Below are 72089 nucleotides of genomic sequence, written 5' to 3' on the forward strand. Positions count from 1 at the left end.
AGATCAAGATTGCTCTTCAAGCCTTCTTCGTTTGCTTCTTCATTGAAGTCTATATATCTCCTTGATTCTGCCAATACCTCCACCGGGACAAGTGCTTCTGTACCTTAGGCTAGCCGAAAAGGTGTTTCTCCGGTAGGAGTTCTGGCCATGGTGCGATATGACCAAAGGACGCTTGGTATTTCTTCAACCCATTTGGCCCGACTTGTCTCCAGACGCTTCTTTATTCCATCCAAAAGCGTCCGATTGGTTATCTCAACTTGCCCATTGCTCTGTGGATACGCCACAGATGAAGTCCTATGTTCGATGTGATATCTTTCACAAAAATTCTTGAAGCCAGCTCCGACAAATTGCTTTCCATTGTCGGTCATAAGGATCTTTGGGATTCCAAATCTGTAGATGATCCTTTCTTGAAAGAACTTCTCCATTTGTTTCTCAGTAATGGATGAGAGAGGTTCGGCTTCCACCCACTTAGTGAAATAGTCGATTGCCACGACCAAATATTCTCTATTGTTGGCGGCCTTAGGGAGCTTTCCCACCAAATCCTTTCCCCACATGGCGAAGGGAATCGGACTGGAGACAGATGTAAGAGGGACAGCCGGAGTCTTCGGAACAGATGCATTGTCACATCCTCCCAGCCGGTACCCTATCTGGCATACCCGAGACTGTGATCCACAGCCTGAAGATCAGGTATCGAGTAATCAACCTCCCACATAAACAATAACATAATCATGAACAATAATAATAAAAGTGCGGAAGATAAACCATAGATCCAAATAAGGAAAGAATGAATCATATATATAAATCAGAGTACTAGATATAGTCAGAGTGTCTAAAACAGATAAGTAAAGTGAAGCAAAATCCCACTCTACAACCAGCGGAAAAGTAGTTCTAAAAGAGAATAAGCAAGACAGAATCTAATCCCAGAAGCAGGTACAATGGGTAACTAAATTGTTCTCAACTTTATAGACAACATCCCTATAAGTATAAATCTCATAAACGGCACAAGGGCACTTCCACTCAATGGTCGGACTAAGCATCGTACGGAGCATAACCACTCGCGGGATCTTCAGTGTAATTGTTGTAACCGCAATCACCTTCCCGGAGATATGCCTCTTCTCCTTGCGCTTCTTCATAGGGGCCGTCATAATATTCAAGACTGTAGAATAGTCTAACAAACATTGTACAATAAAGGAATGAGTTTCAAAGAAACTCGAAGAAGGCGATTAAATCCATAATAACATAAATGGCAGGATTTCAGAACAAACATAAATGCAATATCGTAGAGACAAACAATGAATGAATGAATCTAACTCTACATATGCTGGTCTCTATTGGCAGACATGCTTTAAGTCATAGCACCGTACTTCTTTAGGAAGGTCTCAATCACTCATCATCAGTTGGTAATGGGTCCGGCATCCCTCGGGACATTCCATGGCTGGGGGTATAGGTCACCACTCTCTCACATCACCATTGGTCTAAGTACCGGCGCATGTCAGGGTAAAGCCTAGCCAAATGCAAGTCTTCTACTTAGTTACATCAAGTCAGATCCAGATACGTCCATTCCTCGTCCATGACGATCCTTTCCGGTATCCTTCACACTAGAGTCCTCATAGTCCCTGACTACGGACTCATCAACCCTATTGGTCATCCACATATGGTAAACGGGAAGCTCTCACGTCCTCTCACGGGTTGGTTACCGGTCTTAAGCTCCCGTGAGCCCAAGTCTATCCATATGCAACCCTACCAATAAATGGCCCCCACAATGTGATTCCTGTCCTCTCACGGGTTGGTTACCGGTCTTGAGCGCCCATGAATCCCCATTGCTACCACGGGTCGTTCGGTCTCAATACCCCTCCGATTAGGGTCTGACATAACGGGACATCCTAGCCAAACACTACTAGACAGTCCTAGATATGTCATTCAACAGTTTAGGAAGGTGTCCATAGGGCATCTCCGGAAACATCCCATAATATTCCCGTCGTAGTCCGAGGACAGAAGTGTCAAAAGGACACCTCTCCTTTCCAAACCATACTTAAGCATACACATGCATCAATTCATATCATCACATATATGGTAACTTCATATATGGAAAGAAATCAATAATTACAATCACTTTGTATATAATTGGTAAGTAAATCATACATGAGTCAATTCAATATGAATAAGTAATACTACTGATATCAAGACAATACCACAGTAGTATAACATTATAAGAATCTAATTAAAGAAATAACTTAACAAGATTCAAATATAGAAACTAAGATATGCAATTTATGTTGTTAAAGAAGTAACCATCCTTACCTTTTATAACTCGCAAAGGAATCCTAAGAAATCAAGTAAGATCTTGACAAACTTGAGAAGAAGGTCCTAAACAAGTGTATACAACATATTAGGAAAGATCCCTAACAGAAAAGATACCAAAACATCCAACACCGGACCAATTCTGGAGTTCTTTGTACTCATTGGTCGAGTGGATTGGTCGACTCGATCCAATCGACCAATGCAAGAATGATAGCCTATAAAATCAGAGTTTTGAGATATAAAATCCGAATTTGGTGGTTCAAAAGGGTACTAATCAAGGGGTAAACTACATTAGTAGTATCCTAACATATAGGGGATCTCAAAACACTAATCAAATCAAGTCATCAAGATCCAAATTAGGAAACAAAAAGTTACCATAATTAGATCAATCATGGATCTTAAAGAATTCAAGATAGAAATCAAAGACAAGAACAATAGGAGAATGAATCATTGATTCAGGTAAAGGTATCATGAAAAACATACTTAGATCTTCAAGAAAATACACCTAAGAGCATAAATCTAAATAAGGAAATAAAACCTACCATATATGTAACTATCATGATTCATGAAGAAAACATGGTATGGTAGAAGAGAAACAACTAGAGATTGATAGATCATGGATCATGAAAAGAAAACACAGCAATTGACTACTAACATGATCAATATACAAGATCCAAGGAGATCAGAATTCAAATCAAAAGTTAAACAAAGACTAGATCATGGTTTGATCATGATTCCTTCAAAAGCTTGCAATGATCATGGTTAAGATCATTGTTTTAGCCATTAATCCTTAGGAAGATCATGAGAGACAAGTCCAGAGATGTTTGCAACAGAGAATGCAGCATCTCCTCTACTGTCTCAACTCAAAAAGGAGAGAAAAACAGAGATGGAGGAGAAGAAGAGAGTGTAGACATACCTTTGATGCAAAAGGAAGAGTTTTGACGAAGATCCGTCAAGAAAATCACCAAGGATGCAAGGGAGATGACTTGCAGAGGTCTTTGGTTCGTTCCAAAGAGTTTGGAGGCAGCAAATACGAAGTAGACTCGAGATTGGACTTAAATAGAGCAAGCAAGACCTAATTGCCAAAGACAGCACCCATTGGTCGAGTGGATTGGTCGACTGGTCCGATCGACCAATCGATCGACCAATGCGGTGACAAAACAATTCCAAAACGGGGAATTGAAGACCCGAGATCAAATCCAATCCTAAAGGGGTTTTGCACACATATCAAGTGACTTACCTAATAGGTAGAAATGCCTTCAAACCATGATAGAGAGCACTCCAAGTCCATCAACTAATCCGATCTTCATCAAGATTCAGTTTCCATAAATAGAACTTCATCATCAACTCTCATGGATTCAAAGCCAGACAACAAGTCCTCCACTGGGATGGCCCAAAGCTGACTTCTTACTTTGCTTCGGGTCACTGGACCTACAAATAACAAGGTTTCCGGGTCAAGGTTAGGGCTGGGTTTTACATGCATGAAGTTGACATTGCTTGCATTTTCTGACATAGTCCACGGCATCTTTTTGAATATTCGGCCAATAAAGGCCTTGGCGTATTATTTTATGGGCCAAAGCCCGACCTCCCATATGTGCTCCACATATTCCTTCGTGTACCTCGGCTAAGGCATATTGGGCTTGAGAAGGGCCAACACACTTTAGAAGAGGTTTGTGTGGTGATCTTTTATAAAGTTGTTCTTCAATAATGGTGAACTTCATTGCTTTATTTTTAACTGCCTTAGCCTCCTTGACGTCTTCTGGGAGGATATCATTCTTCAAATATGATATAATCGGGCTCATCCAACTAGGCTCTTCTTCAACATCCATTACCTCGGCCTCCCGAATGCTAGGAATTTCTAACTGTTCAATATAAACGGCTGAGCCTAAGGTCGAATATTTGGATAAAGCCAACTTGGATAACTCATCTGCTACTTCATTTTCCTTTCTCGGAATTTGCTTTATCTCAAGATGATCGAAATAATGGCGACAATCATCAATTTTGGCTAAGTAATTTGCCATTCTTGTTTCCTTCGCCTTGTACACGCCACGAACTTGATTCACAATCAATTGAGAGTCACTTCGGACTTCCAATTCTCGGACTCTTAAGGCTCGGGCAAGTCTTAGTCCTGCTAGTAGGGCTTCATACTCAGCCTCATTATTAGAGGCTTTGAAGTTGAATCTTAAAGCATAATGAATAGTGAATCCATCTGGGCTGATTAGCATTAGCCCTGCTCCACTCCCCGAAGAGTTGCTCGAGCCGTCAACATGCAAAGTCCATAACTCTGGACCGGGTGAATTTTCTACTCCCAAACTAGGCATGCTATTCTCAAGAATAAAGTCGGCCAGAACTTGTCCCTTTATGGCTGGACGAGTTCTGTACTCAATTTGATATTCGCTTAACTCAATAGCCCATGTAACCATTCTTCCGGCTAAGTCTGGTTTCTGTAGTATCTTCTTCAACGGGAAGTTGGTCAAGACTACAATTGGATGAGCTTGGAAGTATGGTCTAAGTTTCCGAGATGCGATTACAAGTACTAAGGCTTGTTTGTCTACATCCGGATATCGTGTCTCGGCATCTACTAAAACATGACTTATGAAATAGATAGGGTTTTGTGAAGTACCTTCTTCTTTTACTAAGACCGTGCTTACTGCCGCTGGAGAAATGGCTAAGTATGTGAATAATTGTTCTCCCGTTGAAGGTCGGGCTAAGAGAGGTGGAGTCCCGAGCTTCTCCTTCAACTTCTCGAACGCTTTCTGACATTCATCGGTCCATAAGGTGTCCTTTGCCTTCCCGAGCTCTTTAAGAGCCTTGAAGAAAGGCAAACATTTCTCACCCGATCGCGAGATAAATCTGTTTAAGGTTGCTACTCTTCCAGTTAGGCATTGGATGACTCTAACCGTCCTTGGTGACTCCATCTCGAGCAAGGCTTTGATTTTCTCTGGGTTTGCCTCAATTCCTCGCTGGGATACCATAAACCCAAGGAATTTTCCGGAAGAGACTCCGAATGCACATTTCTCTGGATTTAGCCTCATCTGGTATGTTCTCAAAGTATCAAAGACTTCTTCAAGATCTTCCAGATGACTTCTTCGGATGATACTCTTTATGAGCATATCATCCACATATACTTCCATATTTCTTCCTATTTGGTCTTTGAAGACTTTGTTTACCATTGTATGATAAGTGGCCCCAGCGTTCTTCAACCCGAAGGGCATTACTTTATAGAAGTAACTTTCTCGATCCGTCATGAAGGCCGTATCCCTTTCGTCCTTGGGATTCATCCTAATTTGATTATATCCCGAATAAGCGTCCATGAAGCTCAATACTTCATGTCCTGCTGTAGCGTCGATCAAGAGGTCGATCCGAGGAAGTGAATAGCAATCCTTGGGGCATGCCTTATTCAAATCTGTGTAATCCGTACACATTCTCCATTTGCCGTTGGCTTTCTTCACCATGACTACATTCGCCAACCAAGTTGGGCATTCTATGGGTTTAATAAACTCTGATTGCTCTAGCTTCTCCACTTCGGTTCTGATGGCAGCATGTTTCTCGAGCGAAAAATTCCTTCTTTTTTGGATCATTGGAATTGCATCGTCCCTGATCCATAAGTTGTGTTCTGCAACTCTTCGATCTATTCCGGGCATGTCTTCGGCCGACCATGCGAATACATCTAGGTTGTTCTGGAGAAACTCGGTCAATTCTTCCTTGAATTCTGTAGGTTGTTCTGAACCGATCATAGTCCCTCTCTCAGGAAGATCCGGATGAAGTTGAATTCGCTCGAGGTTTTCAACAGGTTCGGCTCTCTGCATAGCTTCTTCATCCCGGTCATCCCGAATTTCAATACTCATTGTATTGCCTGATCTCTAGGTTCTTCTAACTTTCTTAAGATAATTCACATAACATTGTCTGGAGAGTCGCTGATCAGAAGAGCACTTCCCGACTCTTTCTGTGGTTAAAAACTTCAACTTCATATGTGTTGGAGAAACCACCGCCCCTAAGGCGTTAAGAGTTGGCCTCCCGAGTAAGACGTTGTAAGCAAGTGTCACGTCCTCCCAGCCGGTACCCTATCTGGCATACCCGAGAGTGTGATCCACAGCCCGAAGATCAGGTATCGAGTAATCAACCTCCCACATAAACAATAACATAATCATGAACAATCATAATAAAAGTGCGGAAGATAAACCATAGATCCAATAAGGAAAGAATAAATCATAAATAAATCAGAATACTAGATATAATCAGAGTGTCAAACAGATAAGTAAAGTGAGGCAAAAATCCCACTCTACAACCAGCGGAAAAGTAGCTCTAAAAGATAATAAGCTAGACAAAATCTAATCCCAGTAGCAAGTACAATGGGTAACTAAATTGTTCTCCACTTTATAGACAACATCCTTATAAGTGTAAATCTCATAAATGGCACAAGGACGCTTCCACTCAATGGTCGGACTAAGCATCGTACGGAGCATAACCACTCGCGGAATCTTCAGTGTAATTGTGGTAACCGCAATCACCTTCCTGGAGATATGCCTCTTCGCCTTGCGCTTCTTCATAGGGACCGTCATAGTATTCAGTACCTGCAGGATAGTCTAACAAACATTGTACAATAAAGGAATGAGTTTCAAAGAAACTCAGTAAGGCAGTTAAATCCATAATAACATAAGTGGCAAGATTTCAGAACAAACATAAATGCAATATGATATGAGACAAGCAATGAATGAATGAATCTAACTCTATATATGCTGGTCTCTATTGGCAGACATGCTTTAAGTCATAGCACCGTACTTCTTTGAGAAGGTCCGCTCACATCCTCAACCATTTAAGATATCTTGGATTCTCTCACGGATCATTTCACCGGTCTTGAGCAGCCGATTGGTAATGGGTCCTTCATCCCTCAGGACTAACCATGGCAGGGGGTTAAGTCAACACACTCTCTCACAACCATTTGGCATAAGTACCGGCGCATGTCAGGGTAAAACCTAGCCAAATGCAAGTCTTCTACTTAGTTACATCAAGTCAGATCCAGATACGTCCATTCCTCGTCCCTGACGATCCTTTCCGGTATCCTTTACACTAGAGTCCTCATAGTCCCTGACTACGGACTCATCAACCCTATTGATCATCCACATATGGTAAACGGGAAGCTCTCACGTCCTCTCACGGGTTGGTTACCGGTCTTAAGCGCCCGTGAGCCCAAGTCTAACTGTAAAACCCAGCCCTAACCTTGACCCGGAAACCTTGTTATTTGTAGGTCCGATGACCAGAAGTAAAGTAAGAAGTCAGCTTTGGGCCATCCCAGTGGTGGACTTGGTGTCTGGCTTTGAATCCATGAAAGTTGATGATGAAGTTCTATTTATGGAAACTGAATCTTGATGAAGATCGGATTAGTTGATGGACTTGGAGTGCTCTCTATTTTGGTTTGAAGGCATTTCTACCTATTAGGTAAGTCACTTGACATGTGTGCAAAACCCCTTTAGGATTGGATTTGATCTGGGTCTTCAATTCCCTGTTTTGGATTTGCTGTCGGCATTGGTCGACGATTGGTCGACTTGGACCAGTCGACCAATCCACTCGACCAATGAGTGTTGTCTTTGGCAATTAGGTTTTTCTTTCTCTATTTAAGTCCAATCTCGAGTCCACTTCGTATTTGCTGCCTCCAAACCTACCAAAGACCTCTCGCAAGTCATCTCCCTTGCATCCTTGGTGATTTTCTTGACGGATCTTCGTCGAAACTCTTCCTTTTCATCAAAAGGTATGTCTACACTCTCTTCTTCTCCTCTATCTCTTATTTTCTTTCCTTTTTGAGTTGAGACAGTAGAGGAGATGCTGCATTCTCTGTTGCAAACATCTCTGGACTTGTCTCCCATGATCATCCTAAGGATTAGAGGCTAGAACAATGATCTTAACCATGATCATTGCAAGCTTTTGAAGGAATCATGATCAAACCATGATCTAATCTTGTTAAACTTCTGATTTGAATTCTGATCTCCTTGGATCTTCTATATTGATCATGTTAGTAGTTAATTGCTGTGTTTTCTTTTCATGATCCATGATCTATCAATCTCTAGTTGTTCTCTTCTACCATACTATGTGTTCCTCATGAATCATGGTAGTTACATATATGGTAGGTTTTGTTTCCTTATTTAGATTTATGCTTCTAAGCCTATTTCCTTGAAGATCTAAGTATGTTTTCATGATACCTTTACCTGAAGCAATGATCCATCCTCCTATTGTTCTTGTCTTTGATTTCTATTTCGAATTCATCAAGATCCATGGTTGATCTAATTATGGTAACTTTTTGTTTCCTAATTTGGATCTTGATGTCTTGTTTGGATTAATGTTTTGAGGTCCCCTATATGTTAGAATACTACTGATGTAGTTTACCCCTTGATTAGTACCCTTTTGAACCACCAAATTCGGATTTCATATCATAAAACTCTGTTTTTTTTTAGGCTACTGTCTGCATTGGTCGACTGATTGGTCGACTGGACCAGTTGACCAATCCACTCGACCAATGAGTACAACAACTCCAGAATTGGTCTGTGTTGGATGTTTTGGTATCTTTTCTGTTAGGGATCTTTCCTAATATGTTGTATACACTTGTTTAGGACCTTCTTCTCAAGTTTGCCAAGATCTTACTTGATTTCTTAGGATTCCTTTGCGAATTATAAAAGGTAAGGATGGTTATTTCCTTAATTACATAGATAGCATGAATCTAGTTTCCATATTTGAATATCATTGATATGTTTCCTAAATTAGATTCTTACAATGATATACTACTGTTGCATAACCTTGATTACAGTAGCATTGCTTAAATTGATTCATGTATGATTTACTTACCAATTATATACAAGTGATTGTAATTATTGATTTCTTTCCATATATGAAGTTACCATATATGTGATGATATGAATTGATGCATGTGTATGCTTAAGTATGGTTTGGAAAGGAGAGGTGTCCTTTTGACACTTTCGTCCTTGGACTACTACGAGAATATTATGGGATGTTTCCGGAGATGCCCTCTGGACACCTTCCTAAACTGTTGGATGGCATATCTAGGACTGTCTAGTAGTGTTTGGCTAGGATGTCCCGTTATGTCAGACCCTAATCGGAGGGGTATTGAGACCGAACGACCCGTGGTAGCAATGGGGATTCATGGGCGCTCAAGACCGGTAACCAACACGTGAGAGGATAGGAATCACATTGTGGGGGCCATTTATTGGTAGGGTTGCATATGGTTAGACTTGGGCTCACGGGCGCTTAAGACCGGTAACCAACCCGTGAGAGGACGTGAGAGCTTCCCGTTTACCATATGTGGATGATCAATAGGGTTGATGAGTCCGTAGTCAGGGACTATGAGGACTCTAGTGTGAAGGATACCGGAAAGGATCGTCAGGGACGAGGAATGGACGTATCTGGATCTGACTTGATGTAACTAAGTAGAAGACTTGCATTTGGCTAGGTTTTACCCTGACATGCGCCAGATTTAGACCAATGGTGATGTGAGAGAGTGGTGACTTAACCCCCAGCCATGGAATGTCCCGAGGGATGCCGGACCCATTACCAACTGATGATGAGTTAATGAGACCTTCCTAAAGAAGTACGGTGCTATGACTTAAAGCATGTCTGCCAATAGAGACCAGCATACATAGAGTTAGATTCATTCATTCATTGCTTTTCTCATATCATATTGCATTTATGTTTGTTCTCAAATCCGCCATTTATGATATTATGGATTTAATCGCCTTCTTACCGAGTTTCTTTGAAACTCATTCCTTTATTGTACAATGTTTTTTAGACTATCCTACAGGTACTGAGTACTATGACGGTTCCTATGAAGAAGCGCAAGGCGAAGAGGCATATCTCCAGGAAGGTGATTGCGGTTACCACAATTACACTGAAGATCCCGCGAGTGGTTATGCTCCGTACGATGCTTAGTCCGACCATTGAGTGGAAGCGTCCTTGTGCCATTTATGAGATTTACACTTATAAGGATGTTGTCTATAAAGTGGAGAACAATTTAGTTACCCAATGTACTTGCTACTGGGATTAGATTTTGTCTAGTTTATTATCTTTTAGAGCTACTTTTCCGCTGGTTGTAGAGTGGGATTTTTGCCTCACTTTACTTATCTGTTGACACTCTGATTTTATCTAGTATTTTGATTCATTTATGATTCATTCTTTCCTTATTGGATCTATGGTTTATCTTCCGCACTTTTATTATGATTGTTCATGATTATGTTATTGTTTATGTGGGAGGTTGATTACTCGATACCTGATCTTCGGGCTGTGGATCACACTCTCGGGTATGCCAGATAGGGTACCGGCTGGGAGGATGTGACACTAACCATATGCAACCCTACCAATAAATGGCCCCCACAATGTGATTCCTGTCCTCTCACGGGTTGGTTACCGGTCTTGAGTGCCCATGAATCCCCATTGCTACCACGGGTCGTTCGGTCTCAATACCCCTCCGATTAGGGTCTGACATAACAGGACATCCTAGCCAAACACTACTAGACAATCCTAGATATGTCATCCAACAGTTTAGGAAGGTGTCCAGAGGGCATCTCCGGAAACATCCCATAATATTCCCGTAGTAGTCCAAGGACAGAAGTGTCAAAAGGACACCTCTCCTTTCCAAACCATACTTAAGCATACACATGCATCAATTCATATCATCACATATATGGTAACTTCATATATGGAAAGAAATCAATAATTACAATCAACTTGTATATAATTGGTAAGTAAATCATACATGAATCAATTCAATATGAATAAGTAATGCTACTGTAATCAAAGTTATGCAATAGTAGTATATCATTGTAAGAATCTAATTTAGGAAACATATCAATGATATTCAAATATAGAAACTAGATTCATGCTATCTATGTAATTAAGGAAATAACCATCCTTACCTTTTATAACTCGCAAAGGAATCCTAAGAAATCAAGTAAGATCTTGGCAAACTTGAGAAGAAGGTCCTAAACAAGTGTATACAACATATTAGGAAAGATCCCTAACAGAAAAGATACCAAAACATCCAACACAGACCAATTCTGGAGTTGCTGTACTCATTGGTCGAATGGATTGGTCGACTGGTCCAGTCGACCAATCAGTCGACCAATGCAGAAAGTAGCCTAAAAAAAACAGAGTTTTAAGATATGAAATCCGAATTTGGTTGTTCAAAAGGGTACTAATCAAGGGGTAAACTACATCAGTAGTATCCTAACATATAGGGGACCTCAAAACATTAATCCAAACAAGACATCAAGATCCAAATTAGGAAACAAAAAGTTACCATAATTAGATCAACCATGGATCTTGATGAATTCGAAATAGAAATCAAAGACAAGAACAATAGGAGGATGGATCATTGCTTCAGGTAAAGGTATCATGAAAACATACTTAGATCTTCAAGGAAATAGGCTTAAAAGCATAAATCTAAATAAGGAAACAAAACCTACCATATATGTAACTACCATGATTCATGAAGAACACATAGTATGGTAGAAGAGAACAACTAGAGATTGATAGATCATGGATCATGAAAAGAAAACACATCAATTAACTACTAACATGATCAATATAGAAGATCCAAGGAGATCAGAATTCAAATCAGAAGTTTAACAAGATTAGATCATGGTTTGATCATGATTCCCTCAAAAGCTTGCAATGATCATGGTTAAGATCATTGTTCTAGCCTCTAATCCTTAGGATGATCATGAGAGACAAGTCCAGAGATGTTTGCAACAGAGAATGCAGCATCTCCTCTACTGTCTCAACTCAAAAGGGAAAGAAAATAAGAGATAGAGGAGAAGAAGAGAGTGTAGACATACCTTTTAATGAAAAGGAAGAGTTTCGACGAAGATCCGTCAAGAAAATCACCAAGGATGCAAGGGAGATGACTTGCAGAGGTCTTTGGTTCGTTCCAAAGAGTTTGGAGGCAGAAAATACGAAGTGGACTCGAGATTGGACTTAAATAGAGCAAGAAAAACCTAATTGCCAAAGACAGCACTCATTGGTCGAGTGGATTGGTCGACTGACCCAGTCGACCAATCAGTCGTCCAATGCTGACAACAATTCCAAAACAAGGAATTGAAGACCCAGATCAAATCCAATCTTAAAGGGGTTTTGCACACATGTCAAGTGACTTACCTAATAGGTAGAAATGCCTTCAAACCAAGATAGAGAGCACTCCAAGTCCATCAACTAATCCGATCTTCATCAAGATTCAGTTTCCATAAATAGAACTTCATCATCAACTTTCATGGATTCAAAGCCAGACACCAAGTCCTCTACTGGGATGGCCCAAAGCTGACTTCTTACTTTACTTCGGGTCATCGGACCTACAAATAACATGGTTTCCGGGTCAAGGTTAGGGCTGGGTTTTACAGAAAGGTCCCGAACCACCATGAATGTTGCTTGGACGACTGCATCCCGAGGGGAGGTCCCGATCCTTAGATCCAATTGGATGGTCCCTTCGGATATGGCGGACGACCCGGCGAACCCATATAAGTGAGTCCCGCATGGAGTCATCATCTCGTCTTCAAACTTCAATTTCTTAAATGCTTCGTAAGATAGTAAGTCGGCGGAAGATCCCGTGTCCACAAGAACTCAGTGAACTTCTCGATTTGCCAATTTCACTTTGATAACTATAGCATCGTCGTGAGGAGAAGTGACGCCCTTGAGATCTTCGTCGGTGAAGGTTATTAGATCTGGGCATAAGTCATTTCTTTGTTTTCTTGGCAACTGCATCGATCCAACGAACCGTGCCTTTTGCTTCGCCTTCTTAATGGATTCTTCCGTCGGATTTCCCAAAACAATGTAAATGGGGGAAAATTCCCAAGTGTCGGGTTTCTTCTCGAGATTCTTATCTGCCCTCTCGGGACTTTTGGATCTGAGTCTTTTTGTTGATCTAGGTGGGGACTTCTCTCGGTCTTGTCGGCTCTTCTGAAGATATTTTTCAAGATGCCCTGCTTGGATGAGCTTCTCGATCTCGACCTTGAGATTTCTGCACTCATTCGTATGGTGGTCGTAGTCCTTGTGGAAACGGCAATATTTCGTCATATTCCTATCTTCGGATCGGGCTCTTATGTTACCCAGCCATTTCAAGTTTTCTTTATCCCTGCTCTGTAATAGAATTTCTGACCTCTTAGTATTAATAGGTGTAAAGTCCCCATTGGCGAGTCTTTCTTTCCAACCTCCTTTTTTATCATCTTTTGCCCGAGCATTTGAATTCTGACATCTTTCTCCATAATTCTTCTTGTCCTTTACGCCTCTTGTCTGTGAAATTTTAAAAATAACCGCAAGCGCACGGTATCGTGTAGCTAACGGGTCGATCTCAAGGAGATATGCCACTTATAATTCAACTTCTTAATAGTAATGCGAGAGTGGAATGATTCAATTTTTGTTAACTAATTAACTAAACTAAACGATCCTAATCTATACATCTAATGCAATCGAATTGAAACGAACAATAAATTAAACACAATCAATGCATAAATAAAAGACAGGAAAATGCAGATGCCACACCACCCGTCACCAGAAGCAGAGGCACGACTGTAGGCTTGCTCTGGTTATGTGGTCCGAGATTATGAATGAATAGGCAGAAAGCAAATAACAGAAAGTAAATAACAAAGCAATAAACAAATCAATAAAAGGAAAAGGAAATAACTAAATTGCAGATGCAACACCACCCGTCACCAGAAGCAGAGGCACGACTGTAGGCTTGCTCCGGTTATGTGGTCCGAGATTATGAATGAATAGGCAGAACAATAAATAATGCTGAAAGTAAATCCTAAATTAAGAATATGGAGGGGTAGATAGAAGCAGGAATGGAAGGAGGAGAGAAGATTAATAAAGAAGGTTACTTACTTGCGAATTGAACAAACGATTCGAATCTCAACCAACCCTAACAACCAGATCTAGATCTAGAATGATCTAAATCTGCAATTGCTAGACCCAGAGAAAAACGAATCTAAAAAAAATTGAAACTTGAAACTTGAACTTGAATTGCATTACATAAAAAAATTAAACCTAAACATTTAATCTAGAAATTTAAATCTCACTAATGCAAGCAAAGAAAACTAAAGAAAACTTAAATAAACTGAAGAGAGAAGAAAGAATGCTTCAACTAAGCTCTAGAACATGTTCTCCTTTGATGGAGTAGGCTCTCCTTTTATAGAGTTTACATGAGATATGAAGCACGGCAGAATTTTAATAAAACTCAGGGTTTCTATCTGACTCAACCAATTAGGGTTTTGACGTAGTAATCGCGCCGACTTAGAGAGATCAGATGCATAATTCCACCGTTGGATTTGAGGTTTAAGTAGTCGTGAAGCTCTCCTCCAAAAATCAGCACTATTGGACATCGGATGACCGTTCGATGAAGGGTTTGATCGAAACTGGACAGAGGCATTCAAAAACGGGATTTTTCCTCTTTTTCTTTTTGAATATAATTCTTTTTCCTCTTTTTCTTTCTTTAATTAAATCCAAGATAGGAAGTAAGATATTGAGATATGCAAGGACTCTTTTCCATTTGGACTCTCTCAATAATATCTCTGTAGATTTGATTTAAAATCTCAGCCGTAGATCAAATTTGCCGTCTTTATCTCTTCAATATTTCGGAGTTGGCCCATAATCACACATCTCTAGCCCATCATGCTCCAGATTAGGCCCATTTTCGCATTTGAGAATTTGAATGAACTTCTTGATGTGTAAAATAGCATGATTCAAGCCCAAAACTCCAAATATTTGCTTAAATCTTAAAAAGTCCTAAAATCTGCAAAAACTACATAAAACCCAAGGTAACTCCACTCTAAGTGTATAAAATGCATGCTTTATGCCCTAAGATTTCACACATAAATGTGCTCATCAGATTCCCCCACACTTAGACTAAGCTTGTCCTCAAGCAAAAATTAAAGAAAATTCAAATGCAAGTAAGAAACTAGTGCAACAAAATAAATCGTAACTCACTTTCGTAGGAATCACGGTTACACTTAGCATGTGCAACAGGCCTTACTAGGTTACCCCTAGAGGACGAGTTTTGTCTCGTGGATGTTTGCAGTGAATGTACATCCAAAATTTCAATTTTAGCTCAAAATAAAACATTGCAAATTCCAACTCTAACAATTGGTAAGTACTCATACAAGATCAATAGCTATGACAATTTTTTCTCACCATTGATTTAAGATCCCCCACACTTGAACTTTATTACCCCATATTGATTCTTGAGACTTAGCATATATCTCAATCAAGGACTCACCTTATATCTTTCAAGTACACCTCTCCTTTAAGCAAAACCACTCATAAAGTAAGGGGACCAATGATTAAGGTTTTGAAGTATTTTTGACCAAACAATTTTACCAAGGCATTGATGACACTTGTATTTATTTCTCTTTTTTTTCTTTTGAGTAGTGAACTCTACATTACTCCACTACGGTTGGCTTGAATAACATGGTGGAGCAGACACCAGAAACCCAAGTTACTTGTAGCTTTGCTTTGCATATGCCCACATAGACAGTGATGCGAGAGTTCTTTTCAATAATCTCCTTCCTAAGAGTTTCGATCAAGTCACCTCGATTCCTGAGTCGGAGTGCCCTGTCTAGTTCCAAGGAATTCAACTTTTACTTTCTACTCTTTTTTTTTCTTTTCTTTTTTTTCTTTTTTTCCTTTTTCTTCTTTTGTCATGCCATACACAAAATTGATCTCAACTTCTAGCCAAAGAAACAAGGACCCACAAAACTCATAGATGGTTCAACGCCTTAAGTTAAGGGCCTTTTATTTTTCTAAGAAAAGTCTCATCTCAACATATATACAAGTTACCTTCCTCTCAACAGGGTTTTTATGTGTTCATGATGGGTACCAAAATCACTCTCATTTCACACATCATAGCAATTGAAATAGTATGCACACTAATCAAAAGCCAAAGTTAAAATTTACAAAGACAGTATTCCCCCCCACACTTAAGTAATGCAATGTCCTCAATGCATGCATGAAAATATAAACAAGGAAGACAAATGAGGGGTATACCTTTTAGTCAAGATATGTTTATCACGGGAAGCTTTAGTCTTATCTTCAATATCAATGTATGATGGGAAAGACACTCCAAATAAGAAAAACCATGAATAGAAAAGTCATCCCTAAAGACTTTAAGAAAAACCTTCACAATGTCAGAGAAAATACGCATACGGTGAGGTTTTCTAAAATATTTGGCATCCTTCATAAGATGAATATGAGATTGTACAATGGAAGAGCTTAAACGTTTGATATTAGTCATAGACCAACCCAATGCCTCTCTATTATCATTCAACAGTGTGATCAACTCTTCTGCTTTGTCAGAAGTTAAATCAGAGACAACAATGACAGGAAGAGTATTATCTTGTTCCAATAAAGCATACTTCAAATTAGAAGGCAACTCTTTCAATTCTAGCTGAGGAAGTTCAATTATTGAGGGCTTGGGAATGGAGATGGAGATGGATAGAGGTTCAATAGGCTCCAAAGGTGTGTGAAAATTTAAGACTTCAGAAAAGAAAGTTTCACTATCATCATCCAACATATCCATACATTCTTGAAATTCAGAATTAAAATCAATCTCAAAGTTGGTAATCACATCATTAGGAAAATCCAAAGATTCCTCAAGCATATTGATTTCTTTTTCTATTTGTGGTTGTTTCCCTATTAAACAAGACTAAACATATTGAACAAAAGAGTGATTTTTTTTTAAAAAAAATAATAAAGTAACTAGAGAAGAAAAAATTAATAAAAAAAACAAAAGGAGAAGTAGTGAATTTCCCACCACAAAGATTGAAACAATGATTCCAAAGCTGTAAGGTTGCCGTATAGCTGAGCGCTGTATAGGTTTGACAGCAAGGGAATCCGTATAGTCTTCGGAGCCACCTACAATCGAATCCTGGGGATTCTGCAGTAGAGTGGGGACTACTATACGTTTTTGTTTCTACTCAACTAAAGAGTAAAATCTTTGAATTTTTTTTTTTTTAAAACACTTCGATTTACCTAAGAATTAGAAAAATAAAGTGGACTAATACCTCCCCAGCAACGGCGCCAAAAACTTGTCTGTGAAATTTTAAAAGTAACCGCAAGCGCACGGTATCGTGTAGCTAACGGGTCGATCTCAAGGAGATATGCCACTTATAATTCAACTTCTTAATAGTAATGCGAGAGTGGAATGATTCAATTTTTGTTAACTAATTAACTAAACTAAACAATCCTAATCTATACATCTAATGCAATCGAATTGAAACGAACAATAAATTAAACACAATCAATGCATAAATAAAAGACAGGAAAATGCAGATGCAACACCACCCGTCACCAGAAGCAGAGGCACGACTGTAGGCTTGCTCCGGTTATGTGGTCCGAGATTATGAATGAATAGGCAGAAAGCAAATAACAGAAAGCAAATAACAGAAAGTAAATAACAAAGCAATAAACAAAGCAATAAAAGGAAAAGGAAATAACTAAGATGCAGATGCAACACCACCCGTCACCAGAAGCAGAGGCACGACTGTAGGCTTGCTCCGGTTATGTGGTCCGAGATTATGAATGAATAGGCAGAACAATAAATAATGCTGAAAGTAAATCCTAAATTAAGAATATGGAGGGGTAGATAGAAGCGGGAATGGAAGGAGGAGAGAAGATTAATAAAGAAGGTTACTTACTTGCGAATTGAACAAACGATTCGAATCTCAACCAACCCTAACAACCAGATCTAGATCTAGAATGATCTAAATCTGCAATTGCTAGACCCAGAGAAAAACGAATCTAAAAAAAATTGAAACTTGAAGCTTGAACTTGAATTGCATTACATAAAAAAATTAAACCTAAACATTTAATCTAGAAATTTAAATCTCACTAATGCAAGCAAAGAAAACTAAAGAAAACTTAAATAAACTGAAGAGAGAAGAAAGAATGCTTCAACTAAGCTCTAGAACATGTTCTCCTTTGATGGAGTAGGCTCTCCTTTTATAGAGTTTACATGAGATATGAAGCACGGCAGAATTTTAATAAAACTCAGGGTTTCTATCTGACTCAACCAATTAGGGTTTTGACGTAGTAATCGCGCCGACTTAGAGAGATCAGATGCATAATTCCACCGTTGGATTTGAGGTTTAAGTAGTCGTGAAGCTCTCCTCCAAAAATCAGCACTATCGGACATCGGATGACCATTCGATGAAGGGTTTGATCGAAACTGGACAGAGGCATTCAAAAACGGGATTTTTCCTCTTTTTCTTTTTGAATATAATTCTTTTTCCTCTTTTTCTTTCTTTAATTAAATCCAAGATAGGAAGTAAGATATTGAGATATGCAAGGACTCTTTTCCATTTGGACTCTCTCAATAATATCTCTGTAGATTTGATTTAAAATCTCAGCCGTAGATCAAATTTGCCGTCTTTATCTCTTCAATATTTCGGAGTTGGCCCATAATCACACATCTCTAGCCCATCATGCTCCAGATTAGGCCCATTTTCGCATTTGAGAATTTGAATGAACTTCTTGATGTGTAAAATAGCATGATTCAAGCCCAAAACTCCAAATATTTGCTTAAATCTTGAAAAGTCCTAAAATCTGCAAAAACTACATAAAACCCAAGGTAACTCCACTCTAAGTGTATAAAATGCATGCTTTATGCCCTAAGATTTCACACATAAATGTGCTCATCACCTCTTGTGGACTCTTCTCGGGCTTCAATAACTTCTGCGACCATTGCTTGCTTTTGACATTTCTTAAGAAGTGCTCCATAAGTCCTCGGCTTATCTTGGAGCAATACCTTGAGCAAACGTCTTTGGGTTATTCCACTCCATAGCGCATTGTACGCTACTGTGTCATCCAACTCTTCTACCTCAATAGCCACTTTATCGAATCTGAGAAGATAGTCCCGAACGGACTCATTCAGTTTCTGCCTAATGGCAAAAAGGCTATCTGCTGTCTTCTTACTCCCGATGCAACTTCGGAATCGGGCAATAAATTTTCTCCCGAGTTCTCGAAAGTTTTGGATGGATCTTGGCGGTAGGCTAGAAAACCATTTTATCGCCGGGCCTTTGAGAGATGCCGGGAAAGTTCGGCATAATAACTCATCTTCTCGGCCAATAACAGCCATGACAGATTTAAAATAACTAATATGTTCTCGAGGATTGGACTTACCTTCATAGGGAGTAAATGTCGGCATGATAAAGTTCGGTGGAAGAGGGGCTCTCATGACTTCTTCTGAGAAGGGTTCTCTGTCAACCACGTCATAGTCGTCATCAAGGTCCCGATCATCAAGCCGTCTCTCCATGGCATCTAATCTTCTCCCGAGACCATGCGCCTCTTGACGTTCTTGCGAAGACCGAACACTTCCGAGATCAGAATATTGGGAAGTTGGTCTATGAGAAGATCCATACTGACTAACCGACCCTCTCGGATCATTAGATCTAGAATGGCCTCTTCTGTGGCTTTCGCCTTCTTGTTACCGAACTCCTTCATTTCTGCGCCCTTTTCTGGGTAAATCTTGAGTTTGCCTAAGCCCAGCCAAACGGTGGAACACACTTCCCCTCGACCGATCCTCTCGGGGACGTGGCTCTTCAATATGCACTCCTTGAGATCTTTCTACAACTCGTTCGGCTGGTCGCCTTGGTATTCTGGGATTTCTCCTTTCTTCATTCACCGAACGCTGCCTATCCAGAGTCTGTCGGACGGCTTCACGCCTTCGTCCTTCTTGGGAATTTCTGGGGGGTCCGGATGGTACCCGACTTGATGGACTAAGCCACGAACTACTCCTTGGAGTTCCAACATTTGTTGTTGGACTTCTCTTTGCATATTCTGCAAATCGGCTACTGTTGCTGGAATAGGAGGTTGACTTGAACCTCCCTCTCCAAATGGAGTTGGAATAGTTAATGGAGGAATTTCTGGAACTCCTTCTTGACCTTCCTCTAGAACAGGAATTTGTCGATCTAGAGAAGGGAGAGTTTGTTCTTCAACACGTCCGTTTTCTATCTCCCTTTCTCTCGCTCGAGTGAGAATTTGAGAACTTGTCACCTGAGGTGTGGTACGTCTTGTCATGACTTTCTGTGACGTTTCCCACAGACGGCGCCAATTTGTTGCGTCTAGAACTTCTTCGAGAGCCGGATATAGAGATGACCACCTTAAGAGCTCTCCAGCCAAGTTGGAATAACTGGGATGCCTGCACACACAAAGAAAGCAAGAACGGTCCGGCCTAGTTTTGGCCGGGGAACCGCCTCCGACGCTCAAGTCAGCCTAGGCAACAATAAGAGTTCTTGAAAGAGTTCTCAAGAACGTAATGAGTAATTACTCAGATGAAAGTTCTCGTACCTTTCTCCATGTAGGAGGTGGGTTTATATAGAGGTTACCTGGAGGCGGCGATTCCTTAAGTTTCGGATCCATAGTTGAGGAGTGAGTGGAGTAGTGGAATAACGGCTCCTTCTTTGTCGCACCTAATAGTGCCGTTATGCTGACTCACCTCCCCAATTTTCGGAATAGATATGCTGAGTGTTTATGCGTAACTAACTCTTCTTGACTTGGTCAAGAGAGTCTTCTGAGAAATGCTTGAGTTGGATATATATTCTTCCCGAGTGAGGCACTCGGGACCCTTCTCCAACGAAGAGATGAGCCTGCCTAGGGGGGTTTTCTGTGCTTCTCAAGGGAGAACACTATTCCTCCCGAGTCTTCAGAATAATCATGTCCCGAGGGGGTTTTCTGTGCTTCTCAAGGGAGAATACTATTCCTCCTCAGCATGCAGAAGACACAAGTCCCGAGTGGGTATGCTTTTTCTCCAGAAGGGATTCTCAGAATTCTCCTAAGAGGACTTTCCTTAAGAAGACTTCTCTATCCCGAGTGGGGGTGTACGTTCGTCCGAGGGGGGGGGTCCTCGGGATATATGTTCTCCACAACAATAGCATACAATTGTATGAATATAAAACAATTGTATGTATGCAGCAGCTAACAAATCCACAATGTCAACTAAATAACCACAAACAGGCACAACCCAACTCATGGTATCATCTAATGTGGATAGCAAAAAGGCACTTTCCCCTATAAAAGTAATCTTTCAAATATAGCATACAATTGTATGAATATAAAACAAATGTATGTATGCAGCAGTTAACGAATCCACAATGTCAACTAAATAACCACAAACAGGCACAACCCAACTCATTGTATCATCTAATGTGGAAAGAAAAAAGGAACTTTTCTCTATAAAAGTAATCTTTCAAATATAGAATATGGTGAATTGGTAACATGTGTTTTCTATGCCGTTCTCCGAAATCAAAATGACATTCACATAGTCAAATCTCAGCAAAATCAAAATGCAAGAAAATGTGCAGTAACAAACCTCATAGTTCAGACAGCTGGTTTCACGAAGGGATGATTTAGCCTCTTCAATATTGCTAGTATCTGGCTTCTGCTAACTTTCACTAGTTCGATAGAGTAGAGACTGGCCGAATAGTCTCTGGTGGCCAACAAGTCAGATGAGGGAACCATTTCATCTGTTATTATCTGCTCTCCGGAACAAAGGCATTTCACCATCCTCCCCAACCTTGCTCTAACACCACTTCTCTGATTTCTCCGTTTGTCACATCCCATTATGTTTCATTAGACTGGAGAGTTTTCTGATCATCTCAATTGCAAAAGACCCAAATCAGCCCCGATGATTTGGGTCGAAGATAACATAATCACAGTTTCACTTATTGGGTAAAGTAAGATGATCGACTCTCTGTAACATGGCAAAATTCAAAAATTGCAGGAATAACAAGTGAGACAAGAGATATAATAATCGAACCAGAGACTCCATTTCCAGTTAGAATAATAAAACAAAGAAGACAACATTTCACCACCCACCCATATAAATAAGAAACCACGCAGATCTCCTTTCTGTATATATAATTTTTTTTCCCTAAAACAAATTTAAATAATCCTATAATAGTTCAAATTCAAAGCGTCAACACCAGAATTAAATAGTCGAAACTGCCAACAGACTCCAGAAATCAACAAAATCATTAGAAATCCCACACCGCCAACCCGACCATCCTAAGTAAAGCAGACGAACCATGGGGATATCCTAACCAAACTCAGTTGAATTTCGCACAAGACCAAATGCTGATTTTCCTCAAAAACTAGACCAGAAGAAGTGACACTAAAACCCTAATTAATTAAAACTAAAACCCATAAGAGATCGCAACCATAAAGAAATAACACTTTGTTCAAAAAATAGAAGAAACCGAGCCCCACATGACATGAAAACCCCCAAACCCCCACCCATTCATCCACTTCCTCCCAAAAAAAAAATTTAATACGGTATCTTCTTCGGAAACCTCTTTGATTGACAAGGAATCCAAAGCTTCAAGAATTCTTCTTTCTATTTCCTTCTTTATCAGAAAATTCTCTTCTTTAGATCATATTTAGGCAGTTCTCAACTGTTCACAACTTGTAATTCTTGGTAACATTTCGAATTCTACAATAAAAGGGAACAACTGCAAGGAAAGATGGAAAACCGAAGAGGGACACCAGAACACTGGAACCTTACCTCAAACTAGGGCTTCTTTCTTCTGCCTCGCTATACCTCTTCTACTTCGATCGAAAACTGGGAAGCGACCTGCGACTGAAGCTGCTGCATCCTGCTTCAACCTATACCTCTTCTGGCTTCGATCAAACTGGGAAGCTTTCAACTCGTCAAGCTGCTGCAACTGTTTTGCTATGGCTTCCAATTCCTTTTCGTCCTCATCGAAATTCATCTGCATCACAATCGCTACACTTTGTGGTTCAATTTCAACCTCTAATTTTTTTTCTTCTTCTTCTCCAGAATGTCAGAGCTCGAAATCGTTCACAAACGAAATGAGGGTTGGGCGGTGAAAGAATGGGTTTTGTGTTTTTCAAAATAATTTTGAAATTCAAAATTTACCCACCGCCGCATGGGTTTGATTTCCTATACAATTGTATTTTGTTAAAGGTATAAAACAATTGTATGGCGCCGTTCGTATTTATAACATATACTACAACTCAAAAGAGAAAGTCGAACTGCCCAACTCAAACCGGTTTAGCGTCGTTGGACCGAACCGTTCCCAAAAGTCTGCTTTAACAGGTTGTTTACATTATTTTAGTGGAAGGATGATGCGAGCCGTCCGATCTAATCAGACGGCTCACTTGACGGTCCTGTGCATTAATTGCGCAGGACCTCAGCAAAATTGCTCTAGTTAATCTGTGTCTAGCTGTCATATTGTGGATTTTTTTAATGAATATTAATTTTTTGTTCACTTTATAAGTTATTAGTGTTTTTTAATTCAGAAACCGATATTGTTGAAGGATTCGAGAGCCACTAATATTGAATCTTTTTTTGTGAGGACTTTGGGAGTAGATTCTATGTGAATGGCTGTGATGGGCTTTGAAGTGTTCTTTGGAAGTATATATATTAATTAATATTGAAATTCTGTTGAGATGACAGCTGGACGACCTAGTGAAGTGAAATTTGGTTATGTTTGGCAGAAAAGAAGTAAATATCTAGAGTCAAGTCAACCACGTGTTTGACGTGTAGTGTATCTGAGTGTAAAGAATAGGAACAACTCTCTTGAGATGAAAGAAAACACTTTACGCAAAGACCGAACATCTAAAACCTTAAAACTTAAATTAGGGGTTACCAACCTTCAAGCATTTAAAATTAATTTTTGAGTGTTTTTTTCAGGCCCCACTTAATTATGAATGTTCACTTAACTGGGTAAATTACACGGTCCGCATTTTGACGATTTTGTAAAATTATAAATTACTCATTTTTACATTTAAATTTGATATTCAAATGACGACTCGTGTATCCTTTTAGTTGTAAAAAGACCAAATAACCCTCAGTTACGGGATTTAGCTTAGGGAGCAAAATGAAAGGAAAACTTAGCTGAGAGTAATTTGGTGTTTCTATAACTAAAATGATATACATATACTTATAAAAAAAAAACTACTTATCAATAAATAAATAAAAAAACAAAATTAAAAATTAAAATGTTTTTTTGACCATTAGAGATAGGCAACTTGGAATTTTATAAACCGTCCAAGTAGGAGCTGTGCAATACAAGTAAAAAAAGCACAAGTGAGCGCCTTGTAGAAAATTACCTATATTTAGAAGTGAGTCCACCATTATTTTATTGTAAAGAAACGTAGGGGAAATACATATTTTCACCCTCATGAGTAGAGGATCCATACTCGTGTCAACACACCTTAAGAAAAAGTTCCGACGAAAATTTCTCAATAATTGTTTGGAGTTGAACTAGCCTCTCTCTCAACTAAAGAATGATTATTGAAGTCTTACTCTTAATTTCCATTATATTATACTAAATAAATAATATATAATATTATGGTTATAGTGTGGATATAAATGGACCTGTATTTTTTTGGTAAAATCATAATGTATTGATATCATATTTATATTAAATAAATACAATATGATACCTATATTATTTGATACTTGATATGATTATGGTATGAGGCAAGTATGTTTGAAATGATGCCAACACCATACCAAACATTGTGTCTTTGTTTTTTTAGGGGGCTGCAAAGAAGTCCCAATTTAATCGTATCGGGTGGCAATATCATCCAACTTGTTTTTTAAATGAAACTTCCTTTTCTTTTCCGTTAGTGTTACAATAGAGAATCTAATAATTCCCAATTTGACCAAAAAAAAAATCAATATCCTTAGATATGAGTGGATTGTCTCTTCCGATGACTATTGACCACGAATTACAAGAAGGCCCACAGGGTTAGGGTGATGGGGTTTATTTTTTACTTGTGGGCCCCATATAATTTGTGGTTGTAATGTCGTCGTCGAGAGATCTCCGTCAGGAGAGATGATCCACACTCCTTCGATATAATCTCCTTTGTATCAATTGGGATCGAACGTATTTATCATTATTTTTTTACAATATATAGATTTTCTTTTCACTTTTGATATCAATGATGTGTTAAAAACCTAGAATCAATAATGATTTTTAACAAATACAAACAGAAATTGATCGATTTAATATCAATTCGTCGGAGCGTACACCATGATGATTTTTCTTATTGGGGTTAAACCATGATTGTGAACCCCTTCATGAAAGCTTCTGAAGTTTTCAAAAATAGGAACGGATGGCTTCATATTTTCATCTTGTTCCAATAGCACAGATTGTTCATTGAACGAGTTCTAATTATCAACATCAATCTTTACCGATGTTATCATGTATACTGCAATCATTGATGGACATTGCAAAGAAGGAATGGTAAATGAGGCCCTGAACCTATTTGCTGATATGCTCAAGAAACACCTCTCCCCAGATGTAGCACTTGTTTAATTCATGTGCTTTTGTTGGTGGGGAAGATCAGGTTTCTCGACTGGTTTTTTTTGGTTGCGGTCCTCCTTAGCTTCCTGATGACAAAACAAGGGTGAAAGTGGGCCGCCTCTGAGGACGGGAAGCCACCTCCAATGATTAAGTCAGTCTCAAGGAAGAAGCTGAGAATCAATGCTAGTGGAATAAATGCTAAGGGTTTGCGGAAGAACGTTTCTCATGGAGTTATCAGGGAGAGTAATGGCTGGAGAAGCTTTGGTTATACCTAGGAATGTAGCCTCTAATTATAACGAACCTGTGACCTTTTTCCTCTTGCAATGGCCGACTGACCCTTCATGATATAGCTCAATGGTGGAGATGGCTTCTATGACCTGGTGGCGTCATCCTCTGACAATTGCAGACCCTAGGGCTGCTGTGAACACCTTTTGTAATCAAGGAGTCAACTTAAGTATCGGCTAGATGTGACATTATTCTTTGGTTGAGGAGACAAAAAGTGGTGTCGCTATCCTTGTCACAGTCGTAGAACGAATGTTGGGCATCCAATCTGTCTCTTACCACTGCACGGCCCTCGAGACATTTATTGCTGAAATTAATGCTATGAGACACCACATATGAGGAGATATCAAGGATCCCCCAAAGGCCGTTGGCCTTGCTGAAAAGACACTGAGCGTCTGGGCTTGCCAACGAGTCGTTCCAGTACCGCCCTCTGTCAGCCGAGAAGCCTCTTGTCCCAGCTGGCGAGCAACATCCAATTGATCCGTCAAATCGCCGGGTTGGATTAATCGAACCGTTCTAGTTTGGTGATTCCTTTCAGGTCACCCACAACATTAGCCCCCTAGTCTTTGTGACACTTCTTAGCCACAAAGAATATTCTTGAGCCAGTTGGGACAATATCTTTATGACGCTTTTCATTCAGAAAGTCCCCTTGATACTTTTCGTCCATTGCGTAAAGTCTAATGAGGTGACGCCCAATGTGTTAGTGCCTGTGGATGCCAACTATCCTTACGGTTGCTGCCAGAGGTCACTTCTCATACGTCATTTCATGAACTGACACTTTGGGCGGAGAGACATACTCGAGTGGCGCCCTGGAGCATTCATTAAATTTGGCCCTGAAGCTTTGTGCTTTATTTAAAGCATCTTTAGGTTGGACTTTCTCCGATTGAAACTCTTACTGCCATTCTTCCAAGCATCGTTGCAAAGCTTTCTTCGCAAGTAGGGTGGTCCTTCTTCTAGGTAAGTTATCTTCCTTTTCTAGAGCCATGGGTAGGAAACTGGTAAAGAAGCACAGTTTTGTTATCGTTGCCAATGCTCCTCCCTCTTCGGGTTCGTGGGTTGAACATGGAATCTCCGGTGATCCCTTTACGGACAAACTCCTTTCGGCCTCTTCTACTACTACCGCAACTTCAGGGCCTGCGGCGGAACCTCAGGCGTCTATTCACAAAGATACAACTTCGGAACCTCCTAAGACCAGGGGAGCGACCTTAGGGATTGTTCCTTCAAGTCCTCCGGTTTGTGATTATGTTGACGACGCGCCTAACTCTGGGCCGTTGTCCTTTCCCAGTCTCCTTCATCCACACCACGTCCAGTTGATGAAGATCGCCCTTCGGATTCCTGACGAGTTTCCCGTCAGGCTCCCTGGCCCTCGTGAAAGGGCGTGCCTGCTGAAAGAGGGCGAGGTCCCTTTATATTTCGACTCCATGCTGGGCGGTCTAAGGCTTCCCCTTTGCGCTTTTGCTATGCAAGTCCTTTTCTATTTCGGATTGAATCCTGTGATGCTGGCGCCCAACGGTTGGAGAAGTCTTGTCGGCTTCATGGGATACTGTAAAAATATGGGCATCGATTGCAATTTGAATGTCTTTAGGTTTGTCTATTCCTTCAAAGCCCTTGAGCAGGAAGGCTAGTTCAGCTTCCATAAGTGGGGCACTTCCTCTATGAAATTTCACATTTTTGAGGAGGGAACCCTTCCTACCAGCCACAAAAGGTGGAAAGTCAGGTTCATTGCTTGTCGCATTCCCTCAAATAGCTTCATTTTAGGTTGGCCTTCACTGAGCCAGAAATCTGTTTGACAAATGAACATCAAACCCTCGTTGAGCGAGGAAGAGTCAAGGCTTTATTCCCTCTTCGTAGCAGGGAAGGGGACCCCCATCCATGGCCGAGAGATGGAGTTTGAAGCCTCTCTGGTTCTCTGGGAAGTCATGGCTGGTAAGTCCCTAAACCCTTGCCTTTTCTCGTTTTCTGTTGTTGGCATTGTCTTTGACACATATGTGTCTTTGAAGATCTGGAGATGTTTGTCAACAAGGACTTCCTTTTCCGGTGCTACATGGATTCTCACGCCACGGCTAGGGGGGAGCAAGAGAAAACCAAGGGGACAGGAGCAGGGTCCTCATCGCCAGCGCTTGATCTTCCGAACCCCATGGCCAGGGTCCCTTCTGACTCAAAGCTGAAAACAACAACTGACATTAATCGAGAAGCAGCTGAGGAGAATGCGGGCCATACCGAGGAGATTGAGGAAATTTCTGAAGAGGAAGAAATTCCTCTCGTGCGCCACAAATGCCAAGGTTCCTCTCTTCCGGATTAGGGCAAGACGAAGATGGTGCGCTTTGAGGAACCCCCTGCTCCCGAATCTTATTCAGCCCCAGAGCAGTCTCTTCCAGGAATGGTTATAGGAGCGGTACCCATTCGCGGGGTGCCATCTGAAGAGACTAGGAAAGATTCCAGTCTTCCAACTGTTGTACTCCCAAATCTCCCTGAGCAAACCCCTCTAGTGCCTGATACAGTCGCACCTGCTACTGGGGTTGTTTCCGCCACTTAGGCTGCATCTGTGCCTGAAGTCGGATCTCCGAGCCTGGTAGCTGCGAGTGAGATGGTGGCACCTGCTGATGATGTCTTGCCTTCTCTCCCCCCTCGGTGGATTCCACAATGGGAGCTTTTTGAGGGGGATAGAATTTTGGGAGATCCCGTAAAAGCAGGTGTGTAACAACCCCCGTTTTTCTAACCCAGAATCCGTATTGCAGGTCTGAGAACCCGAAGGTCTAGTTAGATTAATTTTGTGGAGTGTCCAGATAGAATTCCATGATCCATATCTAGAACCCATGGATCTGGATTCTCTTGTTGAAGAATCTGTGGATTCTCTTGTTGAAGAATCTGTGGATTCTCTTGTTGAAGAATCTGCCTTACTGGGAAGTTGGACCTTCGGTAGAAGGCAAGTGGTGTTTGGAGATGTTTGGAATGAAGGTAAGACATCCCCCATGTGTTGTTTAGGGCTAGGTTGTGTTTAGGTTTCAACCCCCTGAGCAAAGCACCCTTGTATAGCAATATACTTGGGGGCGGTTGCTAGTGGCGGTTGATTAAACCAAGCGACCACCTTAAGCGACCGCCCGGTTCTGCTTGCGGGAAAATGCCCTATTTTGCCCCCTGTTCGTTATAAATAGCATCCCTCGCCCTATTAACGCATTATTATGTTCGGGATTGCTATTTTGGGCGATTAGGCGGCAGTGGAAACGTGCTAGAAGGTGGGCGAAGTGCTGTTAATGATCTGGAACCTTTTTCCTTCTATTCTTGGTGATTCTGGTTAAGGTAATGAATCTCCATCTGCTATTCTCTTCTTTTTAACCCTCTAATTAATATGAACCCATCCTCATTTTGTTAGTGGTTACCCAATTGATTAGTTGTATCTCCCTTTTCAATGTTCTTGATGGGATCCTGTCCAGAAACGAATCCTTGCATTTGTTAATGGATGGATCTAATCAAGGGGAATGATTTGGGTGGTTGCTCTGTGTTAATTTTAGGGTTTCTTTTCACCCCTTTGTTCTAGACCTATTAAGCTTGAAATTCGGACTAAGATCATCCCAAAACGGATTGAAATCGGATGATCAAAAGTCTGATTTTCGGAGTTGGAAACTATCTGAAACAGGGGCGGTCGCTTGTGGAGGTCACTTAACCTAAGCAACCGCCACAAGCAACCGGCTGGTCTCCAGTAACTGTGTAGGTTTGATTTTTGAATTGTTTTGACTCTTGACTCTTATACATTCTTGTAACCCTATGCCTAGGTGTTCTACATTTCAAATAAAAGTCCTATAATAGTTTTTGGATTGCAAGTTAGAGGACTTCTACTAAATTATAGTTAAGGACATGCATTCTTATTTATATGCAATTACATATACATGATGATTCAGCTATTCTACTTACTATTCTTTGATCATGTATCTTGCTGTAATTGTATAAAGCATGTGAATCTTATTGTATACTTGCTGTTTGTGGTGTTCCTTATGTACTTTATCTTTTATGACATTGCACAACTGTTCATGGTATGTTAAAGAGTGATGTAGTGTAGTTGTGATGGAAGGGGTATTCCATTGGGATATCTTGGCTGGAGATATCAGAGAGCTGTGGTATGGGACACATGCTCATTGATGACTCTAGCACTATCATGATTACTGGATGACATACTTAGGAGAGTCTAGAATTGCATGGCTAGGTACCCCACATGCTATTACCCTTTCGACAAGGGAATTGAAGCCGGGTGACCCGTGACAATGGTAACGTGACTATGTTTCATCCTACAACAGTAACTAGTCCGTGCGGAGACTCAGTGGTCCACTATTGGTCATGTAATGGTAGGGTTGCATATGTTAGGGTTGGGCTCATGGACGTCCAAGCAACGAACCGGGTGTCGTGAGGAGTCATGAGAGCATCCACCCCAACAATATGTGGATGACCATAGGGTTAAGGAGTGGAGTCCAACAGCGGTAGCCAGTCCGTGAGGATTCTCACTCCTAGGTTGTGAAGGAACTGAACCGAGTTGGTTGGTGCCATAGGGGAAGTATCTGGACTTCATGTAGTATGTTACCATTATGACTTGCATTGGATTAAAAACCCCGACATGCGCCAGTACTCATTGCCAATGGTCGTGGTGAGAGAGTGTTGACTTAACCCCCAGCCATGGTTTGAGAGCCAGGTGTGGACTTACCCCTTTGCCCAGGATCCCTACAGAGGTAACCAGTCCTTGTCGGATCAGAGTGACTAGACCTACCCAGAGGAGTGCTGGTGTATATCTTAAAGCATGTCAGCTATTAGAGACTTGCATAGTTAGATCTTAGTAGCATTCATATTTCTGCATACCATTCATATCATTTCATATATGCATTTGTGGATTATATTGACATATATATGAGAATTGTCTGTTCCTTACTGAGTTCGTCAGAACTCACTCCTTTCATTGCATATATTATATGAGTTGTACAGATGGTGGCTCAACGTTGGAAGTTGGACATGATTCATATGAAAGAGCCTTCTCGTATGAAGCTGATGTGAGACAGACAGTGGTACATGGACTTGCAGAGCATGGAGCCTCCTAAAGATGCTTGTATGCACTTTTAGCACCCATTGATGGCCGACGGAGGCAGATTCCCAGGATTTTGATGATCGTATGGAGAAAGATTGGAGGACATCTTTACTTGCTAATTTAGAAAATTAGTTTTTAGATTTAGAAAAGAAACCAAAGAGAAGATTATTTAGTTTATTTATTTTGCTTCCGCTGAACTCGATATTACATTTGATTCTTGATTCTTTCCTTTGGCTATTTCTTGGATATTTATTGGAGTATTTGGACTCCTGTAACCTTTTTATTAATTATTGCTCTATTCTTGCTCTTGATTACATGTATTTGTATTTATTATTATTGATAGACTAAAACCGTGGATCCTGTGACGGATCGCACCCATGGGTTGTCATGCGGGTAACCGAGGCCGGCGGGCGGGGTGTGACAAGGTGTGTGGGCAAGAGATGCCACAACCCCCGTCGACCGACAAGCCTGTGACGATTTGCAGCCTTCGGAAATTCACTCGCGGTTTGCCTAGTAAGTCCCGAGTTTTAGCTTACATTTGGTGCTTTCGTTTCTTCTTGTTAGTTTTCCTGACCCGCCTTTTCTCTGCAAGCACCTGTATGGTTCTCTAAGTCTCTTGGAGTCATATACGAGAAAATACAGGGCTTCAATTCTGGATCGTTCTATGGTTACCCGTGATTTGGACTATAAGTTGGAAAGAAATAGGACCCTCCAATCAGAACTTGAGAAAATCTCCTTAGAATCTGATAAGTCCAAAAGGGAACTAGAGAAGGCTAAGGCAGATCTGAGTAAGGTTCACTTGAACTTTGAATACTATCGGAGAAGTAGAGACAAGGCTCGAGTGGAGATTGAGTCAACGAAACAACGAGGGAAAGATGCCCTAGCTGCCAAAGTTGTATTGATAGAGGAATTGAGTTCTGAATTATCACAGCTTCGCAATGACAAGGAGGCTGCTGACGACACGATAACAGAGCTTTGGAAAGAGATTGAATCCATTTCCGCTTCTCATTTCAAGTTGTCTGCCGAGAGGGATCGATTGGCTGCTGACCTGGTGATTTTCGAGAAGTCTGTTCTAAAGTTGATCGCACGTAACTCTCGCGATGCCGAGGAGATCATTAACGAGTACAAAGCTTTAAAAGACTTCCAGGCTGAGCTTGCCGGCAAGGCCATTCCTGGCTTTGAGTATGGTTTAGACATAGCCTTTGATCTTATGGGGAAGAGGTTGCCGGAGGAATCTCTACAATTAGTTTGTAAAGATTCTCCTTTTGATGCTCGTACTTGTGAGAGGCTATAGATTCCAGTTTTCAGCTGGCTGCAAGAACAGACTCCTGGGACGCCTTTTCCAGAGGCCAACGCCTCCCCCTCTGACGCTTTGCCTTTGATTTCGGAAGATAATTTTGGGCCGACTACTTCTCCTCCCATTCCCCCAAATGACTCACTAGTTGAAAAATAGTTGTAAAGTAATTTCAGACCTTTTGGATGTGGAATGGTGGTAAAAAGATGTTATTTGTAAACTCGGTTTTTGAAAAGAAGCTTTCATACAAGAAATTTCTCTGAAGTTGTACCTTCGCCCGGTCTATCTTCTTTTACTGGTAAAACTTTCTCAGGTGCATGGCATTCCATGCGTGAGCGAGATCCCTACTAGTTTCCATATCCCTGAGCTTGTAGGTTCCCGGTTGCAGCTCTCGGACTACCAAGTAAGGTCCTTCACATCTTTGGGACAGCTTGTTCCTTTGGCTTGGAGCTGAGACATCAGCTTGTCGGAGAACCAGATCTCCTTGCTGAAAAGTCTTGCTTCTTACCCTAGAGTTGTAGTATTTTGCCACATTCTTTTGGTAAGCAATGTTTCTGTAGAGAGCCACTTCTCGGATTTCGTCAATGAATTCCAAGTTTGCTCTAAGTCTTTCCTCATTCTGATTTTCTTCGACGCATTTTGATCACAGGGATCCTATCAATACTTCTACTGGGATCAAGGCCTCTATCCCATAGGACAATTTGAAGGGAGTTTCCCCCGTTGGAGTTCTTGATGAAGTCTGAAAGGCCCAAAGGACATGGGGAAGCTCTTCCACCCATTGCTTTTGGCTTTCTTCCAATCGCCTTTTAATGCCATCCAGTAGCGTCCGATTGGTAACTTCCACCTGTCCATTACATTGAGGGTACGCCACAGATGCCTTTCTGAAGTCGATGTGATAAGTTTTATAGAAAGCTTCAAAGGTAGGGTTGTCAAATTGAGTTCTGTTGTCGGTCAACAATATCTTCGGCAAACCGAACCGGTATATGATTTTATTGAGGACGAACTTTTCCATTTGTTTCTCCGTGATGGTGGCTACTACTTCTGCCTCCACTCATTTGGTGAAGTAGTCGATTGCCACAATCATGAATTTCCTTCCCCCAGATGCTGGAGGAAATGGTCCTAAAAGGTCCATTCCCCACCTTGTGAAAGGAACTGGGCTGAGGATTGATACTAGAGGAACTGCAGGAGCCTTCTGGACAGAGGAATGTACCTGGCAAGGTTCGCAATGATGAACATAGTCTTGTGCATCCTTTACCATAGTTGGCCAGTAGAGTCCCTACTTCAAGATTTTGAAAGCTAAAGCCCTAGCCTCCATGTGGGCTCCGCATATGCCTTCGTGTACTTCCGCCAATGTGTACTGGGCACCTGCGGGGCCAACACACTTCAGAAGTGGTCCCTCGATCGATCTTTTGTGTCACATCCCGCCCAAATACACCCAGCCTATACCCTATCTAGGTTACTCGGGGGGAGTGATCCACAGCCCAAAAGATCAAGTTTAGAAACTATCATATCCATTTAGCACAATAACATAATCAAAAGCAAGAACAAATCATTGTATTCTAATAAGTTAAAAATAAAATTCAAGAAAAGATTTGAGAAGGATCACTAAGAATATCAGAGTACGAATTAACAAGATACCAAATCAAAAGACAACTTTAGAGTACAACGGAAATATACTCCACAACATATGCGGAAGGTAGATCGAAATCTAAGTAAAGCTCTAAGCTAACACAAGTAAAGTAATAGACAAGTCTAGAAGAAACAAGAGAAATCTAATCCACATCTTCAGTCAGCTTTTCTTCGTCTTCTTCACCTTGCGCTTCCTCATACGTACCGTCTAGTAATCCGAACCTGTAGAGAAGTCTAACAAAAGACATGGTACAAAAGGAGTGAGTTTCGAAAGAAACCCAATAAGGCAAGTTAACTCATAACAACATAAATACATATATCAGAACATAACAAGATGCAATGCAATATGAAACAAATAATGTATGTATGCATCTAAACTCTATGTATGCTGGTCTCTATTGGCAAACATGCTTTAAGTCATAGCACCGTACTTCTTTGGGTAGGTCAATCACACAATGCCTTTTGGTAGTGGGTCCGGCATCCCTCGGGACATTCCATGGCTGGGGGTTAAGTCACCGCTCTCTCACATCACCATTGGTCTAAGTACTGGCGCATGTCAGGGTTAAGCCTAGCCCAATGCAAGTCATCTACTCAATTACATCAACTCAGGTCCAGATACGTCCATTCCTCGCCCCTGATGATCCTTTCCGGTATCCTTTCCACTAGAGTCCTAATAGTCCCTGCTACGGACTCATCAAACCTATTGGTTATCCACATATGGTAAACGGGAAGCTTTCATGTCCCTCACGGGTTGGTTACCGGTCTTGAGCGCCGGTGAATTCCCATTGCTGCCACAAGTCGTTCGGTCTCAATACCCTTCCGATTTGTGTCTGATATAATGGGGACATCCTAGCCAAACACTGCTAGACAGTCCTAGGTATGACAATCAATGATTTGGGAAAGCGTCAATGGGCAACCCGGAAACATCCCATACTATTTCTAGTAATTTCCAAGGACAGAAGTGTCAAAAGGACACCTCTCAATCCCATACCATACCTAATCAAACACATTCTCAGATCAGCCATGTCATACACAATCAACGATTCATCATATAAAAGAGAATATAAAGTCATGATCTAATCATTAAACAATATAGTAATAAGCAATTCATATAAGCTTTTTTTTTTTTTTTTGGTTATACAATTCATATAAGCTTTAAGTTTGAAAAATGAAAAAGAAAACATAAGTGAAGTGCTATTGTACTTACAGTAGTACATCAGAAGTATAAAATACAAGAACAGTAAATAAACTCAGAGTTTCTTAAAGTAGAAACCAGAGAGTACGCAATCTATGTTATTATGAAATAACTGTCCTTACCTTGATTATCGCCGAAGATAATTCAAAGATCAAAGAGAGAGACTCCAAACTTAGCAAATAAACCCCTAACAAACATAGATATAACATTAGGAAAGATACCTAAAAGATCAGAGAGCAAACGAATCAAACTGAGCGAAAAATGAAGCTACTGCCTTCATTGGTTGCTTGGTCTACTGACCCAGTCGACCAACCGAGTCAGTACGGAATTGTAGAAACTAGATTGGTCATAACTTCTTCGTTTGAAGTCAGATTGATCCAAAATTCGAAGGGAAACTTCCTAGAATGTATTAGAACTATATAGGAGGGTAAAATCATAGAGTCAAGGTCAAGAGATGGGTTCTTGATTTGAACCAAGAAACTAGGGTTTCAACCTTATGGCTCTCATGAAAAGGCTATGATCACAGGATGAAAGGGAATAAATTGCTTGGCCAAATATAACAAGAAAATCATTGAATAATCAAGTTTAGATTAATCTAAACATTACCCATGAGGTTTCCCTCGCATGGGAGGTTACCAAAGGTTTCCAAAAATCAAACAAGGGTCAGGGTTTCAAGAAAATATTCGGCTAGGGTTAAGATCACAATGATGATCATAGATCTCAAAGAATAGAATGAGATCATGGAATAGATGGTTGCAAGAATGCAGCATCTTCTTCTTGATCTCAATCAAGAACAAGATCGAAGAAAGAATAATCTATAATACAGAAGAAATACAAACCTTGAATTGGCATATCAGAGATGAGAGGCTTCAAATCTGCAGAGGAATCTTCGAAATCACCGAAAAGAGTTTTTGAAAGGTCTTCCCACGTTCTTTGGGTGTTTAGGAGGTAGCCGTAACTAAGAAACTCGAAGTAGGGTTAAATAGAGAGTCAAAAACCCTAAATCGAAGGTTTTCTCGGATTTAACACACCATTGGTCGATTGATTGGTCTACTGGCCCCAATCGACCAACCAGTCGACCAATGCACAATTCAGAAACTTCGGACAGGGATTCGGAGGGCTATACGGGGTCAAAGTGGAGTTTTCTCCTACAAGTCAATCGAGAAGTCTAGTTTCTAGAAATACCTTCGGATTGAGCACGGGAGTTCATTAGGTACTTCAAATAATTCACCCCTCTTCGATGCGTAGTTTCTCACTAAACACTGACAATGCTTCCAAGTAGGGAGCACCATCAACAATATCCATGGGTTTCGGGTCACACACTAGTCTTCTATAGAGAGGGCCCACAAAGACTTCTTCCTTCACTTCGGGACCTTGGATTTACCCTAAGGAAATGTTTGACATGACTTCCTAAGGCTTTCAAAGGGTAGCAACACTGTTATCAAGGTCCAACTTCAAGGTCAAACATTAAACTAACCTTTCATCACCCAAAACAGATAGGGTGTCCTGGCTAGGTTTGGGCTGGATTTCACATTTTGTATAAGATTCCCTCAACCAAGGTGAACTTCGCGGCGCGTCTTTTCACAATGTTAGCTTGAGTTGGATCTTCAGGTAACTGATATTGTCTTAAGTACGCCACCAGTTCATCCATCCAGGATGGCTCCGGCTCTTCGATCTCCATCATATCCAAGGCGTTGATGCTAGGTTCGTAGAGGACTTCCTGGTAGACCGAGGCTTCTATATCTGCGATGCCAGCAGAAGCCAGCTTGGCCAGGAAGTCGGCTTTCGAATTTTCTTCTCTGGGAATCTGGAAGAACTCACATCGATTGAATTGGAGCTTTAAGTTGTTTACCATGTTCAGATAACTTGCCATTTTTTCCCCTCTGGCCTCATTGTCACCTTTCACTTGGCTTATTATCAATTGAGAATCGCTATGGATTCCCAGATTTTGAACATGCAAAGAAGTTGTCAAACGGAGGCCTGCCAACAACGCTTCATATTCAGCGACATTGTTGGTTGCCGGGAAGGCGAAGCACAGTGCATAGTTAATGACAAATCCACCTGGACTTTCAAACACTAGGCCGGCTCCGCTTCCTGCAGCTTTGCTCACTCCGTCCACGAACAAAGTCCACATTTCTAATGATTTTTCTTTACTTTTACCGTGATCCCATTCGACTGTAGACTCTACAATGAAGTCTGCCAAAGCCTGGCCTTTTATTGTTGTCCTTGGCTGAAACTCTACTTGGTGTTCTCTTAACTTCACGGCCCAAGCGACCATTCTCCCCGCCAAGTCCGGTCGATGAAGGATCTTCTTCAGGGGGACGTTTGGGAGAATAGTTATTGGATGAGCTTGGAAGTAAGGCCTTAGCTTCCTGATAGATACTATCACGACTAGGGCCAACTTCTCGATTTCCGGGTATCGGGTTTCAGCGTCTAGGAGGACATGAGAGACATAATAAATAGGCTTCTGGATGCCTTCATCTTCTTGAATTAAAACAAAGCTTACAGCTTTTGGAGATGATGCAAGGTACATGAACAGATTTTTCATGGGAGTGGGACACACCAATATGGGAGATGAACTCAGCTTTTCCTTCAGCTCCTCGAAGGCATTCTGACATTCATCCATCCAGATCATCTCTGCCGTAGTGTTAAGAGTTCTCAAGGCTGCCAAGAAGGGTTGACAGCGCTCTCCAAATTTAGCTAGGAAGTGGCTCAAGGCTGCTACTCTTCCCGTCAGACATTGAACCTCCTTCATGGTTCGCGGCGGCTGCATGTCTAAGATTGCTTTGATTTTCTAAGGGTTTGCTTCTATGCCTCGCTGTGAAACCATGAATCCAAGGAACTTCCCGGACGACACTCCAAAGGTGCACTTCTCCGGATTTAGTCGCATCTTGTGCTTTCGGAGGACGTCGAAGACCTCCGCCAAGTCGCAGATGTGGTTGTTGGGATCAACGCTTTTGATCAGCATATCTTCTACATAGACCTCCATGTTTCTTCCAATTTGTTCGTTGAAGATTAAGTTGACGGCTCGATGATAAGTCGCCCGATTTTCTTCAGACCAAAGGGCATCACCCTATAGTAATACCTTTCTTGGTTGGTCATGAACGCAGTGTGAACCTCATCCTCCAGTGCCGTCAAGATTTGATTGTAACCAGAATAGGCGTCCATGAAGCTCAATGCTCCATGCCCCGCTGTTGCATCAATCAGTAAATCAATCCTTGGTAAAGGGTAACAGTCTTTCGGGCAAGCTTTATTGAGATCAGTGTAATCTGTGCACATTCTCCACTTCCCGCTAGCCTTCTTCACCATCACCACATTAGCTAGCCATTTAGGGCATTCTATCGGTGAGATGAAGCCTAACTTGGCAAAGTTTTTCCGTGTCTGTCTGGATAGCGATTTGTTTCTCAGTGGAGAAAATTTTCCTTCTTTGGATAATAGGGGTAGCCCCCTTGTTGATCCAAAAATGATGCTCTGCTATGCTCCAATCGATTCCAGGCATATCTTTGGCTGACCAAGCAAAAACGTCAGCATTCTGGTATAGGAAGGAAGTTAGATCTTTCTTGAAAGTCTCTGGTTGCTCCGAACCAATGCTTGTCTCCCTTTCAGGGTGCTCTGAGCTCAGGGGAACCTTTTGTAGCTTTTTTACTGGTTCACCGCACTGCAACTGGCTTTCATCCCTATCATCACGCACCTCCACAACAAAAGTTACTCCTATGGCAGGAGTTGCTGGTTGTTTGGATGAAGTTCAGGTAGCATATACTAAACTGCCTTTGGTCCATCTTGCAAGTACCTATTCCTTCGGCAGTTGGAAATTTCATCATCATGTCTTTGGGTGAGATGACTGCTCCCAACGCTGTGAGCGTTGGGCGTCCCAGGATGATGTTGTATGCTGAGAGGTTATGTACGACCATGAACATGGTGGGTACGGTTACCTGTTGAGGGAAAGTTCCCACAGTCAGATCCAACTGGATATTGCCTTCCACCGTTGTGGAGCTTCCCGCAAAGCCATAAAGCAGAGCTGCTGTCGGCTGAAGGGCTTCTTGGTCTATCTTGAGCATTCGAAATGCGTCAAGTGACAGGATGTCCGCTGAGGATCCTGTGTCCACCAAGACCCGATAGATCATATGATTTGCCAATCGAGCTTTGATGACGATGGCGTCATCGTGCGGAGTGCTGACATCAACAAGCTCCTTCTCGGCGAAGGTGATGGGCTCGCTTTGGACAAAGCAAGTAACCTGAGTGGGTTCCATGGTGCTAACGATGCGTGTTTTTTGCCTCATCTGGATAACTGACCCAGGATTGGGCCTCCCGAATATTGTGTTTATTCGAGGGAGATCCTCATCCCTAGGGGCCATTGGAGCCTTCCCCCGAGATCTGTCATCTTCAGCCGGGGAGTGCGGCTGCGTCTTCTTGAAGACGATGATGGTTCTCGACTATGAGATCCCTTTACATGCTGATCCAGTTGCCCTTTGGCTATCAGCTTCTCAATTTCTACCTTCAACATTCGGCAATCATTAGTATGATGCGCCCTGTCTTTGTGGTACTAGCAGTATTTTGACATGTCGGCTCCATTTTGGGGCTTCGCCAACAATTTTCTAAGCATCCTCAGAAGTTTGGAATCTCCTGAATCGCGAATCTGCATTAATACTGTGGATCGTGACTTGTTAAGAGGAGTAAAGGCTTCATCATCCTCTTCGATCACTTTCCGGCCATGCCATTCCTGCCGAGGCTTAACGTCCTTCTTTGCGTAGCGAGGTTTGGAACTAGGCTCAGCAGCTTTCCGGGCAGGGGGACCCTCCTGATCCCTAAAATGGCTCCAGTTGGCCTCAAGAACTTCTTCCACAGTTGCCATTTCATACCCCAAGTCTAGGAGTTCAGCCAGAGTTTTTGGCTTCTTTTCGACAATAGAAGTGATTAGCTTTTCGCTGGTCACGGCTCTTTTGAATGCTGTGAACGCCACCTTGTCATCAAGATCTTTGATCAGTATAGAAATATTGTTGAAGCGAGAGATGAAGTCTTTGATGGACTCCTGTCGGCCTTGTTTGAGAGCCAACAAGTTGTCCTCCGTTTTGTCCTTCTTAATGCCACTCTTGAACCTTACCGCGAAGGCATACCACAACTCCATAAAGTTGTGTATGGAGTGCTTGGGAAGTCTAGAGAACAAGGTAGTGGCTGGACCAGTTTAGAGACGGTGGGAAACATCTACACTTTATGGAATCTCCACCTCCGCACATGGTCATGATTGACGTGAAGTGACTTATGTGGGCCATAGGGTTTGCTTTCCGTTATAGGAAGTGAAAGTGGGGGTACGGAACCCTACCAGCAAGGGAGCCGTCATTATCTCCGAGATGAAGGGATCCTGACTAAGCACTAGTTGTACTTGGTCTAGGACCTTCTTGTCCAGTTGAAAGAGACGTTCATTCATGTCTTGGACCTGGCGATATAAGCTTTCATCGCGAATTGATCCAGAGATTTTAGAGGACTCACCACTTCGGCGAGGGCCCTTAGACTGCGCCACCTGCTCCTTCATGGGTTGTATGGTTCTTGCTATCTGGGCATGCTTAGTGACAACTTCGGGGCAGGAGAAGGTATTGTTGAGAGCTCCCAGCCTATCAAAGATAGAGCCGTTAGCTCCCTTTCTGGTAACTTTGGTCTTTCCCTTGTCTTTACACTTGACCGGCTTTGGACAGCGTGTGTTTTCATCATCCCTCAACTCTCTATCGGCAGCATCAACCTAGGTAGGTTACCAGTTTCGTGAGGATTGGTTGGAGGAACAAGAGAAGACATAAAATGTCCTCCCTGAGCAGCCATGGAGTGCAAGGAGCTGAGCATCTCGAACATCATCTGCTGCATGTTAGGTTGTGTTTCTGGGTTGGAAACAGGAGCAAACCCTAGTGGGGAAAGATCAGCAGGAGGATTAGGAGCAATCTCCTGAATCTCACGTCCCACGGTGGGTTGTACTTCCTTCAAAATTCCTGCCCCAATCTTTCGATCGAGACCCTTCTTTTTTGGCCGCAAGACATCTTGAGAAAGGGACGCCCGCTCTGGTGACTCTTCTCCAGCCATTCTTGTGACTCAGTTGTAAGGAAAGCGACTAAGCTTTTTTCAGTGGTTCCTACAGACAGCACCAAATGTTGGTGGGGAAGATCAGGTTTCTCAACCAACCCCAGTTCTTCTTGGTTCCGGTCCTCCTTAGCTTTCCTAATGAAAAAACAAGGGTGAGAGTGGGCCGCCTCTAAGGACGGGAAGCCACCTCTAATGATTAAGTTAGTCTTAAGGAAGAAGCTAAGAATCAAAGCTAGTGGAATAAATGCTAAGGGTTTGCAGAGGAACGTTTCTCATGGAGTTATCAGGGAGAGTAATGGCTGGAGAAGCTCTGGTTATACCTGGGAATGTAGCCTTTATATATAACGAACTTGTGACCTTTTTCCTCCTACAATGGCCGACTGACCCTTCATGATATAGCTCAATGGTGGAGATGGCTTCTATGACCTGGTGGCATCATCCTCTGACGGTTGTAGACCCCAGGGCTGCTATGAACACCTTTTGTAATCAAGGAGTCAACTCAAGTATCGGCTGGATGTGACATTGTTCTAGTTGAGGAGACAAAAAGTGGTGTCGCTGTCCTTGTAACAGTCGTAGAACGAATATTGGGCATCCAAGTTGTCTCTTATCACTACATGGCCCTCGAGACATTTATTGCTAAAATTAATGCTATGAGACACCGCAAACAAGGAGATATCACGGATCCCCCAAAGGCCACTGGCCTTGCTAAAAAGACACTGGGCGTCTGGGCTTGCCAATGAGTCGTTCCAGTACCACCCTTCGTCAGCTGAGAAGCCTCTTGTCCCAGCTGGCGAGCAACATCCAACTGATCTGTCAAACCGCCGGGTTGGATTAATCGAACCATTCTGGTTTGGTGGTTCCTTTCGGGTCACCCACAATAGCTTTGCAATTTAAATCGGTGGAAAGAAGCTGTAAATATGTTCCATGAGATGGTGGACTATGGTATCTTACCAAATCACGACTTAATCTTTTGGTTTCTAATGTCGAGGATGATGTTCTCACTACTTATCTTCAAGCAACAAAATCTGTTCGTTGGCGTCACGCAATGCATGAGGAGTTTAAGGCCTTGGTTCAAAATGGTACATGGGTTTATCTCCTTCCTTACCTACTCAAAATGTTATTGGATGTAAATGGGTTTTTTGTGTTAAAAGAAAACCCGATGGCTCCATAGACTGTTATAAAGCTCAGTTGGTTGCAAAAGGTTTTCATCAACTGCCCATGCTATAATTTTGGTGATACTTATAGTCCTGTTGTTAAGCATACTACCATTCAGATTATTTTTTCAATTTCTATCTCCAATCATTGGCCTATTCGACAACTTGACGTTTCGAATGCTTTTCTACATGGGGATCTTAATGAGACTATCTTTATGGAGTAGCCGGCTGGATTTGTTGATATGGCTTGTCCTACACATGTATGTCAGTTAAAAAATATATTTATACGGCCTTAAACAAGCTCCTCGTGCTTGGTATACCAAACTTACTACCTTTATTGGTTCTCAAGGGTTTGTTGGGTCACGTATCGATACCTCCTTATACTTTTACAAATCTGCGGATGTGACCCTTTATTTTCTCATCTATGTTGATGATATTTTGGTCACCGGTAATATTCTCCTAGCTATTTCATCTCTTATCAAATCCTTGGCCACCGTCTTTGCTATTAAGGATCTTGGTGATTTGCATTATTTTCTTGGTATTGAAGCACTTCGTATACCTGAGGACTTGTTACTTTCTCAACACAAGTATGTTACTGATCTTTTAGTACATACTAAGATTAATGTTTGTTATCCATCATGGATGGCACTCTTTTAAAGGATGGTATTGAGTATCGTCATACTGTTAGAGCTTTGCATTATTTGGCTAATACTAGACTTGATATAACTTTTGTTGTGAGCCATGTTTCCCAGTTCATGCACTCACCCATTGATCTGCATTAGGGAGCTGTCAAGCATATCCTTTGCTATCTTCGAGGAACTTTTACCTAGGGTTTGTATTTTTCCTCGACCTCTTCTATGACTATGGCCGGGTATTTTGATGCAGACTGGGCAAGTTGTCCTAATGATCACCGACCTACAACTGGTTTTTGTGTTTTTCTTGGTCATCATCTTATTTCTTGGGGTTCTCGCAAGCAATGTACTATTTCTCACTCCTCTACTGAGGCTGAGTATCGTGCTCTTGCTGTTGTTGCTGCTAAGATTCTTTGGATTCGCACTCTATTTCGAGAGCTTGATATCTTTCTTCCTACAGCTCCCATTATTTGGTGTGACAATATTGGAGCTACTTACATGATTGCAAACCCCTTTTTCCATGCTCATATGAAGCATGTTGAGATTAACTTTCATTTTGTCCGGGATCTTGTGGCCACGCGACAGTTTTCTGTACTCTTTGTTTCTTCTGTTGATCAGTTGGCAGACTTACTTACCAAGGGTTTATCTCGTCCACGTGTTGCGGATAAAATATCATTGAACCGGGTTCATCTTCGGTTCAGTCTTTGACCCCAGTTGAAGACGACCTGAACCCACGGTCGGGTTTGGCCATCATGGTCGGGTTCGGGCATCATGGTAGTGTGATGAGGAAGGAATCTTATGGTTCCAAGGATAAGTACGATCCCGAGAAATTCGGGATACGTGATTGAGTTATTTACGGTTACAACTACCTTGAGGAGTGGGCAATCGCGTTAATCATGAAAACAACTTCCACCCTCGAGAAAAGGGGAAAAACCCTACAATCGGACGACCACCTAGAAGGATCATGAATTAATCCGACGGTCAAGGAAGGGAGATAAATCCTATATAAACTAAAGCCTTATGCCCAACAGAGGTAACTCAATCGTTCCTCTTCCATTCTATCTCTCAATTAAGCTCTGCAACTCGCCAGAGCTCTATGGTGTTCCAACTTTTGACTTAGCCTTCGGAGGTGGACTCCCGACCCTAGCGGTCGGGCCACATCTAACATTTGTTTTTGCAGGTCATCCACAGGAGATCTAAGGGCTGAGCAGATTTTGGAAGCATCATTTGGCGCCGTCTGTGGGAATCTTGATCAAAAAGCCATCATGCAAATCAGATCAAGAATATTAAACCAACCTTATGGTATTTTTATTTTTGACGAATTCGTCTGCGATTCAGAGGTATATGCGTTGAATCCCTTTCTACGATTAATCTAACCGTACGGTATGTTTTTCATTCACCCTCCTTGCTATCGACAATGATTAATTTACTGTGCAATAAGGTGTCGCCTAATGATTCGGAAATCACAATGAATTTAGTTGGTTTCCTTTTAATGCAATTAAGAAACAATGTGCCGTAAGCATGTGAAATTGTATTCAACCACAATTGTTGGTTTTATAATGATTTTTGAGATTGGCATTGCCATCTCAATAGTCGTATTAATATTTATAAATTCTGATCTTGCCAAACTCATGAGCAAGGTCTAGTTTATTAATGTTTATAAATGTATGATTGCTTCACTCTTAATGATGGCGTATGTGCTCGGTTTAGCTGTCAAATTTTATCTTCCATCACATGTCCATCGCTTGACAACCGAACACGGTTTCGTGAATAGAGTCTTATCCAGACCATGTGTTCTTTTCTATTAAATTCATAGATTGACCTTCAAATGCTCAAACAAACCCATGCTCGTCAAGTGTTTGATGAGATGCCTCATAGAGATTTAGTTTCCTGAACATTACTGATTTATGATTATGTTTGGGATATAAATTATTCTGATGCTTTTAAGTTATTCCATGACATGCGAATGAAGAAATTCAATCCCAATTCAGTGACAATGTTGATCTAATTGTAGGTATACAACTTTAGAGTTATCTGATCAATGGAGGGTTTGAAAATAACATACCCATCCATAATGCAATCTTGACAATGTATGCTAAAATAGGGAACCTTAAAGATGCAGAATTTTTTTTTGACAAGATGGGTAAAAGGGTTGCTACCTCATGGAATGTCATGATTTCTGGTTATTCTCATAGGAAGTTATCTCAAAGCTACTGAATGCTTTGACAGAATGCATTACGAAGCTGCCCCTAGTCTTCAAACTCTGACTTTGGTTACCTTGGCCTTAGTGTCACATCCACCCAGCCGGTACCCTATCTGGCATACCCAAGTGTGTGATCTATAGTCCACAAGATCCAGTATCGAGAAAATCAACCTCCCACATTCACAATAATATAATCAAGAACAAGAATAAATCAAGGTTAACAATATTATTCAAATGAATCAAAGCAAAGTAACAAGATAATCATCAGAGTGCGGAAATGATACCAATAGATATATAAAATCATAATGTAGAGTGAGGTGGAATCTCACTCCACGAGTATAGCGGAATGTAGATCGAAAGTCAAAGGAGATTACAACTGGTTCGAAAGACAATAAGGAAAGATATAATCAAACTAAGCTAGAGTCTATTCTACTTTATAAAGAACGTCTTCATAAACATAGACTTCATCAATCACGCTCAAACGCTCCCACTCCACAGTAGGGCTAATCTTGGTACAAAGTAAGACCACTCGAGGAATCCTCAACGTAATCTTCATAGTTGCCAACACCTTGCGGGTAGTACGCTTCTTCGGTTTGCGCTTCCTCATATTGGCTTTCATAGTCATCAATGCCTGTAGAATAATTTAACAAAAAATGTTGTACAAAAGGAGTGAGTTTCAAAAGAAACCCAGTAAGGCAAGTTATTCCATAATAGCATAAATAACATGATAGCATAAGCAAAGCATAATGTGATATGATATGAGATAGACAGTGTATGTATGAGTCTAACTCTATGTATGCTGGTCTCTACAGGCAGACATGCTTTAAGTCATAGCACCATACTTCTTTGGGTAGGTCTCAAATCACTCTCCCTCAACCATTCCGGTATTTGGGTTCTCCATTGGTAATTGGGTCCTACATCCCTCTTGGACATTCCTTGGTTGGGGGTTTAGGTCACCTCTCTCTCACATCACCATTGGTCTAAGTATTGGCGAATGTCAGGGTAAAACCTAGCCCAATGCAAGTCTTCTACTTAGTCATATCAACTCAGGTCCAGATAAGTCCATTCCTCGCCCCAGGCGATCCTTTCCGGTATCCTTTCGACTAGAGTCGGCATAGTCCCAGACTATGGACTCATCAACCCTATAGATCATCCACATATAGTAAACAGGAAGCTCTCATGTCCTCTCATGGGTTGGTTGCCGGTCTTGAACGCCCATGAGCCCAAGTCTATCCATATGCAACTCTACCCATAAATGGCCCCCACAATGTGATCATGTCCCCTCACAGGTTGGTTACCGGTCTTGAACGCCCATGAATCCCCATTGCTACCACAGGTCGTTCGGTCTTAATACCCTTCCGAATCGGGTCTGATATAACAGGGAATATCCTAGCCAAACACTGCTAGACAAGTCCTAGGTATGACAACCAATAATCCGGGAAAGTGTCAAAGGGCAACATTGGAAATATCCCATACTATCCCCAATAATGTCCAAGGACAGAAATGTCAAAAGGACATTCCCCAATCCCAAATCATACCTAAACAATCACAATCATAATTCAGTCATATCATCCACAACAGATATCTCATCATATGAAAGAGTATAATAAGACAAGATCAAATGAATAAACAACATACATGAATAAGTATTCATACATGATCAAGTACATAAAGTAAATAAGGAAATAAGATCCTACTGTACTTACAGCATTTATATCATAATAGAAACTAACATAACAGTAGCAAATCTAAGTAGTTCCCAAATTAGAAACTAAATCTATGCAATCTATGTTAATATGGTAACAACTTTCCTTACCTTAAATAGATTCGAATATATTCCGGACGGACAAGAGGATGAATCCAAAGTTAGCAAACAAACCCTAGAATAACATCATACAGTCATTAGGAAGTAGTCCTAAAAGAATGAGCATCAATCAAATCGAAACAGGTGAAGAAATCCAATTCTGTCACTGCGGGTTGATTGGCTGGGTTGATTGATTCAGTCGACCCAGTCAATCTGCCCAAGAGTAATCCAAATCCAAAAATAGTATTTTGATCCGAAACCTATTCTATACAATCCGGAATGCTATGAAACTTGGAGAGAATGTCTAACACAGTAGTCTAAGACTAAAATGCATATTTTAGACATCAAACAATGATTAAAACCATTACTTACTAATTTGAAATCATACTTTCTATTTTGGTAAAAATTATGGTTTTCATTGAAAACATGCTATGAATGAAAGAGATGAACTAGAGATGATGAGATCTCATTCTAGTACAAGAATACAGTAAATCAGAGGTATGAATAATCATGGAGAGGGGTCTATAATGCTAGAAGAAATCAAAATAAGAATATGATCATAGATGCATGTAGAAAACATAAGAATCATGGTAAGAATTGATTATGATGATCATAGTATGAGAATGAATGGAGATTGTAGAAGATACGATTGCAGAGATGCAACATCTTCTTCATAATCTCATATTAGAGAAGAGAAAGATCATGGAAAGAATAAATCAATATCATAGAAGTAAGATTACTAACCTTTGATTGAAGAACAAGAGAGAGAACTTGCAAGTTTGCAAGATTAGGTCTTCTTCAACACCTTTTGGAGGCTTTGAGATGAGTTCCCTTCGTTCTCTAAGTGTTTTGGAGGCTAGGGATACTAAAATCACGAAGTCATGAGGTATATATAGCAAAATATCCTAAACAGCAAATTCTGCTTGAGTTCAACATCTTTGGGTCGATTGGCTGGGTAGACTGGCCCAGTCGACCCAAGTAGTCGACCCAAGCAGACAGCAAAGCCTAAGTCAAGGATTTGATGGCCTTCCACTACTCGGAATCAAACAAAACCTTAAACACATATACTATAACTTACCTAGCATGGAAAAATGGCTTTAAATCATATCCAACCAAGCTCTATGGTCATCATCCAATCTTCTCTTCGTCAAGGCATAGTCTCTTTTCTATATCCAACATTGTCTTCAAATATGGGGCATCATCGCCAATCTCTATAGGTTCAAAGTCAAACACTATATCTTCTACTGATATGGCCCATAGTTGACTTTCACTTCTACTTCGGGTCTTCGGACCTACAGACAATAGAGTATCCGGGTTAAGGTTAGGGCCGGGTTTCACACTTAGCCAGGTTATGCATTGAAATCTGACTTAACTGATGTTTTACACATTTCTCTGTTAAATTTGTATGCCAAGTGTGGTGAGTTGGGCTATCAGCTTAGTTGTTCAAAGAAACCTGTAAGAAGAACAACATTACTTGGAGTGCTAGACTATAAAATGCCCCAATTACAGTAGAGAAGAGAAGATCTGATAAGTTGCTCTGAGCTCTTCTGAGTTGCATGATCATAAATTTCTGATTTCTTCTGCCTGAAACATGGAGAGAGAAATTCAAAAGATCTTTACAGCATGTTCTCGTGCCCATGAATCACTACAACAGAGAAGCTGGAACAAGGCCGGAACAACCTTGAGTTTATCAATAGCTGCTCCATTCTCAGATCTATTCTTAGCAAGAAGTCAGAGAAAACACTGTTGCTGTTGCTGCATCATCTTCTGAATAGTACAGGTGGGCGTGCACAACATAGACAGGTAAGTCTAGCTAATTTCAAAGTCTGATCCTCTGATTACCTTTAGTTTTAGAACTGAACTAGGGGGAAGCTGTGCATAATTTTTATAATTGCAATTTCGAGAAAATCGATTTGCTCTGGCCCACAAGTAAATGGAAAGGCGAGACAGATTAAATCAAGTCTGCTCATCCTAAGCTTTATGGCATACTTATTTTTCCATGTTAAAAGGGTTAGATATTTCTAATTCATCTCCAAGATCCAAGTATCTGGTTGATCACCCTATAGTTATTGTTGTGACTAAAAATAACTTGGTAGTATTTCTCCAAACATGCATATTTACTGTTCTTAAATGAACAACACTTAGATCGACATCAAAACTTGATGAAGAGTTACTAAGAGATATAATGATCATAAATGATTGATACTCAATTATTTGTGCTAATGAGAATGTTCATTTTGAGAGAAAAAGACAGCCTATGTTTATTTGATAACATGAGTCTTGGGAGTGATGTTCCGAAAGAAAGGCGGAGAGTCCTCCACTTCATTGCCTACCACTGCAACTATCACTAGTCTTGAAAAGCTGAAAAATGATGCTGCTAGTTCACCGAAAAGGGATACATCGAGTTCATTACACTCACCATATTCATTATGGGTGTTGTGGAGGTCATTATACATCTCTATTTGGAGATGGGATAGCTCAATCAGTAGGGTAAGTGGCCTTTAAAAAAAAAAAGAAGATTTAGATACACCAACCCAGCTGCTATCAATCCACCAAGATGGATGCATCCTGGAGGTCTAGTTCTAGACCATGAGGGCAGCATGTTTTTCTATTTTGGAATGGGCAACACTGTATAAGATGTGCTTATAGTCAATGCCTTGGCTGTTAGAAAAGGCACTTACCGATCAAAGGACTTTCAACTAAAACGCGTTGAAGCAGAGAGTGACAACCAGCAAGCTTTTATCTATCTTGTTACAGGTTAACCATCTGATATACTATGAAAAGTTAGCATTATCATACAGGATATCAGATTTCTTGCACAAGACTTTGAGTGCATCAGGTTCATCCATATCTTGAGGGAATGCTCATAATTCCCATTCCTTTTTATGCAAATATATATGTTGTGTTGCTGCCAGTGTTAGAACTCCCCCTCTCAACAGCAGCATTGATGCGTGATAGCATGGATTGAACCTGAGATTGAACAGAGATCCAAAGTCAAGATGGCATCTAAACACTTGGCCTTAAACCAGTGTTTGGTCCATGTTTGTCTTGACCAACTAATTACATTCAAGGAGGGTAGGAGCATCATAGGTAAGATCGAAATTGATCAATGCATCTCCCACCACTGCTGGGAGCCGCGCTAATACAAGGTTTTGATAAAGATCTCAGCTTCAGAATATATTCTGATATTATTCTATTTCATGAATCGTGATTAGTTTCTATTTTTTAAAAAAAATCCCTGGTAAGGGGATGGTATGTCTTTTCGACAATGGGCAATCAACAGTGGACAGGGGCATTGATGATGCTTCAAATAAAGAGCAAAGAGAAAGTTGTTGCAGCTCTTTCTGAGGAGCGTAAAACCAATAAATCAGAGAAAACACTACTGTTGTTACTACATCATCTTCTCTATAGTGCAGGTGGGCGTGCATAGCACAAACGACAAAAGCTTGCCCAGACTAAGGAGATAATTCTGGAGGATGTTCAACGCCTCAAACAAGAAGTTTCTGCTGCAAGAGCTTCTCTACAATTACAGTGCATTCAATATTTCTGCAACTAGTTTGCTGGAATTGAATCTAATGGCCTCCGATGAGCCCGTCTATATCATGTTCTCTCAAACATAAGAAGAGGACAAGAAAAATCAGAGCAATCAAAGCCAAGTTTGAAAGTTCGAACGCGAGCAATCTAGTAGCAAGTGAGGTTAAGAGACCTCAAAGCTTCAGAAGATATTCTACAATGGTGGTGATGCATCCCCCGTGATGAATTTGTACAACTTAAAAGATTAAGAAAGAATACAATAGAGATCGCGATGTTCGTGAATGTAATCATGATCAAGATCATCATCGGGAGCCTAAAAAGGACTAAGATCGTGGGTTGCATGATCATGTTTAACGTGAATGTTATTACGACCAAGAACATCAACGATCGAGTGTATCAAGAATTTGTAACGATCGAGTGAATCGAGAATTTACAATGATCAAAGTGGATAGGAAATTCATTACCTTCAACAATTTACTACGATCGAGAATTTGTTAAGATCAGAAGATACCTGAAAGGGTCAAAGATCAAAGGTGCCGATCGGTGATCGAGGCAGGAAACAACACTCAATGGCGGCAACGTTCCCCGATCGTGTGGATTATTACACCATTATAATGCCCAAGTAAAGCATCGACAATTTTGATCAAGGGATTTTATCCCCAAAAGAACTTTGGCATGAGATCCGCATCACCAAAAGAAGTTGGATCCTCCATGAGAAGGGCCATGTATGATAGTCAAACCAGCTGGTTCGGGAGCGTATAAGCTGAAGAACTTAGCTGCCGATCGTGAATTGAACTGATCATGGAATACAAGACATCTCAAAAAGCCTACAATGATTCTTAGGAATCGATAGGTAAGGCATCGGTTGAAAACCCAAGTGAGACCTTCTACAAGGCATCGGTTGAAAACCCAAGTGAGACCTTCTACAAGGCATCGGTTTAAAACCCGAGTGAGTCCTTCAACAAGGCATCGGTTTAAAACCCGAGTGAGTCCTTCAACAAGGCATCGATTTAAAACCTGAGTGAGACCTTCAACAAGGCATCGGTTTAAAACCCGAGTGAGTCCTTCAACAAGGCATCGGTTTAAAATCCGAGTGAGACCTTCTACAAGGCATCGGTTTAAAACCCGACTGAGTCCTTCTACAAGGCATCGGTTTAAAACCCAACTGAGTCCTTCTACAAGGCTTTGATTCCGACCGACTAAGACCTTCTAAAGCAAAGGCTTCGATTTCGACCGACTAAGACCTTCCAAAGCAAAGGCTTCGGTTTCGACCGACTAAGACCTTCTAGCAAAGGCTTCGGTTCCGACCGACTAAGACCTTCCAAAGCAAAGGCTTCGGTTTCAACTGACTAGGACCTTCCAAAGCAAAGGCTTCGGTTCCGACCAACTAAGACCTTCCAGAGCGAAGGCTTCGGTTCCGACCGACTAAAGATCTTCTAGCAAGGCTTCGGTTACAACGATCGGGTTATCATCAAAGAAGATCGTAGGGCTTTGGATTTCCCGAATAAGACCCCATATAGGCATCTGCTATGCCCGAATAAGACCTCCTAACACTTGGTAGCACAACATTGAAGCAAAGGTGCAGTAGCAATAAATATGATTTCTTCAAGAATAAGAGGACGTTGATTTTTATCGATTCGGGACAAGCTTACGATCATGGATCCGTTGCGCTTGAGGGGGCGTGTTAAGGATACACCGTTAGCATACAGTTAGTGTATTGTTTATTGTAGTTAGTTTTATACTTAGACATACAATTACTTCATTTCATTGTATAAACTTCTATAAATACCCTCTGTACTACTCAATATATTGAAAACACATTTTACACTTCTCACTACAATTCGGCTTTTGAAAGCATTTGATGGGTACAGAGGAGATGTGTCATTGTGCAGTAAGACTGGATGGTGTGGCGAAAGCCTGGTTGCAAAGAAACCCATTTGAAGAAGGAGAGGAGAGAAGATGGGTCAAGAGCGAATGGATTGTGGATGATCAGATCGACAACAAGGCGAACTGTGAGTGTAGGGATAAGCTTCTTGAGGGAGGAATCAAGATTTTTTGTTGCAGAGTTCTTAATGGCCTCTGAGATGGTTGTGAGGATGGGATCATCATGGTAAGGAAGTGGAGGCTTAAACCAGGTGGAGAAAAAATACCCAACTCTTGAAAAGTGAAGTAGATGCTGCTTCCTAAGCTGTTCCCGAATAATCATCTCTCAAATCTGCATGCATTTAAGCTCTTCTGGGCTTTGAGTTCTGAATTACTCTTCTGGGTTTGACACATCAAATATATGACAATCTTTTGTGGCTAAATGCAATTTTTTGGGTTCATTAATGCTCTGTATATGGCTACAATCGGTAAAAAATCCTCTGTAGTGCACAACTCTCTGTTGTGCACAGTAGTGCATTTTTAAAATCCTCAATAGTCTTGTATTTATGTTTTCTCAGCCAATCATTTGGTATATATGTGCACTGCTACACACGGCAGAGACTTGTGCACAGCAGAGGATGTTTTCCCTACTACAATCTGATCCCGATTAGAGATCATGTAATCTCGTGTCCTTTATTTCTAACTTATCTTTTTGAGAGAAGTTTTGCAAAGATCTCATATCTTTCTGTATTCCTATTTCTTCTTTTCCCAGTTACACTTTCATATGAGAATCCTGAAACAAAGTACTACATAACACAATCTTTGCAATTATATGATCAGCGAGTTATTTTCTATGTGCTTGCTAAGTCCGCGATGATGAAAGTTTTTGTTATTCTTGTTTCAAAGGTGGAAAATAGCCAACCCTTTTCCCCCAGCCAAACAGATTGGACTTGGAAGTTAGTGCCCAAGAACAAAGAAAATATTATAAAAAAAAATTATAGATTATTACTATTGAGGTACACCAGTTTTACAAGAAAAGATTAACAAAGCATGATCATCAATCAAGATAATGAATGTGAAGCAAGCCAAAAGGCGACAATGAGGGTTGTATGGGATAAAGAGTCATTAATTCAAGATCCCTAAGAAGAAACAAATGTGATTAAGATAAGATTAGAAGCATTTAGAGACATTATTAATCATTGTATAAAGATTAGGAGACGAATTATGAAATACAAACATGGCTTATGTATATGGTCCAAGACACTACAAATCCACTTAGTTAAAGAATTGAAGCCATTAATGGGAGATTTAAAAAGAATAAAGATGGACTCAACTCGAACCCAGGAACTACAAGCAATTATAGACCAAGGAAATATATCAATCTAAGTGAGTCATAAAGCAAATCAAGTAAAGATAGAACCCATGAAAAAAATAATAAATTCTGAAAAAGTTTATTTGGTTCAAAAACTCTATAATAGCCACAAAAGCTGCTTCAGTATGCTTCTTAGCCATATGGTTTCTAAAGCTGGAGAAGAAGTTTGGCAAAAGCCCAAAATCCAATTAAGGGTTTTTAGTAATAAATTAAAAGGTCGGCTCATGATTGCAGCCATTTTAATGGCAATACATGGAATATGCAATGGTGTTTTTGTTTTTGTATTGATCAACAAATAACATGTATGGGAGATGAAACAGAGTTGGAATTGTCGATATGTCGGTGTAGCAAATTGTGCTTTTCTAACGTCTTTTAATCACATATTTAAGAGGTTTGTAGTACTATTTTTTTGAAAATTTCTATTTTCCGCCTTAAGATTTTAATTTTTTTTTTTTTGAAAGAAACTATCTAGCTTATTTGGATATGTATACTCTTTTTCCTTCACTAGGATTTTTTGGATATGTATATTCTTTTTTCTTCACTAAGATTTTTTTTCACAAGGTTTTTTTCTTAGTAAGGTTTTAACGAGGTACATTATCTATCGATAGATATTCAAGGGGGAGTGTTATAAATAATATTAATTGTGGATGTCCATCACCTCCAAATAAATAATATTTTCAATTGAAGATCTCAACCACCTCAGCATGCAATATTCGTGATTCATATTCTCATCTTAATTGAATATTATAATAATCTCAATATACAATGTTGGTAGTCAATATTTTCATTCTATGCACATTTTATCTTGGGCGACAATCTATCATTTCATATAAAAAACATCTTATTGTGTACAAGAATCATATATTGTATTTATTTGTATACTCTGATATTTTCATATTAGAGAATATGCTAGTTTCATTATAAATATGTAATAAATAAATCAATAGAAGAGTTGAATTAAACTTGTCTTTCTTCTTTATATTCAATATATCTTCTTTATTTTATAACAGTTGTGAAAAAGTCCATTAGATTGGACAATACTAACCTTCATGTTCACATTCGTTTGCCATGGAAGAGGGTAGCAACAAGGAGTGTGGGGCCCACAAGAAAAAAATAATAAAATATTTTTTAAAAGAAAAAACCCATCACCCTAATCTTGTGGGCCTCCTATAATTTGTGGTCAACAGTCGTCGGGGAGCACCAGGAGAGATGATCCGGACTCAGCGACAAGAGCCCATTGAAGATTTGATCTATCTAGGGTTTTTTTTTTTAACACTTCGGAATAAAATCTTTATATTTTAATTATTAATCCAATATGTTAAGATATCCCAGTAAACTAACCTAATTAGAGTTAAATATTTTAATTTTTCTGCATGTTGGACCCACGTCACTGTGGGCCCACTGAATGTCCTGGAAACCTTCGACCTAGGGTTTACACGGGGCAGTTCTTTCGAACTGTCACTCGCAAAGAAAAATATTGTAACTGTCCAAAGACAAAATCATTAAAAATCTTGCATATATTAAAAAAATGTCATTAAAAATAAAATTCAACAAATTTAAAAGAAAACTTTTTTGGTTTTTTGTTTTAAAATGACTAATTTATCCTCATTTTAATTCTCTCACAGTCAACGCGAGAGAGTCCCTACACCCATCTTCTAGCTATAACTCACTGGATTACCACGATTGAAATCTGTCCCTAATAGAAAATCCCCTCTCTTTGTCCCTGATTAAGAGTTTTACCCCCTTTATAGCGGGCGCCGTGCAATTTGCTCTGATTCCCCCCCCCCACCCCCCACCAAAATAAATTTACTTTGCTGTGTAATTTTCTCTTGATGAGTAAAAATAATAACAATAGACCAACCGAGTCGAACCATGGACGATTGATTTTTTCCTGGTCAGGACCAAAGTGAATAACTAACTCAAAGATTACTTGAGCATGAAGAAACTTAACCATTATGGAAGACCGAACTGCTATGGTGAGAGATATGATCCCATCAAAACCGGGATAGGAGATTTTGTAAGGGATGTGGAATAACACAGATTACGGAAGTAAAACCCTAAGATCATACGGTCACAGACAAGACTCAAGGATTAATCCAACGGTCAAGGGAGGTAAATTCTATATAAACTAAAGCTTTATGCCCAATAGAGGTGATTGAATCGTTCTTCTTCCATTTTTATCTCTCAATTAAGCCCTGCAACTAATCAGGGCTTTGTGATGTTCCAACTACTGACTCAACCTAAGTAAAGACATCGGATTTCCCGAATAAGACCCCATAAAGGCTTTGGGCTTCCCGAATGAGACCTAACAAAAAGGGCTTCGGATTTCCCGAATTAGACCTCATAAAGGTTTTGGGCTTCCAGAATGAGATCGACCTAAGAAAAAGGGCTTCAGTAATATACCGATTAAGACCCACAAAGAATCAATAGTAAAAATTTTTACGAGGAATGGCATCGTCAACTTGAGCATGCAATATTTAGAAAAATTCCAACAATAAGTGATTGTGAACGGATCGGGACCAGTAAGGCTCCAACACTCACAGAATGTAATTGAGATTCAAAAAGTTAAGCAGAAGAGAACTTAAGAAAAATACAACTTCAGAAATCATTGGTTGGCAGCGGTGGTTCGAGAAGACGTAACAACCTTCCAATCAATGTGATTTTTGGAAAGCTCGGGAGAAAAAAGACTGATGATTTCTTTCCCAATAAATTTGTGTTCGAGAGGAACATACCACACGGTCGACCTTAAGAGCTCGATCGCATGGTCTGGGTGGCTTATGATGAGTAAAAATAATAACAATAGACCAACCGAGTAGAACCATGGACGATCAGTTCGTCCTCGTCAGGAACAGAGCGAGTAGCTAACCCAAAGATTACTTGAGCATGAAGAAATTTAACCATTATGGAAGACCCAACCGCTATGATAAGGATATGATCCCATCAAAATCAGGATAGGCGATTGTGTCAAGGGGGAATGTGGAATAACACAGATTAGGGAAGTAAAATCCTAAGATCATACGGTCATAGACAAGACTCAAGGATTAATCTGATGGTCAAGGAAGGGAGGTAAATCCTATATAAACTAAAGCCTTATGCCCAACAGAGGTAATTGAATCATTCTTCTCACGGTACAATGTATCGGCGAATTTCGGCAAAATTCGCCAAGTTTGACACAGAGCGAAATAAAGAAAACAACGAAATCAAAATTGCAACATTTTGCCGGAAAATTGCCGGCAAAATCTCCCAAGTTTGCCGGGAAAATCGCATTTTTTAGTTTAGTTATCACTACCACCGGTGGAAAATCTATATTTCTATGAATTTCCCTACCCAAAACCACAATTTCTACAATTTCTCCTTCCACGCCTCAAATAATCACCTATCTTCCACCCTGGTTCACTTCTACAATTCTACCCATTATCAGGAAAACTCTCATGGCCTCATCTTCTCCGACTCCGGCAGCACCAGCCCATGATCAGTTACACTGAAGGAGACCCTGTTACTTTCACCATTGCTGAATCCGACTCACCTTAAGTATGCCATTGAATCACACACTGGTAACCAGATTACATCGAAGAAGCGGTGCAAATTGGAGGAACAGAGCCCGGCAATGGAGCAACTTTGCACCGGGAACTATGTACATGAAGAACCAAAAGCTAGAGATTGCCATCGCTATTGAAGCTCTGAGAAGCAACTGAAGATTAGCGGAACAAGTTGTTTGGTTTCCTATTTTTCCGGCGAACTCCAACCGAAACTCTACACAATCTCGGCGAACTTTCGCCGAGATGTCAAGATTTCGTTGGTTTTGCCAGCCTGTGAAACCCCGAAATCCGGCGAAGTTCGGTTCCTTGGTTCTTCTTCCATTTTTATCTCTCAATTAAGTCCTACAACTAGCCAGGGCTCTGGGGTGTTCCAACTACTGACTCAACCTTTGGAAGTGACTTATTGACCGCCAATGGCGGAGCCACTTAGGGACCGAGGGGGGCCATGGCCCCCCTCGGATTTTTGAAAATTTGAAAATGCCTACATATTTTCCTAATTTTTCTCATTTTAAGTGTGAAATACCACTATTTGGCCCCCCTCCAAAAATTAAAAATAAAAATTTAAGATATAGATGATGGATACAAATGTCATTCTTAATCATAATCAAATGGTTATCATTAAACTCCTAGTTTTAAGGAATAAATGGTCAAATTATAATTAAAAACTAACTCACGATCCATGAATTTCTCCATATATTCTCTCATATGTTCATTCATATTTATTCTCTCATGAATCTCATCTTTTATTCCTATTTCTTCTCTCTTTTTTTTTTTCTCACATAGTCTCACAAATATTGGAGAGTTAGTAGACATTGAAATTTTTCGAAATCTTCTACACAGTTATCAGTATTCAGTGTCTCTTTCTCAAATTATTCCTCTCTCTCTCTCTCACTCACGATTTTTTTAGTATTCATTTCATAAAGTATAATTTTATTTTTTTATTTAGTTGTTATTTTTTTCTCCTAAAATTTGATTCTATTGATAGCAATTTGAATCTTGTTAGAATTCAGCCATTGATTTTATCAGATCTAATCATAATCATTGATTTTTTTTTAATCATTAAACTTTTTCTTAATTTTTCATTCCTATTATTGGAAATTCAAATCTCGCTTAGAATTTCAGCTTAATTTACCTAAATTTTTAATGTAGGACACACGTCAAAATATAAAAATTTTATGAAATGGGGACCCACGGTTGGGTCCCACATTGGCCTAGGTATATTCGGCCCCCTCCCATGTTCAATCCTGGCTCCGCCCCTGTTGACCGCTGAGTCAACCCACACCTCCCATGTTCAATCCTGGCTCCGCCCCTGTTGACCGCTGAGTCAACCCACATCTGATTTTGTTTTGCAGAAATTCGAAGGCTAAATGATTTTTGAATGCATCATCTCTGATTCCCCGACCCCCACCAAAAAAAATTTACTCTGCCGTGTAATTTGCTCTGATTCCCCCGACCCTACCAAAATAAATTTACTCTGCCGTGTAATTTGTTCTGATTCCCCGAACCCTACCAAAATAAATTTACTCTGCCGTGTAATTTGCTCAGATTCCCTACTACCAAAGCAACACGTTCATTTTTTGCGTTTTGTGTTCTTTCCTTTCGTTTACTACTTTTTTTTTTATTTTGGTAAACTCTTTTGGTTACTTCAAAACCCTATAAATTAATGGAACCAAAACGCAAATTTCACAGTCGCCAAACGCACCACCATCGAGTGGCTTTTGGACGGTAAACCCACCAGCCAATCAGCATGCCTCCCCGCAACTCTCTCCTTCTTCTTCTTCTTCTTCTTCTTCTTCTCTTCTCTCCTCTCCTTCTCTTCTTCTTCTTCTTTTCCTCTCACCTCTGTCCCTCTATCTCCTTCTATTTTCCGTTCTTCCCAAGCTTCACCATCAACCAAACAAGCTCCTATCACCAGAAGCTATGCTTACAAATTTTCCTTCAAATACACTATGGCTTTGATCGTTTCTCTTCCTATAGGGACCCCACCACAGAACCAACAGATGGTTTTAGATACAGGAAGCCAGTTATCATGGATCCAATGCAACATGAAATCAACAGCCAGGAATCCTCATAACACTCGTTCATCGTCTTCTTCCTTCGACCCTTCTCGTTCCTCCACTTTCTCTGCTCTTCCCTGTGAACACCCTATCTGCAAGCCTCAAATTCCCGATTATACCGTTCCAACCACTTGCGATGAAAACCGTCTCTGCTACTACTCTTTCTTCTACGGCGACGGGACTTTAGCCGAGGGCGATCTCGCCCGAGAAATTATAAAATTTTCAAGTTCCCAAACAACTCCTCCTTTGATCCTTGGCTGTGCTAACAACTCTGCAGATTCCTCCACGGAAGGAATCTTGGGAATGAATCTTGGTCGGCTCTCGTTCCCGGTTCAAGCCAAGCTTAACAAGTTCTCTTATTGTGTTCCGGCTCGACCGAGCCGGTTCGTGTCACCGCCTCCGGTCGGGTCTTTCTATCTTGGAGACAATCCAAGTTCTGGTGGGTTTCGGTATGTTGATTTATTGATTTACAGTCATGAGCAAAGTCAACGCATGCCCAATCTTGATGGGTTGGCGTATACGGTGGCGCTGGAAGGGATACGGATCGGGAGGAACCGGTTGAACATTCCCCCGACGGTTTTTCGGCCTAATTATGGTGGTTCTGGTCAGACCATGATAGATTCCGGCACGGAGTTCACCTACTTGGTGGATGCTGCGTATGTTAAGGTGAAGGAAGAGATCATGAAATTGGTGGGGTCAAGAGTGAAGAAGGGGTTCGTGTATCAACAAGTGTTGGATCTCTGCTTTGACGGGGCTGCTGCTGCGGAGATCGGACAGTTGATAGGCGATGTCGTGTTCGAGTTTGGGAAAGGGGTGGAGGTTGTCGTTGATAAGGGTATGACATTGGTTGATGTCGGTGGTGGGGTCCACTGTTTTGGCATCGGACGGTCATATTCGCTGCCTATACCGAGCAATATAATAGGGAATGTTCATCAGCAGAACCTTTGGGTCGAATTTGACCTCTCAAATCATAAAGTTGGGTTCGGTAAAGCTGATTGTAGGCTGTAGCAGATCGGCTTAGGGAAGATTTCGCAATAATAGTTTGGAGTGAACTAGCCTCTCTCTCGACTTAGAGAATGATTATTGAAGTCTTACTCGTAATTTCCATTATATTATACTAAATAAATATGATATAGTATTATGCCAATGGTGTGGACATAAATGGATCTGTATTTTTTTTGTAAAATCATATTGTATTGATATCATATCTATATTAAATAAATACAATATGATACCTATATTATTTGATACTTGATATGATTATGGTATGAGGCAAGTATGTTTGAAATAATGCCAACACCAAACCAAATCTTGTGTCTTTGTTTTTTTGTCGGGCTGCAAGGAAGTCCCAACTTAATTGTGTCAGGTGGGAGTTCCATCCAACTTCTTTTTTTAAATCAAACTTCCTTTTCCTCTAGTTTTACATTGGAGAATCTAATATAATTCTCAATTTCAAATAATAATAATAATAATAAAAATTAATACCTTTAGATATGAGTTCGGATTGTCTTTTCCAATGGCTACCGGAAATTACAGGGGCCCACAGGGTTAGGGTGATGAATTTTTTTATATTTTATTATTTTTTACTTGTAGGCCCCACATAAATTGTAGTTGTAACGCTGTCAAGAGAGTACACTCTCCGTCAGGGGTTTATGATCAACACTCCTTCGATATAATCTCCTTTGTATCAATTTGGATCGAACATATTTACCATTATTTGTTTACAAAATATAGTTTTCTCAGTTAAAAACCTAGAATCAATAATGATTTTTAACAAAAAATAAAAATAAAAATAAAAATTTGATCGATTTAATATCAATTCGTCAGAGCTTACACCATGATGATTTTTGTTATTGGGGTTAAACCATGATTATGAGCCCTCATGACAGGTTCTAAAGGTTTCAAAACTAAGGAACGGATGGATGGCTTCATATTTTCATCTTGTTCCAATAGCACAAATTGTGAATAGAACGAGACAATCTTTACCGATTCGGAATCAACTGACCGATTCAGCCGATTCCAATTAATGATTAAAACCATTTTTTCATTTATAGTCCATTGATCTAAATAACAAATACAATTAACTAGGGTTTCTGTTAGCTTTATAACCGAAAACAGAGAAAAGGGTTAGAAGGGACGAAATGAAGATGTGGAGAAATGTGGATCGTCTCAGCAAATCACATATCCGATTTCAAATGGGTATGTGGCATTCTCTTCCACGGTCTCTGCTGCTTTCATCATCTTTTTCTTCCGAAACTACAAAAATGCATAGATGTAACTCAGACACAAACACCTCCCTTAGTGTTGAGGAAGCTTTCACTCACAAGTAGACCTGTAAATGAATAGCCAAAATCCACTTTCGAATTCGCATTCGTACTTGTTAGGGTGTCAGTATTCAAAAGTTTTCTTACCGGAGAATATCTGTATCCGTCCGTTAAGCAACCAGATTCGGATTCGGATAAGGATAATTGCTTATCGGATTGGATAATATCCAGATATAAATTTATCCGGATAGAGTAAAATATTTAACATATTTTTCTCTGAAAATGGATGATAATCGGATTCGGAAACCGGTAATCGTTAATCAAATAATCAGAAATTATCCAGTTAGAGTAAAGTATTAAATATTTTTCTTTAAAAAAGGGGTTAATAATCGGATTCGAAAACCGGTAATCGGTTATTGGAAATTGGAAATCAGAAATTAAAAAAAAAAATGACAATCACCAATCAATAATTGGATAGTTTATTGGATTAGATTATTATCTGATAAAGTTCTAAATTTGAATTCGGATGTCTTCTCTAAATTTCTGTTGGATTCGGATAGCGGTTTTGCTATTTGGATTCTGATACTGGTGTATCGGAGCCGTATCCGATCCGTTTATAGGTCTACTCACAACCCTTTCTAGGAATTTTGGCTTTCAATCAATTATTTGGGTCACTTGCCAAATGCAACACTATTCCACTGTCATTTCCCTGTTCAGAAACATGCTTTCCTTGCAAATATAATCCGATTAAGTTGCTTTGACTATCTTGTTCAACTCCTTTTGTAAAATCCGGCCTTATTCTAACCCTGACCCGATCCGGATTTTATACTGTTGCAGGTCCGAAGACCCGAAGTGGAGGTAGAAGAGACTTGTGGGTCCTCTTAGTTGAAGATTCGATGCTTGATCCACAGCCTATGGACATTGACAATGATGCCCCTTACTTGAGCACATTGTCAGTGTTTAGTGAAAATCTGCGCATCGAAGAAGATTGAATTAGTTGAAGCACCTATTGAACCCCCGTGCTCAATCCGAAGGTATTTCTTGAAACTAGATTTGTTGATTGACTTGTAGGAGAAAACCCAACTCAATTCAGATCTGTCTGGCCTTCCATTACCCTGTTCTAAGTTGCTGTCAAGCCTTGGTCGACTGACAGTCAACCAACCAGTTGACCAGTAGTAATGGATTTCGAAAATTTACAAAATTACTTCCCATTTTGCCCCTACCTTTTTGGAACTCGTGAATGAGGACCTAAACTAATCATTGGCACTCCAGAGAACGAAGTTGGACACTCTCTTGGGCTTTTCTTGGTGTTTATGAAGATCTTTGACTCCAATCATTAGTATTACACCTCAATCATCAACTCAAGGTATGATTCCTCTTATTCTTCTTCTAATCTATTCATTATTCTATCAATTTATGATCTTAAGACCATGGTTGAAGTGCTGCAACCTTGCAAACACTTAACCATGAGTTCCCCCCTTTCAATTCCATGATTATCACCCCACTCTTGCTATATTATGCTCCCATTAGGATTGCTTACATTTCATTGCTTTGATTCCTTTCATTTCAACCTATACTTGATTCAAAACTGATATGTAGATGCATGTTAAGCTTAGATTATTATGAATTCATGATTCTAACTTGATTCTTAACATTCACTTGATTGATTCCCATCATTCTTTACAATTTCAATCAATTCCAATTCGATTCTTGATATTTATCATATAGAACATAGGGCTTCGATTTGGGTATTTATAATTGGACCATTGGATCGTCATGAAATTTAGTGTGTAGTGATACGGAGAAAATATGATTGAACTTGGTTCATTCATGATTCGACCCTTGACTCCGGTCGAGACAAAGGGAATTGACTCATTTCCGAGCGAGCCGGGTTCAGGAGGTAGCTTGCTGAGGAAGAAAACTAAATCAGCCACAAGCACGCCCTAATCCAATACTTATGGAGGAGGTCAATTAACCTAATGACGGCAAGCAAATTTCGGCGGCTGTCACTTATCGCTTTCAAAAGGATAACCATCAGATAACGATTGGGTTATCCTAGGAGTCCTCTATTAGTCCAAACTAGTAGAAGTCTATCACTCAACGGATCTATTTGTTGAGATCCAACGATTATCCGAAGAAGGCTCAAATACATCCAACGAAGAAGATTCGAAGGTACACTCTATATAAACATCACCTCCCCACAAGGGAAGGACACACACACTTGGACGTGAACACTCAGATGCTTACTATCTGAATCGTATTCCAGTTATTCATTCCTTAGCTCTGTGTTCTAGCAGAGCCGTTTGTGATTAAGTTCATCAACTGACTTAGCCTTTGGAGGTGGACTCCCGACCCCAGCGGTCGGGCCACATCTGACGCTTTGTTTTACAGGTCATTCTCAGGAGATCTAAGGGCTGAGCAGATTTTGGACGCATCATTTGGCGCCGTCTGTGGGAAACGTTTCAAAAAGCTATGGTGACTAGATCAGCGGCAGCAGCAATAGCTGTTGCATAGTGAGATGCTGGTGTCCAAATTCCTGGAGTCAACAATCCAGATATTCCTCAGGAAAGTCGGCGGCTCAAAGTAGATGGTGGTCAAGGAGGTAATAATCCTCCAGATTCACTCCAGCATCAACTGGATCAACTGAAACTCCAGATGCTGGATGTAAGTCAGGCACTCCGTGCACTAACCAGGTAGGTGGTGGTGCCACCAGAGCCCGATCGTCGTGATGCAGGAAGGCGCGCATCACAGCGGGACCGGAGACTGATTGACGAACAAAATGTTGGTCAAAACTTCCGTGAAGGTGACCGAATACCTAGGAGAACTAAAATCTCCCTAGGCATGATGATCGGTTTGACGGACCACAAGGAAGTACTACTGATTCAAATACAAGGTTGGTTATAGTAGTAAGAACTCACTCACCAACTATTAGATGTACTGTTCGTGATGATCGTGCTGTTCGTGATAATGATCGTGTTGTTCGAGGTCGTGATCGTGTTGTTGAAGATCGATCGACACATATTGGTCAGGAACTGGCTAATATCAATCAGAAGCTCGGGCAATTGGCGAAAGGTAGGACAACTGATGATATCTATTTAGTTATTCGAAAGACTCCGTTTGCCGAGCCCATTGCCGGATATCAGTTTCCTCATAATTTCCGTTTGCCAACTTTTTCTACATTCGACAACTCCAAAGATCCTACGGCCCACATCGGTTATTATCAGCAGACTATGGCAGTTGCAGGTAATTCTGATGAAATTCTCTGTAGGGTCTTGGGTTCATCTTTAACCGGAGCGGTGCAGAAATGGTTCTCAAACCTCCCATCGGGAAGGATTGTGAATTTCGACGAGTTGGCACGCAAATTCATAGGGTGGTTCCAGAGTGGAATTCAGATCAAGAAGACCGAGGAAACCTTGTTTACTATTAGACAAGGGAAGAATGAATCAATTCGGGAATATCTGAAAAGATTCAACAGGGTTACAACGAAGATAGAGAATCTAGATGAGCAAGTAGCTAAAACTGCTTTGTTCACTGGTCTCACTAATCGAAGACTCTTGGAGTTATTACTTCAAGATATGCCCACTACTTATGCCGAGTTAGTATAGAGATGTCAAAAATAGGCGAAAGTCACAGAAATCTTGGATGCACGCCAGGGAGACAATAAAGCCTCCGCAAAAGAGCAAAAAGCTCCTGAGAATAAGCGAAGCCAAAGCCAGAATATTTGAGATCGAGTTGGAAAGCCTTATCAGGCGTGGCGGCAGAGATCTCCCGACAAAAGTGAGTATACTCCATTAAATACCCCTCGGGCTGATATTCTGAATATTATCAAGAAGCGGAATATCTTGAAGTGGCCTCCGAAGCTTCCTACAAAACCAGGGGAGCAGGATCGAGAAAAATATTGCCGTTTCCATAAAGATTACGGTCATTATACCAATGATTGTAGACATTTAAAGGCAGATATCGAGAGATTGATATCCTAGGGACATTTGTCCAGTTTCGTCAATAGAAGGCGAGAGGAACCACGTGATGCGGGGCCCAAAAGGGACCGTTCGATTAGCCTGGATCAACCGGCAAAGGCTCCTAAATCTAAGAAGGGTAAGGAGGTAATTGATGCTACTCGGTCACCGATCCTTACAATCTTTGGAGGTACCGAGCCTGAATCACTCCGGAGGCTGAAAGCAAAATCAAAATTTGTTGAAACCGGAGAGACGTAGAAGAGTAAGAGACCAAATGGTGAGGGTTCGATCACCTTTGGAGAAGAAGATGAGAGAGGCGTTTGTCTGCCTCATGATGATGCTATAGTCATCAAGGTAGAGATTGCGTGCCGAGAAGTACACAGGGTGTTAGTTGACACCGGATCTGCTGCAGATCTTTTATCTTATGCAGCCTATCAAAAACTTAAGGTGGGTGAAGACTTGATGGAGCCATCATCCACACATCTATATGGCTTTGTAGGATCATCTGCAGTTGCGGAAGGATCGGTCCAGTTGGACTTATCAATTGGAAGCTTCCCCAAGGAAGCCACCATTTGGGTAAATTTCTTGGTGGTTCGGGATCTCCCTGCTTACAATGTAATTCTTGGGAGACTATCATTGTCAAAGTTAGGTGCCATTGTTTCAATGAAGCACCTTAAGATAAAGTTCCCGACTGAGATGGGAGTCGGTCAAGTTTCATCTGACCAGAGAATCTCGCGGCAATGTTATGTTGCATATTTAAAAGATAAGGAAGGGTCGAGAAAGATAACGGCGTTACTGATTGAAGTGCGAGATGATCGGGATGAAGTAGAAATGCAAAGGCTCGAGCCAGTAGAAAAACTGGAGCAAATCCAGTTGTATCCCAGTGATGAAAAAAGAGTTACTTATATCGGGTCTGAGCAGCTGGAAGAATTCAAAGGGGAGTTGAATTCTTTTCTTCAACAAAATAGTGACGTGTTCTCGTGGTCTGCAAATGATATGCCAGGAATTGATAGGCATGTTGCAGAACACAAACTTTGGTTAGATCCCAAGGTGAAACCAGTTATTCAGCGAAAGAGAAATTTCTCCATGGAAAAATATGAAGCCGTTCGGGGCGAAGTCGAAAAGCTGAAGAGTTCTGGTTTTATCAAACCAATTGAATGCCCCATCTGGCTGGCCAACGTCGTGATGGTCAAAAAATTCAAACGGGAAGTGGAGAATATGTACAGATTACACAGACCTCAACAAGGCTTGCCCTAAAGATTGTTACCCGTTGCCTAGGATTGATCTGCTGATAGAAGAAACTGCAGGATATGAAACCTTGAGTTTCATGGATGCTTACTCAGGGTATAATCAAATCCTCATGAGTAGGGAGGATGAAAAGTTTATGGCTCTCATGATTGATCGTGAAAGTTTTTATTATAAAGTAATGCCATTCAGCCTGAAGAATGAAGGGGCTACTTACCAAAGGGCCATCAACAAAATATTCAAGGATTTGATCGGGAAAAACGTCGAAGCTTATGTTGACAATATGCTGGTAAAGAGCATTGCAAGAACAAAACATATTGAAGATTTAATTGTGGTATTTTCGGTACTACGAAAATACCAGATGAAGTTGAATCCGGAGAAATGTGCCTTTGGAGTCTTGTCAGGCAAATTCTTGGGCTTCATGGTATCACAAAGGGGTATTAAGGCTAATCCAGCCAAAATACAAGCCTTGATTGACATGGAGGCCCCCAAAACTGTTCGGGATGTACACTGCTCGACGGGGAGAGTAGCCGCTTTGAACCGTTTCATCTCACAATCAGGAGAAAAGTGTCTACCTTTTTTCAAGGCTCTCAAAGACTTGAGGGGAAGCAAGGAGGCAAAATGGATTGAAGAATGTTAGAAAGCTTTCGAGGAACTAAAGGAGACACTAAGAAGACCACCGCTATTATCTCGACCCGAGAAGGGAGAAGTCTTGCAGCTATATTTAGCATCATCCACTTTGGTGGTCAGCGCAGTTCTTGTTTGGGAAAAGGACAAGAAACAATGGCCAATTTATTATGTCAGTCACGTACTACTGGACGCGGAAACACGATATTCTCAGATCAAGAAGCAGACTCTAGCTCTTATGATAGCAGCTAGAAAACTACGGCCACATTTTCAAGCTCATTCCATCGAGGTATTTACTACTCTTCCTCTTAGTAAAGTTCTTCATAAACCTGAATTATCTGGAAGAATGGTGGCATGGTCGGTTGAACTTAGTGAGTTCCAAGTAAGCTTTAAGCCTCGAACGGCAATCAAAGCTCAAGCACTAGCCGACTTTGTAGTAGAGACTACTGCACCCATGGAAGAAGTTACCGAGCCCACTATCCCGACAGTGTGGGAGGTATATGTGGATGGTTCTAGTAACAAAGATGGAGCAGGAGCTGGAATTCTCCTAAAGAGTCCAGCAGGATTCATTATTCACTATGCGCTAAGGTTTGCATTCAAAGCAAGCAATAATGAGGTGGAGTATGAAGCCCTAATAGCTGGACTTAGATTGTCAAAAGCTTTGGCAATAGTAGACATAACTATTTATAGTGACTCTCAGCTTATTGTCAACCAAGTACAGGGGGAATATGGTGTTAAGGAACCTCGGTTACAGAAATATCAAGAGATTGTGCAAGTATTGCAGAAAGAGTTTAGGAATCTGAAAGTATGTCAGACTCCAAGAAAAGAAAATACAATGGCAGATGAGTTATCCCGATTAGCCAATGCCAAAGAAAAGAATTTAGACCCTTCGGTCTACATTGAAGAGATAACATTCCCAAGTTATCACGAGAAGGAAATTTCCTATATTGAAGCGGAGCGTTGCTGGATGGATCCAATAGTTGAATATCTGAGAGATGATAAATTACCAGAGGATCCGAAAGAGGCGAGATTAATCAAATTACGATCAGCACGATTCATTATGCAGAATGGGAGGCTGTACAGAAGATCTTACTCTGGACCCCTCCTGAGATGTTTGGGACCCAAGGGATCAGAGCCAGCCCTGGCTGAGGTGCATGAAGGAATTTGTGGTGCTCACATGGGTGGTCGAGCCTTGGCACACAAAATTCTGAGGCTTGGATTATACTAGCCTAAGCTCCTATAGGCTGCTATGGAATACGTTCGCCGATGTCGTAACTGTCAAATCCATGCTACGGTATCTAATCGCCCAGCTGAAACCATGACTTCGATTTTAGATCCCATCCCTTTCGCGATGTGGGGAATTGATATCATGGGCAAATTCACCAAGGCGTCGGGCGGAAGAGAGTATCTTATAGTAGCAATCGATTACTTCACCAAATGGGTCGAGGCTAGCGCCTTGGCAACCATCACTGAAAAAAAGGTGGAGAAATTCGTGCTCGAGTCAATTATATACCGGTTCGGAATGCCAAAAATAATCGTTACCGATCATGGCACTCAATTCAACTGTCCACAATTTGAACAATTTTGTGGAACTTATTTGATTGAGCATCGTATGTCATCAACGGCATACCCCCAAAGCAATGGTCAGGTAGAGGTTACAAACCGAACACTACTTGAAGGAATAAAGAGAAGACTCGAAGCTGATAAAGCCTTGTGGGTCGAAGAATTGCAGAATGTACTGTGGGCCTATCGAACTACGGTTCGGACACCTAGCAGGAGAATCTCCTTTTAAAGTGGCATACGGATCTGAGGCATTGGCACTTGTGGAAGTAATGGCTGGAACACTACGGGACAAAGAATTCGAAGAAAAAAGGAATGAACAAGGACTGCTTGATAGCCTTGATTTATTGGATGAGGTTCGTGCAAAAGCAATAGCACGAACTCAACATTATTAAAGGAGGATAGCGTCACATTATAATTCCCAAGTAAAGAACAGTCGGTACTCAGCAGGAGAAATGGTATTAAGAAATACCTCAGCTTCAGATCCACGCCATTAGAGGAAATTGGACCCTTCATGGGAAGGACCATATATGGTTATCAAATTAGTCGGTTCAGGGGCTTACAAGCTGAAGAACTTGACAACCCAGAAAGAGTTGGATCGTTCATGGAATGCCAGGCATCTGAAGAAATATTATCCCTGAAGATTATCATTTTTGTTCACGATGTAACAAATTTCAAACTCAATCAATACAATTTTCAGTTTTCAACATACTGTCTTTTGATTGGGGGCATCATACAACACATTCGAAGAACAGATCCAGCAACAAAATCAAAAGGCATCGGTTTAAAACCCGTGGGGGTCCTTCTACAAGGCATCGGTTTAAAACCCGAGTGAGTTCCTTCTCAGACTTATTGAATTTCTCCTTCTACAAGGCATCGATTTAAAACCCGAGTGAGTTCCTTCTCAGACTTATTGAATTTCTCCGGAAATCCTTAAGTAAAGGCATTGGTTTAAAACCCGTGTGGGTCCTTCTACAAGGCATTGGTTTAAAACCCAAGTGAGTTCCTTCTCAGATTTATTGAATTTCTCCGAAAATCCTTAAGTAAAGGCATTGGTTTAAAACCCGTGTGGGTCCTTCTACAAGGCATCGATTTAAAACCCGAGTGACTTCCTTCTCAGACTTATTGAATTTCTCCGGAAATCCTTAAGTAAAGGCATCGGTTTAAAACTCGTGTGGGTCCTTCTACAAGGCATCAGTTTAAAACCCGAGTGAGTTCCTTCTCAGACTTATTGAATTTCTATGGAAATCTTTAAGTAAAGGCATTGTAAGACCTACTGCAACAATGACTCAAGTGATTGACAAAGTTCAAAGATGAAGTTTAAATTCTTTATTGCTTTAAACAACCAGAAGAGGCCAACCTTTACATCAAGCATACATATGAGACAACAAGTGTTGGGGTACAATCTTCGCTCGGTCAAAAAAGAAAGACATCATTAAGAGGTTAAACAAGATCGAAGGAGCTTTGCGAGAAGTAACATAGAGTCAAGAAGCAACACGGATTCAGGAAGAAGAAGAAGAAGAAGAACGGGGTCGGGAAAACATATATTATCATTTTTTTTCCCCTTAAGAATTGCGAAGCATTCTGCAAGTACAAAATCCTCTGCAATTCTATACTCTTTATCCAGCTTGACCGGAAGAAGCCTGATCTTTGATCAAACTTGCATTCAAGGCAAGCTCTTCATAACTGAATCCTTGGAGAGGAGCATAAGGAGGGGAATCATCGAGATAATGCAAGATATCCAGATCTGAAAGTGGAAGGTCGATCGTATCCTTGGTCCAGTCAGGAAGAGGAAGACCCAGCTTTGCAAACACTTCAGGATGACAATTGGCGCTGTAGGGAGTCGTGTTGAAATAAGGATCTCTCCTTAATATTGATTCCCATACTTCGTTTTCGCCATCCTGGTATGCTTGCAAGTTATAAGCGTTCAGCATGTCAACAAAAGGCTTATTGTGCAAATATTTGAAGATGCAAGCTCTGCAAGCATCAGTTGGAAGGGATTCGGGCAAAGGAATAACAACTTGCCTTTGGGGTAACGCTTTAGATCCTTTCGCCCCTGACCTTCCTGCTTCTCGTTCTAGCTGCCGGATCTTCTCCCTGGCACCATCCAAATCCAAACGGAAACATTCGATCATGGAATTCTTTTCCCTTGCAACCTCCCAAGCTAAGTTTCCAAGACGAGCAATTTCTGCGTCTTTGGCTTTGGAGTCTTCCCGAAGCCTGGAAACTTCATCACTCAGTCTACTGAGTCTAGAGGCTGCTTCCACTTGGTTGTGGAAGTTACTAGTGAGACTGCTGCAACAACTTCTGAGTTAGTCATGAGCAAAAGAAAAATCTTCAGAACAAAAAGGAAATGAAGAAAAACTTACATCACCAGTGACTTCATAAAGTCACTGTCTGGAATGGTGGAGAGGACTCTACTCTTGGCAGGCATTTGAACAGCAGTACACCACTCCAGTGCCTTGTCAAACTCGCTTAACACCAAGTCAGACTTCCTCGAAGAACAAGAAGGATGAGCTACATCAAGAGAAGGATGAGCTACATCAAGGGAAGGATGAGCTACATCATCTGCCAACCTAGGGCGCTTCCTGGTGGCAAAATCCTCCAGCTCCAGAGAAGGGGAGGAGGAGGATGCCAAACAAGCCTTAGAGTTGGAAATAGAAGCAGCACCTGCAGGGACTGCACCTTCATCAGATGCCAACATAGTTGCCTCAGATGTCAGAAAGGTCTTCATCAGGGGATCCCGAACGGTTTCTCCAGCAGGGGCGTCAACAGTATAAACAACGACGAGGGAGTCACATCCTCCTTGGAAGACCGAACGGTTTCTTTAGGCAGAGGGAGCGTAAGAGAAACATCAGCAGAAACTGTGGGAATCTGATCTGAATATTCACCAACAGCAGTCTCCTTATGTTCAGAAGATTCACCAGATGCAATCGCCTCACAGGAAGCAACCTTCGTCAGTACTGGGGCAGTTTTCTTGCAAGAATTCGCCCTAATAAAGCTCAAATCAATTCTGGGAGGCACTGCAAATACAAAAAAGTACTGTCAGTACGAAGATCCTAAAACATACAGAAAAAGGGAAAACCCTAGGTCTCTGTTAAGCATGAACAACTCAGAACTTCCATC

General features: G+C 40.9%; 3 protein-coding genes across 3 annotated transcripts; 1 reads left to right on the top strand and 2 right to left on the bottom strand.

The window, feature by feature from the left end:
• Positions 1–36615: 36615 nt before the first annotated feature.
• LOC149005016 (uncharacterized) lies at positions 36616–37860 on the bottom strand. Its single transcript, XM_089135770.1, has one exon. The coding sequence runs from the start codon at positions 37858–37860 to the stop codon at positions 36616–36618; it is 1245 nt and encodes a 414-aa protein (XP_088991896.1).
• A 555-nt stretch (positions 37861–38415) lies between these two features.
• LOC149005017 (uncharacterized) lies at positions 38416–39442 on the bottom strand. Its single transcript, XM_089135771.1, has 2 exons — positions 38878–39442; positions 38416–38813 (listed from the first exon to the last, which is right to left on the bottom strand). The coding sequence occupies exons 1-2, from the start codon at positions 39440–39442 to the stop codon at positions 38416–38418; spliced, it is 963 nt and encodes a 320-aa protein (XP_088991897.1).
• A 19693-nt stretch (positions 39443–59135) lies between these two features.
• On the top strand, positions 59136–60452 carry LOC149005018 (aspartic proteinase PCS1-like). The gene has a single exon (XM_089169362.1). The coding sequence runs from the start codon at positions 59204–59206 to the stop codon at positions 60317–60319; it is 1116 nt and encodes a 371-aa protein (XP_089025488.1). The 5' UTR covers positions 59136–59203; the 3' UTR covers positions 60320–60452.
• Positions 60453–72089: the final 11637 nt, after the last annotated feature.

Source organism: Hakea prostrata, chromosome 9 (genome assembly GCF_041222555.1).
Source record: "Hakea prostrata isolate BN-2017 chromosome 9, UWA_Hpros_2, whole genome shotgun sequence".
NCBI classification, from domain to species: Eukaryota; Viridiplantae; Streptophyta; class Magnoliopsida; order Proteales; family Proteaceae; genus Hakea; species Hakea prostrata.

Excerpts from the sequence above, each read along its gene's own strand:
- LOC149005017 (XM_089135771.1), bottom strand. The coding sequence starts at position 39,442 with ATGGCCCCTAGGGATGAGGATCTCCCTCGAATAAACACAATATTCGGG. Across the intron at positions 38,814-38,877 it reads TCCAACTGCCGAAGGAATAG|CAACTCCTGCCATAGGAGTA; the intron begins GTACTTGCAAGA and ends CCAAACAACCAG.
- LOC149005016 (XM_089135770.1), bottom strand. The coding sequence starts at position 37,860 with ATGCAGCCGCCGCGAACCATGAAGGAGGTTCAATGTCTGACGGGAAGA.
- LOC149005018 (XM_089169362.1), top strand. The coding sequence starts at position 59,204 with ATGGCTTTGATCGTTTCTCTTCCTATAGGGACCCCACCACAGAACCAA.